This window comes from Glycine max, chromosome 15 (assembly GCF_000004515.6).
Source record: "Glycine max cultivar Williams 82 chromosome 15, Glycine_max_v4.0, whole genome shotgun sequence".
In the NCBI taxonomy this organism is placed as follows: Eukaryota; Viridiplantae; Streptophyta; class Magnoliopsida; order Fabales; family Fabaceae; genus Glycine; species Glycine max.
This window is the reverse complement of record NC_038251.2, coordinates 22,297,032-22,369,120: the sequence shown is the minus strand read 5'-3', so window position 1 is coordinate 22,369,120 and position 72,089 is coordinate 22,297,032. Positions and strand designations below refer to the sequence as shown.

Sequence of the window (72,089 nt, the reverse complement as noted above, 5' to 3'; positions counted from 1 at the left end):
AGTTATCAAACTCCCCTAAATTAAAATCTTTGCTTGTCCTCAAGCAAAAGAAAGATTCTGACAAGTTCTGAAAGTACCAAAACATGAGTGACCCTCGAACTTACAGTTGTCATGATTTTGTGATAAAAGCACGAAGGAATGCACATGGAGATGGAATAAGTTAGCAAGTAAGAACTTCATCAAGGCATATTTATCATACTTCACTCCTCACAAGGCTAGTGTTTCCCTCAGTGCACAAGTGTCTCAGATATGGGTGTTTTTAATTCAACAACTGAAAGCAATGTTCCTAACTTTGCAACTCATGGTAAGGCTAACAAGAAACTCATGGTTTTTCTTTGGATTCAAAGTTAGGTTCTAAGAGAGCACATACCTCATATTTTCTTGACAACCCATGGCTCATATTTCACAACCCAACAACAAACAAATTTTCTTTGGCACATAATTGCTATTATCTCTTTATTTGAAACACACTCTTTTTATTAATTCCATTCGGCTTGGCTTTCAATGACAATTTATTCACATTAGGCTCAATAGGGTGCAAGGGATGTATTCTAGTAATAGGTTGGCTATTTGGCCAAGTGGCTGAGAAAATTAAAAACAAGGCCTTGATCATCTCCACATTATATATGTACTCAAATAGTCTAAGAATCATGCAAAATTAGGAAGTTAAAGACTGTCGTTCTCTCACAATTAAAGGTTCACACAACTCACCGGACATTTATGAAGTACTTGGCTTACCATACCATGATTTTGTGACTGCATATGCTGTATAAAGATTTTGATGATGCCAAAGATTGAACCAATTCAAAGTTTACTACAAGATTTAAGTCAAGATCAAGAGATCAAGAGAAAGGATTTACAATAGCCTTTTATTTGTTAAAAGAATGTCCTAAAAGATTGCAAAGGTTTGGCCTTAAAATGCTTAAACTTTCAAATCTCTCATAAAAAGTTTTAAGTGTTTTTACACCTTTAAAAATAGTATTTTTCTCTTTGGTAATCGATTACAGAAGCTATAATCGATTACCATAAGCAAAAATGATTTTGCAAAGCTTTTAGAAAGTTTGAATTTGAATTTTAAAGGATGTGATCGATTACCACCTTTGTGTAATCGGTTACCAATAACAAAATTTTTTGAAATTCAAACTGAAAAGACATGACTCCTCAATAATTAACTGTGTAATCAATTACCACAAATCTGTAATCAATTACAAGTGAGGAAATTTCACAAATAACTTTGAAAAGTCACATCCCTTCATAAGTTTTTGAAATGCCACCAAAGGCCTATAAATATGTGACTTGTGTTCGAAAATCTTTAGAGTTTTTCAGAACTTCATTGTCTTATTCTCTCAAAAGAAAACCTTTGGCCAAACACTTGCAAAACAATTAAGGATTCTTATAAGTTCTTCAAGTTGTATTATTCTTCTCTTAAAGAGAGAAAAACATCTTTTGTACTTCAAAAGCAAACTGTTTTTGTAATGAAGAGGTAGTGGGTCTCTTGATTTGTAAGTTTTTCTGAATACAAGGGAAATGTATCCCTGGGCGATTCAGAAGTTGTAAAGGAATTTACAAGGATAGTGAAAATCTCAAGTGGATTGTTTGATGATTGGACATAGGCATAGGAAGTGGCCGAACCAGTATAAACTGAGTTTGCAATTCTCTCTTCCCTAATCTCATTTACATTATTGCAGTTTAATTTTATTTTGCACATTTAAAGAGCATCAAATAAATTGTTCATTGCTTCTTTTTCAGCATATTAAGTCTGCATATATCTTTTAAAGAGAGAATTAAAATTTGTTAGGGGAAAATTTAGAAACTTAATTCACCCCCTTATTAAGTTATTGAGGCCACTTGTTTAACAGATTTACGTTAAGACAAGCTAACATCTTCACTCTTGTGCTTTCGATTCATATTTCATCACTCACTATGACACCTGGTCACACTAGAATAAGGATTTTACAATCATATTATTAGTACATAGTATATCTCATTCATTAATTCATCCAGAAAAACTTGCAACCAATCAATAAATTCCTACATCTTTATCATCTAATTTTTATTCAATGACTGAAATTAAAATGCTGGAAATAAAATGCTGAAATTAAAATAAAGAAAGGTCCTGATCAAAATGGGCCTCAATCCTGTGTAGGCCCTGGATCCCAAGCTATATGAGCATCAGTGATGTCCGCAACATAATCATCATTAGCTCTGACATCTGCGACATCATTATCACCAACGCCAGAGGTGTCACTCCCCCTAACAGAAGGAAGTTGGACTCTTGGTCAAGCAACCTGGGCTAGGAATGCCTCTTGTGTCATCATCGACTGCTAGAGGTAGAGATGATGAAGGTTCTGCATCAGTAGGTATTGGCCATGGTAGAGGCTTTGCAGCATGAGGAGGAGTTGCTTCTGCAGAGTAGAAGAGGGAGAAGGCTTGTCGTCTGTATAAGAAATGGCTGAAGGAGGGATCACCGGAGGTGGAGCTGGTGGAGCATCTGGAGTGGTTCAAGCCTTGACTCGCCCTGGCCCAGGGAATCCACCGGAAGGGTTTGATGGATTCATAACCGTCTTGGCTTCATCTTTTTCTTGAAACACATTCTTCAGGTGTCGCCTCGCAAGGTCAGCTTCTTGCTCAACTGCCTCCACCTTGAAGCAAGTCTTGGGATGCTTTATCGCCTCAAACATGTTTAAGGTGACTTTCTGGTCTTCCACACCCATATCCAAGTTGTCATTCCCCATGTCCACAACACACTTTGCATTCAACATGAATGACCGACCCAGGATCAAGGGAATCTCAACATCTTCTTCAATGTCCATGATTACAAAGTCCATCGGATAGGTGAAGTGGCAGACTATGACTAGGACATCTTCAACTACCCCGAACGGACTTATTATGGAATGCTCTGCTAGCTGGAGTGTCATCCTCATTGGAGCTATGTTCAGATTTCCAATTCTTCGAAACATGGATAGGGGCATCAAGTTGATGCTTGCTCCTAAGTCAAAGAGAGCCTTCCCTACAGACACATCCCTAATAGAGCATGGGATGGTCACGCTTCCTGGATCTTTGACCTTGTGTGGTAGCTTCCTCTGGATCACTGCACTATAATTGCCCTCTACCACTATGCTCTCATTGTTGATATATTTCCTTTTCTTTGTGAGGAAGTCCTTCAGGAATTTGGTATATAAAGGCATCTATTGTAGGGCCTCTCCAAAGGGAATGGTGATTTCCAGCTTCTTGAAGATGTCAAGAAAACAAGCAAAATATCGCTCCTTCTATTTCTTTGATGACACCACAAGATATGGAACTTTCTTTACTGGACTAATGGCATCTCCCTTTTAGCCTCCTGAGCTAACTGGCTCTTGGTCTTGCACTTAGTGGTTGAGACCTCATCCTTACTCTCATTTTTTTTTCTTTTTCACTCTCCTTTCTTTTTTTCTCATCTCATTCCTCATCACTCACTTCCTCCTCAATTATCTTTTCCTTATCAACATTTTCCCTCCTAGTGCAAATTACCCTGCACTCTTAATGTGAACCTGAGTAGGAGCGGATCGTTTGATACAGGCTACGGAGATTTGGATGATGTGGCATCCCCAAAATAATGACTGGTTTATTAGTAATGATCTAAATAACAAAAACCATGGGAATTTTTTTTTTCTTTTCCGTTTCTTTCTCTATTTCACAGTAATTAAGTTCAGAAGGAAAATCATCGCCATGGAGTCCTGAATGGCCAGTTCACAACTCTATTCGGAGTCATTTCTTTCTGATCACGCATAACATCTAAAATATTTTGCTTTTTCAAAGGAAAGGTATGCCAGCCATTACTTTAGGTCGTCACGTGAAAACAATAAAATAAAATACGGTCGGTAAACTCCTTTGCAAATAAAGTTTGCTAATGCTTTCTTTTCAAATAACGAGATTAAACATAAGTGCATTCATCATTTAAAGCTGTCCAAAATATGGGAGTTTTGCAAAATACATAGTGTCATCCAGAGCAAAGGTGTCCACTGTGGTGGCTTCAGCCACATGTATACAATCATCAAATTCCTATACAATAGGTCTACCCATACAAAAACAAAAGAGTAAACCTAACAGTCAGTCCTAGATACCCCCACCCTTAAAAAGTATATAAAACAGGTCCAATGAGCTGTCTACTATGATGAAGAGCCTCCACTAATCGCCATCTCTCCAGGGCCACTATCCTCCGTAGAGTCTGCCTCAGATGCCGACATGACGTCCTTGGGGGAATCCACCTCAGGGAGTGGGTCCTCATCACCCTCTAGAAAGTCAAGAGCATCCACAGCAGGCTTAGGAGGTAGCTCCTCAGGGTCTTCCTCGATTGACGTCACCTCGATCACTTGGACTGGCTCCACTAGACGGTATGGTGTAGGTGTGGGTAGTATCCACTCCACAGTGCGCTGAAGCGTGTGCGCGAGTTCATCTGGATGCACCAATGAAGTAGCCGTGAATCGAATCGTGCCCCGAAATCGGCACCTTGCATTGCCTTCGATGGTCTCCCAAGCTCCCCCTAGGCACTCCATCTCCACTCGATCATGGATTAGTTGCGCCGCCATCGCGATCTACATGAAAGAAAAGGAAAGGGGTAGACTCTTTCACGAGAGATCTAACTGCGGTAGCAACATAATGCGTCCCATAACCACTACATGCAAGTAAAAGGGATATCTCAAGGATTTTCATCTCTGGTAATCGATTACACCTCATTGGTAATCGATTACCAGAGGCCAAACTCGAATTACATAGCTTCAGGACGTGAAAACCTGCAAAATGCACTATGTAATCGATTACACATGACTGGTAATCGATTACCAGTGGCTTATTCCTCTGTGTAATCGATTACACAGCCTGGTAATCGATTACCAGAGGCCCCTTCACCATTCCAGTCCCATTTCTAAGCCTGGTAATCAATTACACCCCTTGGTAATCGATTACCAGAAGCCCTCCTAGCTTCCTGATCTCGTTTTCAAGCCTGGTAATCGATTACACTCCCTTGGTAATCGATTACCAGAGGCCATCTTAGCTTCCTGTCTTCACTTTTAAGCCTTGTAATCGATTACCTACCCTTGGTAATCGATTAACAAAGGCCATATCCCAAATCTCACTCAAGACTCATTACTGGCTAGCCACCACACAAGCCTCCCTGCTTTGTGGTCTTTGTTCTTTTATCGGTTGACTGCCAGGAGCTCGCCTGTTTAGGTACATCACAGGTTCTCACTGACTGACTATGCCTGGGTTGGGTCAGGATTGGTCAAGCTTGGTTTTGGGCAATAGCACCCCACCTGACGTCCCCAAGGTCTCCTGACCCCGCGACATATCTCCAGGTACCACTCTGTGGTCAACGAATAAAAGTAGGAAGTCTCACCCTTCCACACTTCCTCATTTCAAGCTTGTAGGATTATGGGGTATCCATCACATGCGGTACTAGGTGGTGTTCGGGCGATGGTGCAAAACAATTCTCCACATCCACAAATCACGTATAACCCACCATCCCCTGTTGCCCACCTCAACTGAGCTCACGTACTCCCACGTAGCCCTTATCCTCGTTCCTCTCAACGTCGGGTCCCCATCAATCCTCCCAAGCTTCCAAAACATCCAAGTAATTCAACATCCAAGCATCATGAACTAACACAGCCAAGAAAACAGGGCAGAGGCAGAAAACTCTGCTCAAAACACAAACCAACATCACAGCTTTTCACACTCAAATACCCCAGTAATATTCTCTTCGTTCCAATTCGTTAACCGTTGGATCGACTCGAAAATTTTACTGGAAGTATCTAGCACATAAATCTACATTATGACCGTTGGGATCTGCTAGAAAACGTCTAGAACCCAATCTGTACTACTCTTTCCACAACCAGCAAATACACAACACTTTCTGCACAAAGCCAAAATTCTGCTGCACCTATTTGACAGCAAAATTCTACATAAAGTGCAGATTTTCGAAATCACACTTTCCCTCATCCAATTTTGCCCAAATTGAATCCTACAAGTCCCAAATCATGTATCAATCATGTCTAAACCAAGGACAAGCTTCAGACCAAAGCAATTCAAAATCTAGGTATCTAAAACCCCTCAATTTAGTGGATTTTCAAGGTTTGAGAAGTGAAAATGAGAATGGGGTAAATTTGGAGCAAACTCTCACCTCACACAAGTCTATATCATCAATCTAAACTTGCTCAAACTGGTTTTTACGACGAAAATTCTACCGAATCAAAATTTGACTCCTCAACACCCAATTTTACCCTAGAAATGGCTCTTGCCTTCACTTTGGTCATTTGTTTTTCTCTCTTGCATAGCCCAAGCTTTCTCATAAGTCCTAAATGACATTTCAAACTAGGATTAACTCCCTTTAACCTCCAAATACCACTAAATCCAGATTTGGCCTTCCAACTCTCAAAGCCTCACTCTTTTTCCACTCATAACACTACATTCTCACTTTCTAACCGTAGGTTAACTCTACCCTTCATCCCTAGCAGTTTTCCATCAACAATTTCAGCACATAAACATCACAAGCATCATCATAAAAACCCTAAAACTGAATGGGTAAGCTTGACTCACACCAAACATGGCAAGTTCAACACACTTTCAACAAATCTCTTCACAAATAACTATCACAAAGCATAAACCAAATAAAACTACCCATCATATCTCCCAAAGCCCCATACCCACGAAAATTTAGGTGAGAAGAAGTCTACCCAAACCTGAGATTTCGAGGTCCCACACGTAGAGATGCGCTTCACGACTCCGAAAATGCCTTCCTTTCGTGATTTGGAGCAGAAATGGTGACCAAAGGTTGGAGCTTTAATGGAGGCTTCAATGGAGAGGAAGAAGAAAGAAGAAGCAACGTGAGGGAGAGGGAGAAAGCTTCTGAAATTTTCTGTTGAGTGAGGAGAGAGAGAAAACAGCTTTTTGGTTTAAAGAGGATTTTCTCTTTTCTATTATTTTATTTTAAGCTATGCCACATGTCTCCATTTGAGTGGAGCAGAAGGGCCCACTTTTTCTCTTGATGTGACTCATGCTCAGCCACATGAAGAGAAAAATCTGACCTTTTGAAATGCCAAAAGCTTGCCTCAGTTTGCGTGTCATTTCTCTGGTTCCAGTCCCTCGCGTTTCTCTGCGCCCGTCGGGGCCAGTTTTCGAAAGTAGGCAATATATATATATCAAAATGCTCAGAATAAAACCCCGAGTGTGGTGCAGAGGTTGGTTTTGTTAAATTTTAAGTTGCACGCAAAACGATGATTTTTAGACTAATTAATGGAGAATTAACCTATTACCATCCAGTTATGGATTTCTCTTCGTTAATTAGCCTAATCCGCGTATCTTTCCCCCAATATACTTACTTCTACCAGGAGTATATACATATATACATACACTGAATAATACTCATATATATATAACCATCCAAAATGCACCGTTTACAAAAATTCCGAGTAGAAATTTCCAGGATGTCACAGATGACGCCACTTCCAATGAAGGAAGATAAGTCAGGGTAGATGCCACAAGGATTACCTTGATAAGTCTGAGATTGGTTCAACAAGGAACTCAGAGAGAAACTCTCACCAAATTTTTTCAAATGCCAAAAGTTCCTTTATTGAAAACAAAAACCAATACTTATAGTGTATCTGAACAAAAAGATAAAAATAGATATGGTCCTTCTAAACAGTTTGGGCCAAAATTACAATAAATAAAAATTATAACTAAAAACATATTTAACTTGGGCCTTTAAATTAGTTTGGGCCTTCAGCAACAATTAATAGTCTTGGTAGTGCCTCTGCCTCTGGGCCTTCATCTTTCTCCACTTGGGCCTTCAATCATCATCAATGGCAGCTATACAAATGACCAGCCTTGTCTCTATGACGTGTTGGACCTGTTTAAGTCTGCCTCTGGTCATGGGCCCTTCAAGTGCTTCATGGTCCTTGTCCTTAGTTGTGTCCTCATAAACTCCTCCTTGGGATTCTTTTCTGTGTTGGCGACAAAATTGCCCATGGACGTGCCAGCCAATTGCTTAGCTAATTGGCTCACTTGTACCTCTAGATTCTTGATGGAGTACTCAGTGTTCTTGTGATTTGATAGAGAAACTTGCATGAACTGAGTCAGTGTGTCTTCCAACTTGGTGGTTCTTTCATACAAATCAGGTCCTTGATTGGGAGGCCTATTACTTGATTTTTGTTGAAGTCATTCCCAAGGTGGAATCTCCAACCTTGGCCATGATTTTGAGAGAAATTTCCCCCCTAATTGTATCCTGGAGGCCCTCCTTGATGGAACCCTTGATAGTGTGGATTGGTCTAATAATTGACCTCTTTAGATGCATCATTTTGAGCCATGCACATGCCTGACTCATGAGCCCCACCACAGATGTTGCATTCCCCAATTTTCATGACTGGAGATGGAGCAGGATGCATTGCATGCAGCTGTTGAGGGAGCTTACTTAGAGCTTCTGTGAGGATCTCTAATTGCTTGGCTATGAGCTTGTTTTAAGCTAACATAGCATCTTGAGAAGTGAGTTCAAGAAGGCTCTTCTTTGTGGGTGTGTAGGCTCAATCATGGAGGATGGCATGATCATTGGCTACTATATTCTCTATCATCTCCATGGCTTCTTCGAGAGTCTTCTATTTAATCTTCCCAACGGCGGAGGCATTAAGGAGCTGCTTGGAATGGGGTCGCAAGTCGTTAATGAATATGTTTAGTTGAACTAGGTTACTAAACCCATGTGTAAGAGTCTTTTGGAGCAACCCATGGAAGCGGTCAAGTGCTTCACTCAGTTATTCATTTGGGAATTGGAGGAAAGATGAGATTTCCACCTTTCCTTCAATGGTCTTGGACGCTAGAAAGTATTTCTTCAGGAACTTCTCCACCACCTCTTTCCATGTTCGTAGGCTATTCCCCTTGAATGAGTGAAGCCATCTTTTTGCTTCACCGACCAAGGAGAAAGAGAATAGGTTGAGGCGGATGGCATCTTCTAGAACTCCCGCTATCTTCATCATGTTGCAGATCTCAATGCATGTGACAAGGTGCATGTACGAATCTTTATTCAGTAGGCCATGCAACATATTAAATTGAATTAAATGGATGAGGGAGTGTGGATAGGTAATGTTGGCCACCTAAACTTCTGGTCTGGCTATGCTAGTGAAGTACTAAAGGGTAACAGAGCTAGAGTAGTCCTCTAGCGTTACCCTCTGTTGATGGTCTTCTGCCATGATGCGTTCTTCAAGGTTGGGATGTGGATTGATCACAAGAATAGGAAAGTATGATTCAGATGATGAAAGTCCTCTCTCTCCTTGATTATTATGCATATCTTGTTGCTCTCTCCTTCTTCTTGAAATGTTGTTCCTTTTGCAGGTTACTTTAATTTCTAGATTCAAATGAACAAGATTGTTTCCTCGCATACACAAAAGAAACAACTACTGTCCAAGTTATCACATAATAAAAATTAAAAATTAAAATTAATTTATTTTTTAAAATTATAAGAGTGAATAAAGAAAAATTGAAAAATATTTTTTTTAAGGTGAAACAAAAAATAGAAAGAAAAATAAAAAGTTAAAAGATAAAAACCGATTGCTTTAAAATTGGAATATGCAAACAACCAAGTACGAAGGACAAAGTCCCCAACAACGGCGCTAAAAACTTGTTAACTGATTGGCAAGTGCACCAATTTGTCTCAAGTAGTAAAGTACTTGGAAGTCCGAGTGACAAATCCACAGGGACTTTGTTTGTACTTGTGTTGGTGTATATCCCAATTTTTTAGCAATAGAAGGGTAGAAGAAATGAAGAATTGTAAATGTAAAATTTGGAGAAAGTCAAGAATAAGAAAGATAAGGAATTTAAGTAAAATATTATAAAGATATAAAGAGGTAGAAGATAAGATAAAGATTTAAAGTAAAAGTTTGGAAATTGCATGAAGTTTGGAAATGTATGCATAGGAATTTAAAATATGTTGAGGTAAAATAGTAATCAGGGTGCAGTGCCTAAATTATCTATTTTCTCTCCCCAAATCCCTTTGCAGAGATAATATAGTAAATTGCACGAATTTTGGAAATGTATGCGTAGGAAAAACAAGATCTCTCTATCCCTAGCAATGATTTGTTTAGATGCCCTTTCATAATTCTTTAGAAATTACCATTTCCTAATGCCTAATCCCTAAAGAAATGCATGGATGATAAGAGCATACAATACAATAAAGTGTAGTAAAGAAACAATAATAATTGACATTACATTACAAGGGCATTGGCTGCTAGGCTCCCAACAATGGGGGTTTAGCCTCTCATTTCCATGAGAGGCTTTACACTGTAGGGGCTAATGTGGATGGAATAGAAGAGGGATGGATAAAGGAAGAGGGGAGAATGGCTAAAATGAGAGGGTTTCCCTTATGAGAGATGCTCAGGATTTAGATGTATTCAGTAGAGAGCTTTGAGTCTTGGTGTCTTTCTCCTTTGCTTCCTATTCCTTTTATAGGCCTAAGTGCGCCCTCGCACTAAGCGGGCCTTCTGGGCTTAGCAAGTATGGCGGTGATCATGCGCTTAACGCAGTATTCGTGCTAAGCGCACCTTTGGGCTTCTTTGTGGGCCTTCTTCGCTCTAAGCTTGAGTTGACTGCTAAGCGAGAAGACGTGCTGGGCCTATCTTGTGCGCTGAGCGATTTGTCCCAAACTTCAACTTTTTCTTCACGTTTTTGCATTAATTTTCCTCCAAAGCACTTGTAATTTTCTTCTTTTGAATCCTACTAGTAAAAAATTTACATGATATTAATTTCCTCATTATTTCATTAAAAAAAATTGTGAAGTAAAGGAATTCTAATCATTTTTAGTCAAAATTGACTATCAATCAAACTCAAATTTTCCAGTTATCAATACGTTGTACCCATTTGTGGTGATCATTCCCAACTATCATCGATGTTGTTGTGTAAGACCACCAACACCTGGGAGACTTGGTGGCATTGTTGGGCCTTGTTATGTGTTGAGTGTGACAACCAATTGTGTCCAATGCGATTATCAATGATGTCAACTGTAGTATTTGACTATGTCAAGAGTAATAGTCAACAGTATTAAGTACTATAGTAATTTTGGTCAAGTGTGATAGTTATTCACTCTAGGGCATCGAGAATGTTGTTTGCCTAGAAAAACCATACGCCATTGTTATGTAAGTTGTATATTTTGTGTGTTATTTGTGGCATTTGAGGAGTAGAGGAATCACCCCTTACAATCAACAACTTTCAGGTACCAATGTTAGAGGAGACCATGATTATCTCATGCATGTGGAGATAGAGGAGTACAAATAGCTATTGTGGCAGTTAGAGCCTTCATATAAGGAGGATGAGGATGATCCTTTCGAGGATTTGTCTTAGAAACAGTTTGCTACCTGGGGTCGGGTAGATGTCTGCTCTGAGAGCTAGGTTTTCTTTTGGATGTATTCATTTTAGAGTTGGGTGTGCCTAGGTTCAAATAGTCATTTCGTTATAGATTTACATGTTACACTTACTTTCAGACATATATGGGTTGTGATTACATTTTGTTTTCTTGTGACACAATACTATGGTACTTTTTATTATTATGTATGAAGACTATGTTGTTTCATCCTTGTATTTAATTATTCTGTTGCAATGATCATATCTTTTCAAAGGTTGCAATTATTGTAAACCTGTTACAAAAACTTTTAAGAAATGATGTTAATGTGCTTTTATACATTTTTAATGGGATTTATTTACATCAATTTTACAATGACGTTTATTTGCATATGTTTATATATATATATATATATATATATATATATATATATATATATATATATATATATATATATATATATATATTACTTGAGTTTTGAAGAAGGTATTAATTTATTGACATGTATTTCAAGAATAAAAAGAATTAATAAGAGTTTTCCAAACAATGTTTAGAACTAGAATCTAAGGTGTTACAAACTCCAAGAGGATGATAGGAACTTTTGAAGTGCATGATGGATTGTATATTTTGTCTCACAAACATATATTGTCTTCTTCTGATGAATCTGTCATAGCTACTCATATTAATAATGATTCTACTGCCTTTGATGTATGGCACCATAGATTAGGACATCCCTCATCTACTATTACTCATAAAATTTATACTCAATTCCCTTTTCATAAAAATAAACAAACATTTCATTTGTGATTCTTGTCACCTAACTAAACAACTTAGACTTCCTTTTCATAATAGTACCACTAAAACTACCTTTGCTTTTGAATTAGTACACATGGATATGTGGGGTCCTTTAAACATTGTTTCTTTTCAAGGTTTTCAATACTTTTTAACTGTTGTGGATGATTTCACTAGACATACTTGGATTTATCTTTTAAAGACTAAAGCTGATACTAGATCTTGTATTTTCAGATTTATTACTTACATATCTAATCAATTTAAATGTATTGCCAAAACTATTTGATTTATTAATGGACAAGAGTTAAATATGCTTGCCTTTTATGCAAATCATGGTATCTTACATCAAACCTCTTGTGTTGAAACTCCTGAGCAAAACTCCAAGGTTGAAAGGAAACATAAATACCTTTTAGATGTCACTCGAGCTCTCCTTTTTCACTCAAAATTATAAAAAGAAAATTTGGTCTTATGTTGTTCATCTTATAAATAAAATGCCAATTCTTGTTCTAAATAATAAAACTTCTTTCGAAATGCTATATGATAAATCTCCTACCTTTATGGATTTAAAAGTCTTTGGTTTCCTTGCTTATGCCTCTACCAATCTTCAAAACAAAACCAAGCTTGATAATTGTGCCTAGAAATGCATTTTTCTTGGTTATTAAAATAAATTTTGGATTCTAAGACGGTTTTTCCAAAAACCATCTTAAAATGCCTACAATTTAAGATGATTTTTCAGAGAACTTTCTTAAAATATTTTTTTAAACAAAAAATTAAAATAATTTTAGGATTCTAAGACAGTTTTTTGCAAAACCATTATAGAATGGCAACAATCTAAGAGGATTTTTTCAAAGAACCGTCTTAGAATGTTTTTTTAATAAAAAAAAAAGTTAAAATAATTTTAGGATTCTAAAACAGTTTTTTCAGTTTTATGAAAAACTGTCTTAGAGTCTATTCTAAGACAGTTTTTCAGAAAATCGTCTTAGAATTCCTTTTTACAAAAAAAATTAAAAATCCATACAACATATTCAATTCCTTTGTTTATTTTCTTTTGCTTCATCAATTATTTTATAAAGCAATTTGTTTCTTTTTCTTCTTCCTTTATTTATATATATTCTCATATTATAAATTAAATCATAATTAATTCATTATAAGACAATATAATTAAGATATAAATATAAAACAACATGAACTAATAGAATATAAAACTACTACTATGTAATTTAATTTATACAAAATCAATTAATTTATTGTATTAATTTTTTATAAAATAATAAGAAAATATATGCAACTTTGTTGTATTCAGCACCACATTCAAAGCATCCATAAAATTCAAGCACAATCCCACACCTCATTTATTAATGTTACCCGTGCCTTGTCGCATACTTGAGTAGTCTGAGCATAATCTCATTGGGTTGAACAAAACTAACAATTTTAAAGAAGAGAAATTATTGGTAAACTAGGAATAATAAACATTTAATTGGTTAACTATGTTCAATGTTAAATAAAAATTTAATAAATAAACATTACCAATTAATATGTGGTAATTTAAAAAGACATAATAACTAACCTTTAAATTACCACAGATTGCCGGTGTAAGTGTCGAGTTGATGGTTGTAATCTTTACCTTCATAATCTTGAAACTATCAATTCTATACCTAAACACACCCTAATAAATTAAAAACAACAAAAATAACAATGATAAGAACAAGTCAATGAAGTTTCCTTCTGTCAAGCGATAAACTTAACTATGCCTGTCGACTTTGTGAACTGGGATTGCATGCATCCAACTAATATTTTCTTGTACTTGCCAGCATATGATTCATCTACATCATGGAATGTTTAAAAGTCAACATATATAGTTGTAAAATTCTCAATATGCACACTTTGCCATTTGTTTGATTTGGAGTATCATATGATAGACTTCTGAATTTGTAATTTATTTTACTTGGTTTATCGTCAGCCAAGTGTAAATTCATGTCAAGACCAACACATTACATATATGACATGCTGCATATTCACATACCTTAGACCTGGTGTAAGACTGCAATTAGTGTGAGCATATCTCCTGGCACAAGTACCAAGCCATGAAGAGACCATTCAAAGATTTTAACATTTATTTCTCTAGAAGCATAATGTATAAGTTGTGAATATGACAATTCCTAAAACATTTAACACACAATAATGGCAAGAACTCAATGAATGACACTACTAATTTCCCCTATTGCGAAACACCAACCAATTACCTTTCATTCCACAACATAGTCTATTTATAAGCATGTGAAATTTACAATTTTACAATAAAATCCAATATAATATAATAACACATCCTAACCATATTATCATTGTGACTATCAACAAGAAAAGAAACTTACCAATTGATTAAGTTGATAAGAAGAAATAAGGAGATAAAATGATTCAAATTTATCCTTTATGTTAAAACCAAGTTATACATCTCAGCTTTTGCAAAAGTTAAACAAAAAAACTTCTAAAGAATTTGAGATGCATAAGGTGATTTTATTTTATTTGAGAAGTTTGATTCATTTACTTTTTTTTTAATCTCTTCTATAGGTGCTAATTGATAAGTGTATCCAACTTGAATCATAATCCATATATGTTGCTATGATCCAATTGAAGTGTCTTCTTTACCCATCTCGATTTCTCAAAAGCCATAAGCTAACCACTTATGTTATCAGCTTGCTAAGGTAGACTTGACTCAACTATTTCAGGGACCTTATCAAGTAAGTGGTTCATCTCCTCTGGAAATTCCATCTTTGCTTAGTTAGTATTCCCTCCAATCAAGACTGTTGTGCCATCTTGTAAAGCCCATATTTGTCAATTGACCAAGAAATAAATTACTAGCAGGTCAAAAATATACAATTGAATATGAATAATAGAACTTTCAAGCTGCAAGATAGCAACGTTATTTGCCAATTTTCATTCCTAGTCTAATCATGCATTAAATGTCAAGGGTTTGATATCTTTAGTCATATAAATCATGCTATTCGTTAAAATGTATGTTCCACATTAACAATTCTTTCAACGGGAAATTTTCAGATGATATAGCATAATTATTTAGCCAAACAAAGTCATTACACTTGTTTTCTTGTTCAAACAAAGAAGTAATTATCACTTGATGGAAGCTTGCTTGCGAAACTTCTATGGAGACTGGATCTTTGAGCTTCGATAAGGTCTTTCAATGGTGATTTTCAGCCATGGAGTTGCAGCGGAAGATAAAGGAGAAGAGGTGAGAGGAGGAGCCATCCACTAGAGAATAAGCCATGGAAGGAGAAGCTTCACCACCAAGAGTGTCTTGGATAAGAAGCTTAGAGAGGAAGCTTCAATTGAGGAAGAGAATGAGAGAGAGGGGGGCGTGGGAATTGAAGGAGATTAGGGAGAGAAGTTGAACTTTGTGTTGGACAAGTGGCCTTAATAACTTAAGAGGAGGGTGAATTAAGTTTCACAATTTTCCCACTAACAAGCTTTAACCCCCCTTTTAAATGATAGGCTTAGAATGCAGAAGAAGAAGAAGAAGAAGCAATCAATTTAACAATGTTCTTTTAAATGCGTAGGATAAAATTGATTGCAATAAAATAAATGAGATAAGGGATGAGAGAAATGCAAACTCGATTTATACTGGTTCGGCCATGCCCTGTGCCTACGTCTAGTCCTCAAGCAACCCACTTGAGATTTTCCACTATCTTTGTAAAAATCCGTTTTACAACTTCTGAACACCCAAGGAATCCCTTTCCCTTGTGTTCAGGAAACTCACAATTCAAGAGACAACCAGTCTCTTGATTACAATTGACTTTTTGAGAAGAACATAAAGATTTCTCTCCTTTAGAGTGGATAATACAATTCGAAGTTCTTGGATGAACTCTCAATAAATTTGCAAGTGTTTGCCCAAGAGTTGTTGAGAGAGCATTTGACAATGAAGTTCTCTTGGAATATCTCTCTCTTGCTTTTGAAATTAGACACACATATATATAGGCCCTTCGTGCCTTTTCAAAATGGTTTGAAGAGATGTGCCTTTTCAAAAAGCTTTTTCTGAATTTTTTCACTGGTAATCGATTACACAGTTATATTTTGAAAGGTCATGACTTTTGAATTTGAATTTCAAGTGTTCCATTGCTTGTAATTAATTACAAGCATCTGGTAATCGATTACAGGTTCAAAATTCAAATTCAAAACCCTTTTTAACATTTTGTTTTGGAAATTGAAGGGTCATGTCTTGGAAACACTTTGTTTTGAGGCAAGGCTTGATCTTGAGTTAATCTTGAAGCAAGGCTTTGTTTGTTGAAGCAACCTTGTATTAATCTTGAAGCAATGCTTATCCTTTGAAGCAACCTTGTTTGATTCTTCTTTAGCATCATCAAAATCATGTATTCATACATTCACATTCTCCCTCTTTTTTATGATGGCAATCATTATCAAGTGAATTCTTTTCAACATCATCAAAACCTGCATGATTCACATTCTCCCCCTTTTTGATGATGACACTCATCATCAAGCAAATTCTTTTTAACATCATCAAAACCTGCATGATTTACACTTTGAAGTGTGTCTCACAAGTTTCTCATTCATCAAAGTTATGACAAGCGTTACACATGTTTTTATTTATAGCCTAGCACATGGGAAGCTTCCTGGAGAAGCAAGGAAGGTAGCTTCCCTGGGAAGCTACAGGAAGAAAGCTGCCTTGAGAAGATAGAGGGGGGCTACTCACCATCTCCCCCCCCCCCCAATAACTAAGCTTACCCCATGCCAAAATACATGGAAATACAATGGGAAGCTCCCTTGAGAAGAAAGGAAGGTAGCTTCCTTGGGAAGCAAGGAAGAAAGCTTCCTTGAGAAGCTAGATGGGGGCTATTCACACCCTTTTAGTAGCTAAGCTCACCCCCATACCAAAATACATGAAAATACAAAAAATTCTCAACTACAAAGACTACTCAAAATGCCCTAAAATACAAAGCTAAAACCATATACTACTAGGATAGCCTTAACTTGTTGGGTAGGGTGCCCTTAATCTGTGGGATACCTATAAACCTAAAATGGCCAAAATACAAGGCCTAAAAGAAGGAAAACCTATTATAATATTTACAAAGAACAATGGACCCAACCTTGGCCCATGGGCTTAGAAATCTACCGTAAGGTTCATGAGATCCCTAGGGCTTCTTCAGCAGCTCTAGCCAATCCTCTTGGAGCCTCTTGCTCATGGCTCTGGTGACTGGTCCCTTCCTAGGGAGGATTGTATCATCCTTTCCCCCTTGAAGAGGATTTGACCTCAAATATTTTGGTTCCTCCTCCTTAATATTAGCTCCATCTGCAAAAGGAATTAAATCAGAAATGTTAAAAATGGTGTTGACTCCATACTTTTCTGGGAGGTCCAACCTATAGGCATTGTTATTGATCCTCTCCAAGAGCTAAAAAGGTCCATCCCATTTGGGACTAAGCTTGGATTTCCTCTTAGTAGGGAATTTATCCTTCTTAAGATGGAGCCAAACCCAGTCCCCCTCATTAAGAACTAGTCCTTTCTTCCTCTATTGCCTTTAGTTGCATACACCTTTGTTTGGTTCTCTATTTGGTTCTTAATCCTCTCATGCAAATTCTTTACAAACTCTAACCTAGATTCCCCTTCTTTATGTATAAAAGAAGTGTCAAGTGGTAGAGGAATTAGGTCTAAGGGTGTTAGGGGATTGAACCCATAGACAACCTCAAAAGGGGATTGCTTAATGGTTCTATGAACCCCCCTTGTTGTAAGCAAATTCTACATGAGGAAGATGCTCATCCCAAGACTTATGGTTGCCTTCCAAAAGAGCCCTTAAAAGGGTGGATAGAGACCTATTCACTACCTTTGTATACCCATCAGTTTGTGAATGACAAGTGGTAGAGAAAAGAAGCTTAGTTCCTTGCTTAATCCATAAGGTTTTTCACTCATCACCCTCTTTCATCCTGATTTGGTGATAACCACTTTTAAGATCAGTTTTTGAAAAGATATTGGCACCATGCAACTCATCAATCAAATCATCAAGTCTAGGAATGGGGTGATTATACTTTGCAGTAATGTTGTTGATGGCCCTACAATCTGTACACATTCTCCACTTACCATCATTTTTCATTTTTGGGCACCAACAACACTGGCATAGCATAAGGGCTTAGGCTCTCTTGGACTCAACCCTTCTCCAAAAATTCCTTAACCTGAGACTTTATCTCCTTAGTTTCCTGAGGGTTAGTCCTATAGGCTAGCCTATTAGGAAGGCTTGCTCCTGGGACTAAGTCTATTTGGTGTTCTATTCCCCTAAGAGGAGGTAGCCCAGGGGGTATCTCTTTGGGAAATATATCTCCAAATTCATGTAAGAGTTCTTGGACCTTTGGGGGTGACGTCTTGATGCAATCCTACCCCCCAAGGGCATTGGATAGAAGACTCCAAGTAGATTGGGCCAAAGATTCAAGAGAAGGTCCTAGGGTTCTCATGTGCCTTAGGGTAGATTTCGGGCCCATGGGCTAAGTATGAGCCCACTTATCTTTGTACATATTAGACTAGGATGTCATTATATTTGATCCTTGTATTTAGGGCTCCATATTGTAGGTAGGATACCCTAGAAATATAGGATTTTTCAGCCCTTGTATTTTAGGGCACCTAGACTAGTTTTTGTATTATGGGTAGTTTTGTAATTTCACATGCACTAAGTGAATATTTGTTGTCTGTGGTTGGAAATAGATTTAATTGAATTGGTAGAAGCCCAATCCAATTAAATTTTAGAGGGGGAGGTGAGCATTTGCTTACTACACCCCATTGCCACATCATATAGTCACACTTTGTGCATGTCCTTCATGCTTTACATGCCTCATGACACCTAAGCACACTTAGTGGAGAATCTTGGAATTGATCTTGGATTAGTGGGCTGAACCATAACTAAAATGCACTAATCATAATTAGTGAAATTTTGGCTCCAAAGTTTGGCTCCACAAATTCAATTTCAAATTCAAGTGAAATTTGAATTGAAATTCAAATTTCCCTCCAATTTTGTGTGACACTTAGGCTATAAATAGAGGTCATGTGTGTGCATCTTTTTCAACTTTGATCATTTGAATATTAACTTCAGATTTCAGAGTTCTTTTAGAGCACAAAATTTCGTGCTCTTCTCTCCCTCTCCCTTCATTCATCTCTTTCTTCCTCCAAGCTTTTATCCATGGCCTCCTATGGTGGTGAGCTTCTTCTAGACTCATCTTCTCCTTGAAGTGGCGTCTCCTCTCTCTCTTCCTTCTCCATTCCGCTGCCATTTATCTTCCAAGAAGCAAAGGAATCCATTGATGAAGAAGATCCTAGGCCTACAAGCTCCAATGGAGCTTACATCACGTCTCAAATGTAGGAATTGTGGCAGTGCTAAGGGAGGTTTCCCTTGATATGAAAAGGTAGAAGAATTGTTTAAGAAGGAGTGCTATTTTGATATCACCTTTTGTTGCAAAATAATTTTCCTTCTTAACAATCTTCTTGGAGGAATCTTTTTCCTCTTTTTCCTTCCCCTTGGCCTTTGAAGACAAGGCCTTACTATCCTTCTTTTTCTTTTGTTTATCTAGTTTTTCTTCCTCATCCCTCTTATCTTTCATAGTTAGTTGATCTTTGGCCACTTATGAAGGTGTTTGAGGATACAACACAAACTTTTTTCCAAGGTGGGTGAGGGTTATCTCATTAGTTAGGCCATTATAGATGATTTTCCTATCATATTGTCATGTCCTACCTAAGAGAAGGTGTCCTGCCTCCATAGGAACTACATCATAAATCACTTCATCCTTGCATGTTCCAATGGAGAAGGGCACTTTCACTTGTTGATTGACTATCATCTCCCTTTGCTCATTGAGCCATTGAAGTTTGTAAGGCTTAGGATGGGGAATGATAGCAAGGCTCAACTTAGAGACTAATCTTGTGCTGCAAAAATTGCAACATGAATCACTATCTACAATGAGAGAGCATGTGTTATCAAAAATTTTACATCTTGTGTGAAAAATATTCTCTCTTTGAGATTGGTTCAAGCCACAAGATTGGCCTCCTAGAAGCTTTCTGACCATTAAAAGGTCCCCTTCTTCTTGAGGGTGGATTTCTTCACTAGATTCTTCTCATTTTGCTTCTTCACTTTCACTAGAGGAAGGTGAAGTAATAGCCTCATCTTGGCTACTATAAATGTCTTGGCCCCTCATAATCATTGTTTTCTTGGTGGTGCATTGAGAAGCAACGTGTCCTCTTCCAAGACATTTAAAGCATTTTATAGAGCTAGTCTTCTCTTGCATAGTAGCCTTAGGGGGTTACTTTTCTATTGTCTTCCCTTTATCATCTTTGGGCTTAGAAGGTGCAACCCTTAGATGCCTTGACCTTGGTCTTTCTTTGGATAAGAGTGAGAGCCATAAGATTTTGAGGTAGGCTTTCTTTTAAGTTGTTGCTCTACCCTTATGCAAAGTTGGACTAGGTCATCTAGGTCCCTATATGGAAGGAGCTCAACTTTGTTCCTCACTTCCGTATTAAGTCCACTAAGGGACCTAGCAATACTTCTTCTTTCCTCCTCCCTAAGCCTAACTCTCAAAAGAAGTAGTTCCATTTGTTTCCTATACTCTTCAACACCCATATTCCTTTGTCGAAGCCTTTGGAGCTTATCCATAAGCTCCCTTTCATAGTAGAAGGGGATGTGCCTCTTCCTAAGGGCACTTTTCAAGTCATTCCAATACTCTACTGGAGGATTCTCATTAATCCTTTTTTCCCTAACCAGGGAAGTCCACCAATAGAGGGCATACCCTTGGAAGCTAAGGGTAGCCAAAGGAACCTTCATTTCCTCACTTGTATGATGGCAAGCAAAGAGTTATTCAACCTTCATTTCCCAATCTAAATAAGCCTCTACATTGTCCTTCCCATGAAAGTATGGGAGTGAGGTCTAGGATGTGACCTATGCCTTCCTCCATAATAGTTACTAAGTTCTTCACTTAGGCTCTTGCAAGAGTCATGACTACTATAGGAGGCATGTTTTTTTTTCTTAACTCTTTTAGTATTTTCCTGCTTTCTTCTCCCCTTATTTGTTCCCTCTCATCTTAATTTATTTCTACCCTCTCTTTTACTTTTTCTTTTCTTTCTAGTTTTTCATTCCATAACTTGAGGGAACTCAACTCATCTAATATTCTAGATAGAGAGTCCTTATGACTAGTACCCTCACCATTAGCACTAGATGAATGATGACTCATGTTGGTTCATAAGTTGTGGTTCTTTCTTGTTGGAGGTTTGCAAAAGGTAAAAGCTAGGGTTCAAAACAACTCAAGATAAGCATGATAAGCAAGAAGAAATTATTATGCAATAAAAAGATAAACTAGGCGTGATTAGTAAAGAAAATAAAATGTGAAAGTAAGCAAGAAATTAAAGTGCAAGAAATGTAAACTAGGCCATCCTAAGAGTGTTCGGATGACCACATTTGAGGTTTCCAACAAAACACTCACTATCCTAAAAGAAAATTGCCTAAAATTATTACACACAAATGGAAGTAGGGTAACCTATTGGAGGCTTTCAACACACTTCTAATGAAAGGCCTTTTTGTTACAAAATTTGAAAGCAATGAAGGTAAACGTACAAGTGTCCAATTACAAGTAAATTTCCAATTACAAAATTAAAAAAAAAAGTACTCAATTTTGGTGGTTGTTCTCTCTTTGGTGTTTCACTCAATTTGGAGTGCTTCTTATTCTAATAGCTCTTAAGGTGTTTGGCCCATTGTTTCTTGACTCAAATTCTTCAATGGATGGCACCAATCCTCCTTTCCAATTCCCTATATGGCAACTCACAAACAAGGAAACAAAGGGACAAGAAATAACCAAAGACCAAAAAATGAAATGAAAGTCAAACCAATAGAGTTTTAACAAGACAAATTTTCAAGGATTATTCAGCAATTAAAGCAATGAAAAGCACATAAAAGCAAGCTAGGACTCAAAGAGAAACCTAGAATGGCTCTAGAGTAGAGTTAAAAAAACTATAAAAAAAAAACTCAAGAAACCTCAAAAAAACTTGTTTTCAAACTACTTTTCAATTGAAATTTGAGAACTAAGATTGGTCTAAAATAGGCACTAATTATAGAACAAATTTTGAGTCAAAACAACAAGCACACTTCCCTATCACTTTTTATTTTTACTTTTCCTGAACAATGATTTTCGTGCCAACTTGTATGATTTTTATTATTTTTTTATTTTATCCAAATAACTTTTTTTTCTAATTTTTTATATGTCTATAAAATTCAGTAAAAATTTTAGCTTAAAATTTGTAGTGACCAATTCCCAATAATTTTTACAAGTTCGTATGTTCAAGCTGTCAACACCAACGATTTCATACTTCAAATTTTTTTAAGCATTGTATATTGATCGTCTTAGGTTTACTTTCAACTTTCATATGTATGTTAAAGTCACTAGGCATTTTTACCACAGCTTTAGGAGTTCAACATTCACTTAGGATAAAAATTTCAGCTAGCAATTCAATCACCAAAACTTATATTCACAATAGACACAATCATAAGGAAACCTAAAAGTTCAAGAAAAGGTTCACAATCAAAGACTCTATAAGAATTATGCATGAACATGTTAAGGAATAATTAACATGCAAGATTTGACTCAAATCAAATAATAGGCTAAAAAAATTTCATACACATGAAAAAATGAGTTAGACAAAGAAACAAGAAAAATAAAATTCAACACAACATAAGGAACCTTATGTGACAAGTTTCATGACTAGACACGACTTCTATGACAAAACTACAATAGGTGAACATGTCACTCTGGATTTTTGAGGTTTTCTTATACTTTAATGTTTTTGTAAGAATTTTATGGTTTAGGTTTCAGCCAGGAAAAAAAATAGCAATACAAAACTCAAAGGAACCTAAACTCAACACAATTCATGGTTCAAGAACAAGAACAAGAAATTTGAACCATAGAAAATCAAAATCTAGCTTCTATAGCAAGTTTAATCAGTGGAAGTTCTAAAAAAAATCATGTTAACAACATTCATCACAAAACATGTGAGGAGATACATGGAGAAAAATGAAGAAACAACAATGGAGGAGAAGGTAAAGCTAAAAATTAAGAGAGTTTTAAAGAGCACCTACTTTAAGCTCTTGTGCTTTGATACCACTTGATGGAAGCTTGCTTGAGAAGCTTCTATGGAGGATGGATCTTTGAGCTTCAATAAGGTCCTTCAATGGTGATTTTTAGCCATGGATTTGTAGTGGAAGATAAAGGAGAAGAGGTGAGAGGAGGCACCATTCACTAGGGAATAAGCCATGGAAGGAGAAACTTCACCACCAAGAGAGTGTCTTGGATAAGAAGCTTAGAGAGGAAGCTTCAATGGAGGAATAGAATGAGAGAGAGGGGGGAGTGGGAATCAAAGGAGATTAGGGAGTAGTTGAACTTTGAAGTGTGTCTCACAAGTTTCTCATTCATCAAAGTTATGACAAGTGTTACACATGTTTCTATTTATAGCCTAGCACATGGGAAGCTTCCTTGTGAAGCAAGGAAGGTAGCTTCCTTGGGAAGCTAGAGGAAGAAAGCTTCCTTGAGAAGCTAGAGGGGGGTTATTGTTAGTCGATGAATATGACTAACTTTTGTGTATAAAACTTGTGTAAATTGTATCAAACTTCCCCAATTTATTGTTGTTTTGTAGTATTATAAGTACTTTCTGTTAAGTATAGGTAATAGACACTTAATACTTCTATTTTGTGTATTTAATAATCAATTTCTCTCAATTTTAGGCGAATTAGGCAATTTGGCAAAGTGCTGTTTTTCACCTCCTCGCTAAGCCAACAGATTGGCTTAGCGAGAGTCTGCTAAGCGCAACACTTAGTGGCTAAGTGCGAGGAAGGATCTGGAAGAAGATGAGTTGTACAGGTTCGCTGAGCGCACCGCTTCATCTCATCAAGCACATCGCTTCAGCCCATCCACTGAGCGAGAACAGAGCGCTAAGCGAAAATTCACTAATGTGCACTAAGTGGATCATAATCTCGCTAAGCGCGTGAGCATGAACAAAGCCACCTATTTAAGCCTGAAATCAGATTTTGTGAAGGGAGTTTGGGTTGGGATTCAGAGCTTTGCATGTCTAGAGATTCTAGAGAGAGAAAGGTCCAAGTTCTAGAGAGTTTTGAGAGATTTTGTTGTGTGAGGATTTTCAGAGACTAGAGCTTGAAGCAGGAGCCGTTCTGAGAGCTTGAGATGAGTTTGTGAGTGATTGTGAGATCCTAGAGATGAAGGAGACATCCTCACCACTTGTATTTTTGCAATCTTTTATCTTGTTCTTCTCATTGTTGTAAAGAAGGCTTCCTGGTTATGGAAAGCTAAATCCTCTATTGGATCTTCCCTGTAGGTACCTGATGTAAATATATTTCTATCTATTTAATGATGTTTTGTGTGTTCTTTGTGCTATCTGCTTTTCACTCCAGTATACCTTTACCTTGATCAGGTAGATGCATGCTTTGTTAAGGTCATTCAACAATGGAAACTGGTATGATTCTAAAGTCCTTGATAGTACAGGGCTAAGTTGTCATACTATCACGAGGAATTGGGGTGCGATAATTTAGTTGTGTATGTGAGTCTTAATGTGGTCCTGGTTGAGTTTAGTCCAACAAGAGGAATCTGCGGGCAATGCTTGATCAGGATTAGGCTAAACTATCATGAGGAATCAGGGTTTAGTATCTCAGGAGACACCATAGGAACACATGAGCATTGTAGATAGAGAATATCTTTTTAGCATCAGGCACCTATTAGGAAGGCCAACGTGTTCTCTACTTGTTTTTACACATCATTTCTCTCGCGTGATTTTCCTTTTTGCACAAATAGTTTACACACCTGTTCATATTCACACTTATCTTTACACACCAGACTCTTATTTGCTGAAATAGCTTACCAAATAACATAAGTTCCCCGAGAGTTCGATACTCGGTTCTTACCGTTTTATACTACTTGTGCAATCCGGTGCACTTGCCAAAAGTGAACATGTTTTTGGCGCCGTTTCTGGGAAACTTCTTTTTATTTGGGAAGTTAGTTCGTTTTTAGGTGTCTATTCTTTATTTGTTATTCTTTGATTATTTTTTTAAATATTTGTTCTTAATTCCTATTTGTCTTCTTTTATTGAACTGGATAACCATTGTTCTGTTAGTATTGTATATGCATAGATCTCCCACAGGCAATTTAGTTCCTCTAGACTTAGAAATTGAAGCTACATTGCGAAGGAACAGGGTCGAGAGGAGAAGGAAACTTCTGCAAGACAGAACAGTTGCATCTATTCTTGAGGAAGAGACTCATTTCTCTGACTTATTATCACCTGATTCACCATCATCAAGGGAATCCGCCACTCAATTACCTAAAGTCATTACCATGGCAGAAGAGCATGACCAGAGGATTACCCTTAAGGATTACTCAAGTAGTTCAGTACCACAATTTTTCACCAGCATTGCATGTCCTGAAGTGCAAGCTAACAACATCAACTACCCACATTCCTTAATTCATTTAATACAAGGGAACTTATTTCAAGGATTACCTAATGAAGACCCCTATGCACACTTTTAGGTAACTTTATCTAGAGGCACATATTTCTATTTTAAGTTTTCTACCATCTAAAGTTACTCAGTCACTCATCTTTACAAAGTCTTGCTCTTAAACTTATTTTCAATGTTCTCGATGCTCCAGGAATTAGTTTTTCATGAATCTTATATGCTATCCTGCATTTTCACATCTAAAAAACTCATTTTTTAGGTCAAAACTATAAGAAAAATAGTCCATACAACTATATCAGTCAGTTCATTTTCATGACAGATTTTATCTGATAAAATATCCTAGAAATTGTTTTATTCTTAACTTTTCTAGAAAACTTCGATTTTGGTGAAATTTCAGGCTAACCCTAAGTTTTAACACCCGAAGAACTCATTTTTAACCTTAAACTTCAATAAAAGCAGCATATTACACAATTTCAGTCATGGTAGCAAATACATAATTTTAAACATCAAAACAACATGCAATGAAGCCTAGCTTCCAAAGATAGCAAGGTTAGGGTTCAAGAAGTGGAAAGACTCCCATTACCTTGAATGAAGCTTGCACGAAATGATCAAAGGAACAAGGAGTTCAAATATTGAAGTCTCGAGCTTCAAAGGATGAAAAACAAATTTTGGAACCAAATATAAGAACTTTGCACAAAAATGGTGGAGAAATGAGAAGAAAATAGAGGTTTAAGAGCTTCTTTCCAAAGCTTTGAGAGAAGAAGTCTCAAAAACACCAATATGGAGCTTGGAAGAAGAAGAAGAGAATTGTGGCATCTCTTCCCTTGAAAGCCTCATGCAAGAGGAAGAAGATGGAGGTTCCAAATTTTGGTTTTTTTTAGAGAAAACAATGAGATATGATGCAAGGCTAGTGATGTGCTCAAATGAAGCATGGGGACATGCAACAAATGAGTGTTTTTGCTTTTCAATTTTTAGCTAGAGATGGATAAAGTAGACATAAACAAAAATGGTAAAATTGCTTTTGTTGAAACTGGTAAATCTTATCTTAAACATTTAGACTAATGCACTAACTTCCTATATTATTGTGCTAATTTCCATAGGGATAGATGTACTCAGAGTAAACCTCACACAAAGTCCATTCACACAGAGACAAATTACATTGTGACTCAATGTGCAATGAATCTTGCACAGATGGAAATCTAGCTCAAATAGTTTCTATTTCTCTATCAAGCTTCACTAAACTAATTACACACACAAAGCACAAAAATCTATAATTAAAGACATATAATCACTACAATTAAATACATGCATGCATAAATGACACAACATAGAATTTCATCTGTCAGATTGAGTTATAATTTCTCTCAGGATGTTACATTCTACATCCTAGACACTCTTGTTTCTACCATGCTAGGAAAAGAACAAATAAATAAGTCATCCATATATATTTGCCTTGCAAACTTGAAACAACTTAAGACATGTGCTATGGTTATTGCTAATGGTAATTGGCATGCATTTAGGTTCATATATTCAAGGTTCTTGTTAATGCATATAGCCAGCTAATTTAAGACATGGGCTAATAGTTTCTTTTAATTTAGTGTACTGGTCCAAATCCACATGGCCATAGCCTTGACCCACATTGGCTGGGGTTGAGGGGAGTTAGCTGACCTTTCTTGACAGCTAATTATTTACTAGGTTTCACCAATTAATCTCTAATGAAGAAAAGGAAGTTCAGCCGGTTATACTCGACAGTAAAACAATTGTTGCAGAATATGAAAGAGGAAGAGGTGAATCGATGCCAGATTCAGGAATGGTATCTAAAGTTCAAATCTGTATCCATCAAGACCTTAATTCGTCAACTTCCGGAATCATTTATTCAGTACCTTTTAGATGACTCGGGGCCCTTCTTGTTGCATGTTTCTGTCTTAAATGAAGATGCATTACCCAATAGAATTCATAACCCAGATGAGGAAGATGATTTTCAGGTGTCAGAAGGATCTGGAGATGAAGCAGAAGAAGGTTCTCCACCGCCTTCTTTTCCAGAACTTGAATTGAAAAATTAAGGAATCCATTGAATCGCTTGGGCGTACAGTCTTCCCCAAGCTGAATTGGAGTGCACCAAAAGATTCAGCTTGGATAAGCACTACTGGTACCCTTCGGTTCACCAGTTTCTGTTAGATTGCACTTTTATTTCGATCATCTTACTTATTGGTCCACGACTTGTGCCATGCTTATGATTCGTGCGAGGATAAATCTTTGAATAGGCCCCAGAATTTCTTTCTTGCTCTCCGTAAATGGTATCCATTCCTTTAGCCAGGCATGGAATTTCGATGTTTTGTACGGGATCAGAGATTAATTGGAATTTCTCAAGGGGAGGTTACTACTTTTTATCCTGTTTTTCTTGAAAAGAAGAATGATCTCCTTTTTACTGATACTAGCATTTTTCAACAACTATGTGAGGGCTGAATTGGAGTCAGAAAATTACACATTTTATGTTACATTACCAATGATGAGAGAGTTAAGGTTGTGTATTTCAACCCTTGAGGTGCCTGCCATTGTTGTTTACATGGGATGAATTAGACTGTATTCACAGTGAAGGCAATGATATGGAGTTTAGAATTGTCGAAGATCGTTGTGCTGTTAGGCCAGGCCTTAAAACAGCAGTTCCATTTGATTACTTGGATACCAGCCCTGGGTGTGTTTGGGATCAATTTCTAAGGAAAGCAGATGATCGAAGAGTTAAGACGGAAATCAACTGAAGCTGGTGCATGATAGCTGTTGTTTCTCAATTGTTACTTTGAGGTAGCAAATGAAGTAGTTTCTTTTTTTTAAAAATTGTTGAAATTTTTTACCAAGGGAAAAACACGTTTGAAAACATTACCCCTGGGAGGATGCAGTTTCCCTGTTTAACATAAACGGATAAACCTATTAGTCTTTATGGTTTATAAGTTTTTTTTTGGACTTCAAATCAAGTACTTTTAATTTAGTCTTGAAACTTCAGAGGCACATGGAGAGCTGAAGGCAATTCTGTGATAACTTCAAATAATCTTCCCTTTTAAATGTATGTACCTGAAAGGCTGAAAGTATTTTGGAGAAAATTTATCATGTTGTGTATTGGCTCTTCTGGTATGAAGAAATGAGTTTTTTTGCATATTTGCATTATTTATGTTCTTATTTTTGTATGTTTCTTTCACAGCAAACTCTTCCTGATGGTCCTTTCTTGCATCTCTTTGACAAACTCTGTAATATTAATGTACACGATGGTTTTTTGGTACACTGCACGTGCATCATTTGCAGTACATAACAACTCATCAATCGTTCTTACATGTTTATTTAATAATTCAGTTCATGTGTTAGTTTTGGCAATTTAACCTATATTTGTTTCCCTTTTTCTTTCTGAGGAGAAAGAACCTATTTGTTTCCTTAAATTTTCATTAATGGGACTTAAGTTAAAGTTACAATATCCCATCACTAATCCTTTTCAAAAAAATTGAATGACAGAGACATTAAGTCTTTTGATTTGACTGCATTTTGAAAAACATATCGTCAGTTTGATCCATTTTTTATGAACAACTTATATATTAAATTGAGAACAATGAAATGGCATAATTCCACGTTTGAACAATAAACATGAAAAACTAGAAACAGCCTCAAGGCAGGTTGAGTCTCAAGGGCTAATCAGGGTTTGAGTATGTCTCATGGCTCAAATAGTTTTGCAAAGATACTTATTGTCCAACAACAAAGTCCTCACACTGACACATAAATTCAAATCCAAGTACTTCTGATGAGTCAAATCTTTACCAGCTGGTTGCACAATTTCCCTTATTGCTCATTGTTCACCACGGTCACTAAAGCTACGTCTACTTCGCCATAGCTTTGTTCAACAAAGGTCTGCTGACCACTGACTTAGCTTTGATTCACTTGGTCAGACATTTGTGTAAGAGTTAATATTCTATTCACTCAACTCTAATTCATTATTAAATGCATTGAAGTAGAACGTTCTAATTCATATCTGAATAATACTTTTTGTATGGACACTAAGTACCCACTTTCTCGTGAAGAATCACTTTTTAATGAATGAAGGTCTTACATCCCTCTTGTAGATAGGGAGGTTTGTGAAGTAGTGGAGTATCCTATTCTAGCTCATCCATTCAACAATCTTATTTGAGAGAAAAAAGAGAATTGTTGTAGAGTGAGAGAGTTCATGTATTCGTCTTTAAGAGAAAGATAGCTCTTTTCAGGAAAAAGAGAGAGAAAGCAAGAAATAATAGGTTTATTCTATGAAAGGTATGAAGTTACATACACATACGCATGTTCTAGCTCGATCTGCATATCTCATGTGTCTAAAACAAAGAAATAACTATCACTAATAGGAATTACTATTCTAACACTCCCCTTTAATTCCTATACAAACAACAACATTACATCAAATATGCACCACACCTAGCATATTTCTTAGCAACTTGAATCTATTAGCCTTCAACGCCTTTGTCATAATATCAGCAAGTTGCAAATCTGGCCCACAATGTTTCAACCTTATCCTCCCTTTGTTAACTTGATCCCTTAAGAAATGAAACTTAGTTTCAATGTGCTTGCTACGGCCATGGGACACAGGATTCCTTGCTAAGTCAAATACCGAGAATATGTGGATCTTTTATTGGAAGATGTCTTGTGGGTTTTCCTTACATTGAAAATATTTTTTACTTAAAATTTCTAATGTTATTCTTCTACGCTTTACTTTTTGGCTTCCACATAGTGCCTATCTTGAATTCACAAAGAAAGGAATTTGATTTGTTAATTCCCTACAATTATAAGTAGAAAATATGTCTTTCCATTTCCATGCATATTTGACATTTTACACAATAGTAGATAAAACTATTCTGATATTTTACATATGTATGTTTAGACTGCCCAAATACCGAGAATATTGGTTTTCAAGAAACCCAGTAAATCCAAATTTTTCTATAGTTATTGTTAATTTGTTACAGATCTTATAATTTTGAGGAGAAATATTAGTCTTGCAAACGTGTGTTCTAACTTATTTTATTAAGCCTAAGAATTTGCATGATGCAGTTTAATCATTGGTAGCAATTCAAATGCATCGAGTCAAGAATGCTCAATTCTATAGCAAAGCATTTGATCATTTGCCATAACAGATCTTTTTTTGTTTTTGTATGAGGGGGTGGGTGTGGGATTAGGAGGGAAAAGGGAGAAACTGAATATTATGTTAAGTTTGAGAAAGACTGCAGAGTGATGTGAAAATGAAGTACATAATAACATTGATTACAGATGCATCAAGCACTAAACTTATATAGTTGCTTTTTACAGGGCACCAATGTTCTTGAGACCAAGAACAACCCCAACCCCAATGATGTGGCCAACAGATCCACAGGCCAAGGTGTCAGCAAGGGTGAAGCCAGCAGGGTCACCAGTCTGCAAGCCTGAGTCCCTCACCTCCAGCTTTAGCCCTGCAGTGGCTTTCCTGTTTGCTGATGGAGCCAATCCAAACCTTCCAGCAAACAGCATCAGGGTTGTAGAAGCCACCATAATCTGCCCAACATGTCAACAAAGTCAATAAAACCATATGCACATAGTCATGGTAACAACACAAATCAAACCATCCACAACTGTAACAAGGGCTTTGAAAGTTTTACTTTGTTCAATCCATACTAGGTACATGGTAAAGTACACCAATAAAAGGTCTGTTTGGATAAATTTTTTTATAAATACTTTCAAGAAGAAAAAAATAGTTAAGAGAAATGAATTAATTTTGTTCATAAGCAAAAATTAACTTCTTCGTAAGCTAATGCGTAGAAACTCTCTTGTAATAAGTTTGATAAAAATGTGTTTGTACGCAGTTCATCATACTTTACATTAATATTACAAGATTTCCTATTTATTTTTTAAAAAAATCTAGTATGTGATAATTCCAATTAACACTTATACATACTCTCAATCACTTCTTTCACATGGTAACTGAACTAGAAACTACACGAATTTCAGTACCATTATGCATATGCACTCAACAATTTCACAAGATTGTTGCATGTATAAACAAGATTTTCATATATACCCGTCCAAAAGAATTGAATCTACTATCTATTATGCTTTGTAAATAAAGTCAGATGAAACAACAAAAGGAACAAGGAAACTTTGAAATGACTCAAGCTACCAGATTAGTGGATGAACCAATGTAGTCACATCGAGCTCCCAATGCACCCTTCCCCTTGCGACTCATGGGTTGCACAGCAACCTGAATAATGAGCAAAATCAAGTTATCATTACAATTACAATATTTCAAATGAAAGCAATAGATGTGGAATGGTTAATGAAAGTAACAAGATCATTTTCAAATTAACTGTGTCTAACATACATATCTATGACCAAAGAAGACAGGGTATATGTGTAAATACAAAAAAACAACAACTAACATTTGTTGATAAAAAATAAAAATAAAAGTGTAAATACAAAAAGAGCGCTATGCTATGCTAACCAAGTTCTTCACAGGGGCAGCTGAGAATTGGGGTCTAAGACCACTGAATTGGGGGAGAGTGGTCATCACAGTGGTTGCCATTTGTTGATACTCAAAAAAAGATGAAAATGAAAATAATATGTTTTGCTCTCTCTCTAAGCACTCTCCTTTTTTCTTTGAAAGATTTATCTTCTGGGTTCCTCTGGCTGTTCTAAGGGCTATGATGTAACATGCAATATGCGTATCTAATGGCAGCCACATGAGCGATTTGTGGCCTCAGGACGCCAAAATGAGATGGCCAAAGATACGTGACTCCGACGTGGCATTATCTGATTTGGGGGAGTGGATAATGGATAATGTCTTAGCTGCCAGGTTGGTTTTATATCCTGTGTACTATTGGATCGTGTGTGAGGGGTCTCCGTTCTAAATTTTCAACAATTCCTTATTATCATTATCAACTCTTCATTTGTAACGATCAAATAATAATAATAATATTCAATTGTTGGCAAATTCAAATCAATCGAACCCATATAGTGATATAAACAATTAATTTAACGAAAGAATTTATATTTAATTTTATTTTGTGTAAAAAAAAATTTAGATCAATGACAATAATCACGCATCACAAATGAATTTACTTTCTAACTTTCAGAGGTTGAAAAACACCCATATCTCTAATGTAGGAAAAAAAAACTCAAACCTAACACTTTAAAGAGTCAAAGTTAATGTTAGAAATGCTGAATTGATTCTTTTAGTGAAATGTCTACCTTTTTTTTCTTCTTATTTTAGCATGTCAAGGCTAAGCCTATGTTGCGACCAAACTTTTTTTCTTTTTTTATTTAAAATGAAAGTTTAAATAAAATGTTTAAAAATAAAATAAAAAACTATTTGATAAGTTTTATTTTTGTTTAATTTTTAAAAAGAAGCTAGGAATAGAGAAGAAAAGTAAATTTCTTTTCAAAAGTTATTTCATCTAAAATGTTTAATATTTTAAAAACTTTTCAGAAAATGTATTTAGCCTATTTCTTCCCTTTTAAGAAAAAGACAAGCTCCCAAAAAATTAGATCAAACAATATCTAAGTTGAACTTTGGTATTATCTTTTACTAGTTAAGTGTTTTAATTTTTCAATTTTAGAGTGTGATGGACTGTTTAGTTATTAAAAATGTTTTTATCAATATTTATTTTTATTCTTTATTCTATATTAATATTTGTTTGTCTATATACTTTTTTGGCTACATAACAAATGCATTCAAATTCTCCTTATCGTCCAGTAAAAAGAAAAATTCCTTCTATAGTTTACCCTCCACAAATGTTAAATTAAAAATAGTATGGAATGTTTAAAAAACTAGATTGATTGAGATAATGAGTCATTGAATCGGTGGGTTAATAATCAAATTATATAAACTGGCGTGAGTAACATAAAATATATAAGTATATATTATTTGTGTCATTAGTTTAATCATTAATTATGATAGTTTGGTAGTAAGTTGATCTATCAAACAATTTTAAGGTTTTAGATTCAATTTTTAGGTGTCATTATTAAAGCTTTGTATTTCTTTAAAAGAAATTAATACTTGTTCAACTAGCTCAACCAAATTGATTTGCTAGTTCAACTAGATCGGTTCACCAATTCAATCATTAAACTAGCCAGTTTAATTTAGATCAACCAGATTCGATAGCTTGCTTGATTCAAGACAAGGCTCAGATCGATCAAACCACTGATTTCATATTCACCTAGTTCAAACCGATATTTTTTCTAGACCACAATTGTCATACACCAGAGACAATCATGTTTTAGTCAAGTATGATAACTATGAGAGCTCTCTCTTTGAGGATTTAGTGCAACTACATATACATAACTCTTATTTGAGACATTTGGTTAAGTTAGAACAACCCCACACTAGTTGATCAACACGATTAGTTGTCCAAACCAATTTTTAAAAACTATATGTGAAGAATTTACATAATAAACTCCAACCACACCTATAAAATTCTTTTGGATGAGTAACGACAACCACGCACCACAAGTGAGATTAGTGTCTAATCCAGTAGCTTGAAGACACCTATGTCAACGTGATCTCTAACCTAGGAAAAAAAATCAAACCTAACGCTTCAAAGAGTCATTGTTAATGTTAGAAATGTTGAATTGATTATTTTAGTAAAATATATACTTTTTTTTTCTTTCTATTCTAGCATGTCAAGGCTAAAGCTATGTTGCGACCAAACTTTTTTTCTTTTTTTACTTAAAAATAAAGTTTAAATAAACTGTTTAAAAATAATATATAAAATAATTTAGTTTTATTTTGTTTAATTTTAAAAAATACGAAAGAGGAAAAAGAAACTATGAAGAGGGAGAGAGAGATGAAAAGTAAGGATTAGTTTGTTAAACTCATTTATTGAAATAAACACTTATTTTAATAAAATAAACAATTTTTTGTTTTTCTAGTATGTTTGTTTAAATTACTTTTGCTTAAAAAAATATTTTTTTTTGATTATTTTAAGAAGCTAATCTTATATTCTTTTTAGAAAAGTTCTTATTTTAAGTTTTAACAAACTCATCCTAATTTTTTTTTTAAATTTATTTCATCTAAAAATTTTAATTTTTAAAAAAAAATTCATAAAATGTATTTAGCCTATTTTTTTCCCTTTTAAGAAAAAGATAAGCTCCCAAAAAATTAGATCAAGCAATACTAAACTTTGCTATTATCTTATACTAGTTAATTATTTTAATTTTTCAATTTTAGCGTATGATGAACTGTTTAATTATTAAAAATGTTTTTATCAATATTTATTTTTATTTTTCATTCTATATTAAATATTTGCTTATCTAAATATTTTTTGGCAACATAACAAATTCATCCAAATTCCCTCAGTCGTCAAGTTAAAAAAAATCACTTCTATAGTTTACCTTCCACAAATGTTAAACTAAAAATAGTATGGAATGTTTTACAAACTAGATTGGTCTAGATACTGGTCCATGAGTTTTTAGTGGAATCGGTGGGTTAATAATCAAATTACATAAATCGGTGTAAATAACATAAAATATATATTATTTGTGTCATTAATTTAATAATTAATTATAATAATTTAGTAATAAGTTCATCTACAAACAATTTTCAGGTTTTAGATTCAATTTTTAGGTGTAATTTTTTATTGTATTTTCATTAAACCTTTGTAGTCCAAACGGATTTTTAAAATTATAATTATGTGAAAAATTTATATAATAACCTCCAACCACACATATACGGTCACAAGTCTAAAACTTCAAAAGGGAGAAATAAGTCCTTATCAACATTAGCTGCAATTATGTGCTTGGATAAATTTTTCCTGAAGTAATTTTAGGAAAAGAAAATAAAAAAAAAATGAATTTCTTCATAAAAATTAGTTCTCCACAAATAAATCACAACCCCATACAAGTTTAATCAAGAACCTGAGTCTCCAATTTGAAAATAAAAACAGAAATTAACAAAGAAAGGACAGCGAAGACCCATACACAGGAAAAGGGCGAAGTGAATGCAGAGATGCAAATGATGCAAGGATGCATTGAAGGTTTGATTGGAACAGAAGGAGAAAGAAACGGGATTGGGAAACGTTGGTCAGGAGGTTGCTACATTAAAAATTTCAATGATGTTACAAACTACACTCTCTCTATGAATGGTGAATCAAACCAAATTAGAAGAGGTGAGCTCAAGACCAAGTACATGTGTTATATATAGACATTTTGTCATTAAGAATAATGCATTTAGTAGTTATTATCACTCATTAGTAGTCATTCAATATTTGACTTCTCAATTCAAAAACTGATGAAACATTTTATTTTTCAAAAAACATACATGTATTACAATATACGAATCATAGAGTTCCTCTTATAACGAGTAATATCATCCATGTATTACAATATGCTCTATTTCCTAAGCCGTATACTCAAAGTGGTAATAAAACTAAATGAATAAACCCAATATTTATTCTTGGTCCAAAACATAATTTTTCTCAAATAAATTAATGTGCACTTGAATTTGAGAAAATATCATAATATAAAAGTTTCAACTCTAAACTGCATGTATACAATCATAAAGTGGAACCAAGTCTCATTCTTTCTACATGATCCTTGAATTTAAGCAGTGGGATGCCCTTAGTCAAAGGATCAACGATCATCAACTCAATGTTTATATGCTCAATGAACACTTTCTTGTCTTTTACTCTTTCTCTAATGGCTAAGTATTTAATGTCGATGTGCTTACTTCGACTTCCACTTTTATTATTCTTAGCCATAAAAATAGCAGCTGAGTTATCGCATAAAATTCTTAAAGGCCTTGATATAGTATCAACTATCTTCAGCCTATAAATGAAACTCTTAAGCCATACACCATGTGATGTAGCCTCAAAACAAGAGACAAGCTCAGCTTCCATGGTAGAAGTAGCAGTCAAATTCTTCTTAACACTCATCCACGAAATAACTCCACCATCCATTATGAAAATGTACCCAGATGTTGATTTGCGAGAATCACCATAGCCAACAAAGTCTGAGTCTGAATAACAAATCACATCTAGATTGTCTATCTATCTACACATAAGCATGTAATCTTTGGTCCCCCTGAAGGTACCTCATCATTTTCTTTGTAGCTCTCTAATGGTCAATACTTGGATTACTATGATATCTTTCTAACATTTCAGCTGCCAAAACAATGTCAGGCCTTGTGCACACTTGAGCATATATGAGGCTTCTAACAACTGAAGCATAAGGAATGTTTTTCATTTGTTCCTTCTCAAAGTCATTCTTTGGGCATTGGTTCAAATTAAACCTATCACCCTTCACAATGGGAGCAACACTCGATGAACAATCTTTCATCCAAAATCTCTAAAATTTTGTTAATATAGGTTTCCTGTGATAGACCTAAAATACCTCGAGGTCTATCTCTATTAATCTTAATGTTGATGACATAAGATGCATCACCCATATCCTTCATGTCAAAATTCTTAGATAGAGATTGTTTCACCTCATTTAGCAAACCTTGATCATTGGCTGCTAGTAAAATATCATCTACATATAAAAAAAGAAAACATATTTTACTCCCACTGACCTTGTGGTATATGCATTGATCCATAGGGTTTTCATCAAAACCAAATGAAGAAATTATCCCATGAAACTTAAGGTACCACTAACGGGAGGCGTATTTTAAACCATATATAGATTTATTAAGCTTGCAAACCAAATGCTCACCACTATTAGAGGAGAAGCCTTCAAGTTGTTTCATACAAACCTCATCCTCTAAATCACCATTAAGAAAGGTTATTTTCACATCCATTTGTTGCAACTCAAGGTCAAAATGAGCAACTAATGCCAGGATAATACAAAGAGAATCTTTCTTAGATACAGGAGAAAAAGTCTTTGTGTAGTCGATTCCTTCTTTTTGAGTAAACCCCTTAGCAACGAGTCTTGCCTTGTATCTTGTTCGGCTTCCGGCAAGTGCACCGGATTGCACAAGTAGTATAAAACGGTAAGAATCGAGTATCGAACTCTCGGGGAACTTGTGTTATTTGGTAAGCTATTTTAGCAAATAGGTGTCTGGTGTGTAAAGGTAAGTGTGAATATGAACACGTGTATAAACTATTTATGCAAAAAGAAAGAAAATCATGCAAGAGAAATGATGTGTAAAAACAAGTAGAGAACACGTTGGCCTTCCTAATAGGTGCCTGATGCTAAGAAGATATTCTCTATCTAACAATGCTCATGTGTTCTTATGGTGTCTCCTGAGATACTAAACCCAAATTCCTCATGATAGTTTAGCCTAATCCTGATCAAGCATCATCCGTTGATTCCTCTTGTAGGACTAAACTCAACCAGGACCGCATTAAGACACAAATACACAACTAAATTATCGCACCCCGATTCCTCGTGATAGTATGACAACTTAGCCCTGTACTATCAAGGACTTCAGAGTCAGACCAGTTTCCATTGTTGAATGACCCTAACAAAGCATGTATCTACGTGATCAAGGTAAAGGCATACTGGAGTGAAAAGCAGATAGCACAGAGAACACACAAAACATCATTAAATAGATAGAAATATATTTACATCAGGTACCTACAGGGAAGATCAAATAGAGGATTTAGCTTTCCATACCAAGAAGCCTTCTTTACAACAAAGAGAAGAACAAGATGAAAGATTGCAAAAATACAAGTGGTGAGGATGTCTCCTTCACCTCTAGGATCTCACAATCACTCACAAACTCATCTCAAGCTCTCAAACCGGCTCCTGCTTCAAGCTCTGGTCTCTGCAGATCTTCCCACAACAAAATCTCTCAAAACTCTCAGGAACTTGGACCTTTCTCTCTCTAGAAACTCTAGACATGCAAATATCTGAATCCCCATCCAAAATCTCTCTCTCAAATCTGATTTCAAGTTTAAATAGGTGGCCTTGTTCGTGCTCGTGCGCTTAGCGCACTTATGGACCGCTTAGTGCACATTAGTGAATTTTGGCTTAGCGCGTGCCTTTCTCGCTTAGTGGATGGACTGAAGCGGTGCGCTTAGTGAGATGAAGCAGTGTGCTTAGCGAACCTGTACAAGTCATCTTCTTTCAGAGTCTTCCTCGCGCTTAGCCCATGAGTGTTGCGCTTAGCAGACGCTCGCTAAGCCAGCAGATTGGCTTAGGGAGAAGGTGAAAAACAACATTTTTCAAAGCTTGCCTAATTAACCTGAAATTGAGAGAAAATGATTATTAAACACACAAAATGGAAGTACTAAGTATTTATTACCTATACTTAACAAAAAATACTTATAACACTACAAAATAACCATAAATTGGAAGAGTTTGATACAATTTACACAAGTTTTATACACAAAAGTTAGTCATTTTCACCGACTAACAACTCCCCCAAATTTATAGTTTTGCTTGTCCTCAAGCAAAAAGAGAACAACTACCTTGTCCTCAAGTGACAATGACATGCAGTGACTATGTACAAAGGTGTATGCAACAAAAGTTACTGATTGCGTGATAAGAGAATGGAGTAAAATGCCCTCATCACTTGTCTTTCACAAGGTATGCAGTTATCCAAAGAGAAGAATAAAATGTAACCTGAACAATTAGATGGAGCTAATCATAAGATAGATATTAAGGAAAGTAGCTTAAACCACAATCTCACGGCTACTGTTTCACTCAAGCACAAGTGTTTAAGCTATTCATTAATAACAACTAGCAAGAGGTCCAATCTTTGAATTTCATCTCATGCCATAAAGTCAGAAATGTAGAAACAGAATCAGAAGGACTTTCTCTTGCTTGTAGTAAGGCTTGGCTACAAAAATTCACTGGTTTTTCTAGGATTCAAAGGTTTAGATTCTAAGAGAGCACAAATCCTAGACTTATCCCAATGGTCTTTTTAATACAATTGGCTTGCTCACTAGCTTTTTACTTTCATTTGCTTTTGACCTTGCTACATCAGCACATTTTTCTTCTTTCTCTCCTTTTTTTTAGACAACTTGTGTGTTGTGTGTGCTGATGCTTTATCTCTTTCTTTGCATCCCAATTAGTTCCACTCCCCCAAATTTGGGGTAAATTTTCCTTGAACCATATGTTCTCCTAGAATCTAAGCAAGGTATCAGGAGATAATTAGTTAAGTTCAGGGTTCAAATTTTTGACAATATCATTCAGCTAAAAAAAAAAGGTGCAAAGGATATAACTATCATTCAAGGTAAGCTTTTTAGTCAAAAGGCTTGTGTATGTACAATCATGGCCTTCATCATGTTCTTGTTTATACATTTCATTCTAAAATTTAGAGATTCATACAAAGATTATTACTCACAGCTAGTCGTTCACTCACAGTTTAAGTTCACACTCTCACCGGTTTTGGTTCAAGCTTTTCTTTCTCAATCAATCTATCTACTGACTAACAATTCTAATTGCAAGTTCACATTCTTGTTCTTTCTTTGTCTAACATACAAACTTGCTCAAAATCATGAAAAGGAACACAAATTCCATCACAATGATGCATTCAATTCAAAATAAAGACATACACCCATTTTTCACAAAAAGACAAAAGTGTTTTACTGCCATGTCATCAAAAACTAAGTTAAACTATTCAAAATGCTTCAGGATAAGCAAACAAACTACCCATAAACAAAACTAGCAATGTATATAAATATAAAAGAAATTTTGTACTAAAACCATAATTAAAATAATAATAAACTAAATGGCACAAAAAATATCATCAGGAATTTAAAAATCCTGTGATCGGTCCTGAGTATCCTGTGTGTGAACATCCTCCTCGTCTGTTAAGTGAAGCACAGGGGTAGCTATAGGAGAGGTGTTCGGAGACAGGACTGGTGTAGTCTGATTCTCAGGAATGGAAGGGTTTGCTGCCTGCTGAAGTGAAGTTGTATCTGCCACTGGTTCTAAAGGCTCAAAAGTGGCCTCAAGAGATTTCTCAGAAGTGGCTGCAGCTTCTTGTGTTTGATCTGCCTTCTTCCTTCTGACCAAGGGCTCTAGAGTGGTAATCTCGGATGACTCATCCTCCATTTGCTGTGGTACCTGGGTTGTGGGACCTTCATCTTCCCTGTGAAGAGAAGACTGAGTTCCGGGCCAGACTACCCACTCATTAAACTGCTCTACTGAAGGAATAAAGTCTGGAGGTGCCACCATCTGTAAACTTTGTAATAAGATAATCTGCCCCTGATGGATGCTTTGAAGCATGGCTTCAAAACGCTGAAAATCTGCAGGAGCTGAGGCAGAAGGAGCTACTAGGGTACATGCTGGAGAAGGAGCTATAGATATGGAAGGGGCCTCAACTGGTCTTGTCCTCGCTCTCCTGGCCCCTCTGATAGTAATTGTTAGATCATCAGGGTTCCAACAGTTTTTCCTGATATAGGCCAAGTTAATGACTGGGCTCAAGCGTTAGAAGACCAGGCTGTCAGAAGCAACCCAAGTCTAGAAGAGTTAGACTGGGCCATAGATGTAATCTGACCAGAGATGAAAGCTCCCACATTCATGTCCATCTGAGAGACTAGGCCAAAGATCAGCCTAGCTTGATCTACTATCAGGTCTGAGGTGTGGGAAGTAGGAGCCAGGTTAGAGTACGAGTGAACACTCCACACCTGAGCAAGAGTTGTTAAATCTTTCCTGAGAATCTTCCCTAGGTGGCCTTCAACATTCAAAACAGACCCCTGACCTGGGATACATAAGGCAGCCTCAATTTCTCTAATATCAGCGAGCAACCTGCAATATCTGGAATATGCGAGTAAGGTTTCACCCTTAGCTAGTACCACAGGTGTTTCCAGAAAAGTGTTGAGGCTGTCTGCATCAATCTTCACCACGTGGCCTCTTACCCTGACTTGCTTTGGTGAAGGTCCTTCGGAGCTGTAAAGATTGGCATAAAACTTATTCACCAAAGCTAGATCTATGTTGTTGTCAAATAAATTGGTGAGGCGTTTATGGAAGTTACGCCTCTCCAATTCAGCCTTAAACTCGTCCATCTCAGTATGGTATATTTCTACCTTCCTCTCAGGAAGTATATGTCTCGTAGAACATTATCTGTGTATCGGGTCCAGGCCTCAAAGGAGTGGAACCTCCTTGTATCATACTGAGATGTGGGCCTTGTACTAATACTCTTTCTCTTTCTGGAAGTCATCTACAGACAAAGGAACCAAACAATTAATCAGGACACAAGTTATTCAAATTTCAAAAACTGAAAATACAACTGAAAAAGGCACTGGCCGCTTAGCGAGACATTGTCTGCTTAGCTGGCCTTTGCAAAAAAAAAAAAACACTACCGCTTAGCGACATGTGGAGCCGCTTAGTGGAAGTTACAGAAATTTAACTTCTATAGAATTGGCTTAGCTGGAAAGCGCCCGCTAAGCTGAACATCTGCCGCAGGGATATGCGCTAAGCTCCTTAAAGGTTGTGCTTAGCGGCTCCAACTCTTCAAAAATTCCACTAAGTATTAGGAGCTTAGCGAGCGAAGCTTACTGAGCTCAGCGGATGCCGCAACAAATCGTGCTTGGCCGAGGAAAATTCGGCTTAGCGTGCAGCTATCAACAAAAAATTGTCTAAATTACCTGGGCTTAGCAATTCAGCCTCGCTTAGCCACAGGCATCTCAGCGAGAGGATGAGTGTTCATCCTCAAAAGATGAACTCGCTTAGCGCGGCAGGCGCACTTAGCGTGTTCTTCCTAGAATGCCTATATACACAATGAGTATTGATGAACTCGCTTAGCGCAGCATGCTCACTTAGCGAGTTGATCGCGTTTTCCAGAAAACGCAGTTCATTTTCTTGCACTTTTCTAGCCTCTAAAAGGCATATCAGACATGTAATGTATGCATCATACTCAATACAGTATACAAGCGTATATAGTCCTAATCTTAAATTAATTTTGACAAAACATAAAAACCCTAAAAATCTAAAACTACAGTTGAAGTCTTCTCCTTTAAAGTTTAGACAAGAAAAAGAGAAAAAGAATCAAGGAACTTACTTGGATTGTTAATGCTTTGGGATAGGAAGTAGACAACGCAAAGAGAAAGCACCGATGCAAAATGTGCAAATTTTTGGAGAGAGAGTACAGAGAAGGGGTTTCCGAAATCTAGCAAGTGTGAGTGTAACTACTGTTACACTTACTTAAAGCAGTTTTTGACACTTTCGATTAGCGGAACGCTGTGCTTAGTTAGCCAGAGAGACGTTTGGTTTCTCAACAAGGCTCGCTTAGTGGACCCGCGCGCTTAGCAGACGTTTCAAATTCAAAATTAGTTTTTTTTTTATTTTTTTTCACACAGGCTTGGCTTAGCGCGAGGATCATGTTGGATCGAGTGGCCTCAGAATAATTAAGAAGGGGGGGTTGAATTAATTATTCCTAAACCTTTACTAATTAAAAAATTACTCTTCCAAGGCTTTTACTAAATTGTTAAGAGAATGAGGAGTAGAAGAGAAACTTAACAGAAAGTGTCATACCCTAATTTCGTCCGGGGACCTTTGCTTGATGACATGCGACCTTTCTTTGGTCCTTTTGAGGTGCTTGGCACCCATCATTAGGCAATTTGTGAAATTCCAGGACATGCCGGAAAACCAAAAAATATTGATGCACAATCCGTAAGTTTCTGTGACACACCGGAAATCAAATGGAAGCATCGTTGCATAATTAAGTGAGATTCCGTAACATTCCGTAAGTCAAAAAGGGGTGATTATGTAATCCGCAAGGTTCCGTAACATTACGGAAAGAAAACAAGTATCGTTACGAGATTCGTAAGTTTCCGTAACTTTACGAAAAAAGAATCACCAAAAAAGGTAAGGGGGTGAACTTATCAAGATAGGGGTGTAAATAGCAATTCAAATCTAGGCCCTCCCAGAACATTTTGGAAGTTGGGTTGCTTAAGGAGGAAGCAACTGGGCGGCAAGCTCCTCCACGTTTTTGAAAAATGGTTTTCGGGGCTTCCGCAGCTTCCGTAATACTTCCGTAAAATTTCCGAAAACCTTGGGTAAGCATATTCCACTTAACATTGGTGAAAGGGAAGAGAAAAAAGATGAAAATCAAATTCGAAAACAGTTCCGTAAGGCTTCCGTAACTTTTCCGTAAAATACGAAAAGGGGGGTGAACTTAGTAATTCGGGTGCGCTTAGAAATCTTCTTCATTAAGTCTTTGGGCGGCAAGCACCTCCTTTTTTTTCTATAAATAGGGGAGGGGGGAGCTGTTTCAAAATGTTCAAGACCCCTTTGGCTATGCATTTCGGCTATTTTGGGCAAAAAACACGTTTTCGTGAAGAAAAATCGAGTCGAAGTGCTTCTGTAATGCTTCCGTAAGCGATTCTGTGGAAATTCTTCATCGTTCTTCGTCGTTCTTCACCGTTCTTCATCCGTTCTTCGTTCGTTCTTCGTTCTTCAACGGGTAAGTTTTCGAATCCGAGACTTTCAATTCATTTCTTGTTTTGTGTACTTTCACTTTAATTTCGTTTACTTTCAGTTTTCTTTTCTTCCCTTTTGACGTGCTTAAGCCATTTATTTAAGTCATTTCTCGCTTAATCTAAAAATAAAATAAATTTCCACCGATCGTTTGAATTGTATCATCCGTTAATTTTGGTTAAAATGAATTCCGACCGTTCGGTCGTGCCGTAACCACGTTGGAAATCAAAAAAAGAGGTAAAATAATAATATAATAATCAAAAAAATATTTTTTAGTAAAGTAAAGCGAAAAATCAATCGGACGTTTTCTCTTTGGGATTTCTCATTCTTAATCGAATTGACTAATAACTAAGGTGAAACTAAGGCTAAAATCAACTCGCCTAGTCAAGCTCGTCCACAAAAATAGGTTTTTGAAAGTTTATTACTTCAATTTCTTATTAAGTAAAATGGGTCATTTTTAAGGTCCAACGCCTTAAAATGATCACCTTTCAAGTAAAAAGAATCACTTGATTCACGCATAAGAAAGAACTACGTAGGTCTGATTTTCTCATCCCAATTGAGGAATACGTAGGAGTAAAGAGAAACACCCTTGTCGACCACAAAAAGAGAAAAAATATAAAAAGGGTAAAAAGGATATAAGGACATAAAAGGGAACGTAAAAATCAAAGTCATGTTTGCACATTCGATTAAAGGCTGTCGTCCCTTGTGACGGACGTGTGGGGTGCTAATACCTTCCCCGCGCGTAAATACAACTCCCGAACCTTTCACTTAAAAGTTCGTAGATCGCGTCTTTTCCGGTTTTTCCGACGTTTTCCTCAAATAAACGTTGGTGGCGACTCCGCGCGTATTCCTTTCATGGAACACGCATCCCGCGAGTCACGCGTCGCCCTCCCGCCGAAGGGTAGGTTGCGACAGAAAGTAAAAGCGGAAATTAAATGCACAGCTAAAGTAAAAGAGTAGGGAAGAAGGAAACAAACACACAAGAGTTTTTATACTGGTTCGGCAACAACCCGTGCCTACATCCAGTCCCCAAGCGACCTGCGGTCCTTGAGATTTCTTTCAACCTTGTAAAAATCCTTTTACAAGCAAAGATCCACAAGGGATGTACCCTCCCTTGTTCTCTTTGAATCTAGTGGATGTACCCTCCACTAGAACTGATCCACAAGAGATATACCCTCTCTTGTTCTCAGTCAAACCCAAGTAGATGTACCCTCTACTTGTACCACAAAGGATGTACCCTCCAATGTGTTAAGACAAAGATCTCAAGCTGTTAAACCTTTGATACTTTGTGAATGGGGATACAAAAGAATTCTCAGGCGGTTAGTCCTTTGAACACTTTTGTATAAGGGAATGGGAAGAATCAAAAGAATTATCAGACTGCGTCATTTTGAATTCTTTGACAAGGGAGAAGGGAGACACAAAAGAATTTAGGCGGTTAGTCCTTCATTCTTGTGGAAAAGGGAGAAGAGAGACACAAAAAGAATTCAGGCGGTTAGTCCTTGGAAAATTCTTTTTGGCAAAGGGAGAAGGGAATGAAAAAGATGAATAACACAAGTTTTCAAGGTTTGGAAAACTAGAAAACTTCAGAAAGCTTTTGGTACAAAGAAGAAGAAGAAGAAATTCAAAGAGATTCAAGGCTTGTAAAGGATTGTATGAATAAGTATTCAAGATTGAAAGAATGAATTTATTTGCAAAACAAAGCCTTGCTTTTATAGACTCTTCGTGTCTGGTCAAGAAGACCATTTAGAAGAGTTATAACATTTAGAAAAACTTAAAACCAATTTGAAAAAGTCAAAACCTTTTTTAAGAGTTACATCTTTTGATTTATTCAGAAACAGTCACTGGTAATCGATTACCAAATTAGTGTAATCGATTAAACAAAGCTTTTGTGTGAAAGGATGTGACTCTTCAAATTTGAATTTGAATTTCAACGTTCAAAGGCACTGGTAATCGATTACCAAAACATTGTAATCGATTACAGCTTTTTGAAAATAATTGGAACGTTGTAAATTCAATTTGAAAACTTTTTCAAAACAATTTTGCTACTGGTAATCGATTACAACAATCTGGTAATCGATTACCAGAGAGTAAAAACTCTTTGGTAAAAGGTTTTGTCAAAAATTCATGTGCTATTCAAAGTTTTGAAAAACTTTTTAATACTTATCTTGATTGAGTCTTCTCTTCATTCTTGAATCTTGATTCTTGTCTCTAGACTTTCTTCTTGAGTCTTGAATTCTTCTTGATTCTTATCTTGAACTCTTGAATTGTTCTTGATTGATCTTTGATTTACTTGAGTTGTTCTTTGATTGATCTTTGATTCACTTGAGTTGTTCTTTGATTGATCTTTGAGCTTTTTGTCATCAACTTTGTCATCATCTTTTGTTATCATCATTGTTATCATCAAAACACCTTTGAATCACCTTTGATTCACCATGAAGCTTTGCTTCTATAGATCAGACCGCTTAGCGAGGTTTGTAGATCCGAAAAGCTGCAATTCTCGCTAAGCCAGGCTGTGGCTGGCTTAGCTAAAATGATGCATCTTAAGTACAGAGGAGCATGCGCTTAGCTGATAAGGCCTCGCTTAGCGCTAACATTGCTACAGTAAATTCAGCTTAGCTGCCATGACTGGCGCTTAGCTTCATGAACCTCAGATCTGGCCGTAAGGAATTGCACTTGGCAACACTGAGTCGTGCTTAGCCAAGGATAAGGTGTCGCTTAGTGGTTTGACTGTCGCTTAGCTGAATTCAGATCGAATTTGATTAGGCTCAGCTTGGCCTTAGCTAGCTTAGCGGAATGAATCAACCTCAGATGCAAGGGTTGGGCGGTAAGCGCATGACTTATTCCACTGGGGACTATTTTTAGAGAGTTAGGCCATTTAATCTTGTGCAAATTTTGCCATGACTTACTCCTTTGTTGGCTTCCCCTTATTATGTTCTTGTATATATAACTCTTTGATGCTTTTAGTGCATTTTTTTTGTATGCATGAGGTAAATATTTATTCATTTGATGCACACAAACACTAACACTATTTGCACACACGGTGAGTTGAAAAAGGGCCCTATACTCGGGTTCGTGGGAACATAAGGAGTGGAGGTGAATCCGTGATCATGCTAGGTCTCCGACTTGCTTGATTACAGTGAACCCTCATCTAGAGTTTTTCTCTTTGAAAACATATTGTTGCTAGTAGTCCCTACTGCTGCAGTATGTTCTTCGAAGGGGATGATACCTCTAGAAACCATCAAGAGAGATATGACTACCTTGGGGGTTATCACTAAAAGCCTAGTTAGCTCTCTCCCTTATAGGTCCCTTAAATAGGGGCACGGAGCAAACACGCTGCGTGCCATTTTTCACACTGCCATGCATAAGTATCATATACCCTTTTGCTTATATTTGTTTGTGAATATTGTCGTACTATGTACATCCCCGTGTTGTGCCTTTCGCATATGCATCATGCGTGGGTTTCGTCTTTGATCCCCTCACTTTAGCAAACCGACGGAGGGTCCGTGTCGCCTTCTTAAAAAACATACGTTGGGTGCCATGCTGCCCAAACGTTGTATCCAAGAAGGAAACAATTTCTCGGGCTCCCGTATTCGTAAATTGCATCTGTGTCATATGCATTTCTTCATGCATTCATCCATTCCACCCATGATAGATGTAGGAGTTTTGTTTCGCACTAGATTTTATTTCACTTTAGTAAAACATGGGATCAAGTCAAAAGCCTTCGCTTAAAAAGAGGTTCTATCAAGTCAAAATCAAGAGCTTAGAGGTCACCAGTTTACGAGAGTTGGGGCAATTAATGGGTCAACTTCAACGGCAAGCCTTCCGCAAAGCCTATGGTAAGATTTGGGACCTAGCTAGGGTAGAAGTCTCCATGGAACCGATTGCATCCCTTTCCCAGTATTATGACCAGCCCCTAAGGTGCTTCACATTTGAGGACTTCCAGCTAGTGCCGACTGTGAAAGAGTTTGAAGAAATCCTGGGATGCCCACTGGGAGGAAGGAAGCCATATCTTTTCTCTGGGTTCTATCCCTCCACGACAAGAGTTGCCAAGGTGGTGAAAATCTCAGCACAAGAGTTGGACCGTGTAAAGCAAAACAGGAATGGGGTAGTCGGAGTACCAAGGAAGTGTTTGGAGGAAAGGGCAAAGGCCTTGGCAAATCAAGGCGAATGGGCTTTCTTTTATTGACATCTTGGCGCTTTTGATCTTTGGAGTTGTCCTCTTTCCGAATATGGAAGGGTTAGTGGACCTAGCAGCGATTGACGCTTTCCTCGCCTTTCATCATGGCAAGGAAAGCCCGGTCGTCGCCATTTTGGCCATGTATGACACGTTCGACCGGGGATGTGAAAAGAGCGGCGCAAGAATTGTTTGTTGTGCACCAACTCTTGGCTAGCATGGAGGGGCGTCTGTTAAATGGTTCCCTAGCTAGAAGGAAGGAAGAATCAGGATTCTATCTTCATGCGAAGGATGTCCCATGAGAGGAGTGCCATCAGACGAAAGCATCACGCCTTTCATCGCACGAGGTTTCAGTGACCACAACGCGAGGGTACTCCAAGGAGTTCGCAAGGCATGGGATGCGGCGTGAAGAAAGGACAGAGAGCTTAGGGGAAGCAGTAATGGGATCATCGGCGGCTATCATAAGTGGCTGAGAGTCCGAACACAAGGACTGGATTGGCTCCCAAATCTAAAGACTGTGAAAGACGATGAGGTTAAAGCTTCGGAAGAAAGTGATGAGGTACAAACCCAAAAGGCAGAGCTTGAAAGAGCCTGGGTAGTCGAAGAGAAGTTCAAGTCCATAGCCATCAAAGTCTGAAAAGAGTATGATGAACTAAGGGATGTCAATATGGCCACCGATGAAGCCTTGGAATGAGAAACCAAGAAGGCCCGAAAGGAAGAACACGACCAAAGCAAAGTTTTGAGGGGCTTTATAGGGCAGCAATAGTGAGCTCAAGCTCCGAAGAGGTGAAAGGAATCATCACGGGTCAAAGGCATGATCTTGAAGGACGAGCTAAAGGTTTGCCTTAGGTCGAAAAGAAATTTGTCCCAACAGTTAAGCGAGACTGAAGGGAATATGTGGGCCATCATCGATAAGTGCAAAGAGAAGCTAAATCTAGCGGCGACTCACGAGCAAAGGCTAGAGGATGAGTACGCCAAGATATCAGCAGAAAGGGAAGCAAGGGAAAGGGTAATTGATTCATTGCACCAAGAGGCAACAATGTGGACGGACCGATTTGCTCTTACTTTGAACAGGAGTCAAGAACTTCCCCCATTGCTAGCCAAGGCCAAAGCAGTGGCGGACACCTACTCCGCCCCCGAGGAGATCCACGGACTTCTCAGCTATTGTCAGCATATGATAGACTTAATGGACCATATGATTAGAAACCGCTAGGAAGTTTGTATTGTCGCTCAAATCTTGACTAGTTATAACTTTTTGAAAAAAATGAGTTTATCCCACGTTTTTACTCCAAAAATCAGTGCGAATCAAGTCACTCCCACATTTTATCTCTAGCATGCATTGTATGTTGGTCTCGTCCTTTGTCACGGGAAGCCGGAAGGTCCATATCACCTTCTTAATTGTACACATGGGGCACTGCGCCCCCAAATGCGCAAGTAAGAAGAGATAATTTTCCGGGCTCTCGTGTCCGTAAAATGCATTCATATCATGCATCGCATAAGCATCTCTTCATAACATCATAATGAACATATCGTTCCTGCATTTGTTCGTTATCATATTCCAGCCTCACATTTTGCATGAGTCATGGCATCATCATGCATATGCGTTCAACAAACTTTTTGATCTGCAAAATTGCATACCATTTGTTTTCATGTTTGCTCATCCTTGTGTTTTCCTCTACAAAAACAAAAAAGGGGAAGCGTGAAACTTCACACTACATTCTTAGTTGCATATGTTAGGCACCATGAGCCAACCATGTTGGGATCATAAACCCATTTCTAAAAAAAAAAAACACACAACAACAAAACAAAATAATTGAACATGGTACCTAATGCATGGTTAACTAGGAAATGGTGTTTCTTCGGGCATCTCAATTTCATAATTACATTTTCCATGCATAGCTTAAAGTATGCCCGAGTCATTCATCCCTATGAGATGTTGTTGAAGTATTGGCGATCAGAATTGCCATTCCTTGGATTATAGGGTTGAACCAAGCTCATGCTTTTATAAAAAGGTTCATCAAGTCAAAATATGGAAGTAACCGTCTTGCAAAATTGGGGCAAAAGATGAATCGAGTCACATCACTGCTTCGTCTACTGCCAAACATATTTAGGATTGTTGATGTCCTTGTTACTTCCAGTTTCACCTTGACAAAGATGTCATGGACCATGTTGAAAATCTAAATTGATTCAACCCCATATCCTGCGTAAAAATTCGCAATCTTCAACTGTACATCATTCGCATACATCCATGCTTTTCATTGGTTGCATTGCTCATTGCATTCTTTCCTTGAAAAATAAAATAAAATGAACTTAATCATTGTTATCAAAAAAAAAAAACATGCTTTACGGCGTCCTCACCGAACTTGTGCTAGAGCTAGAGTAATGGGTGAAGTAGAGGAGATACAAGAGAAGATGAAGGCCGACATGGAGGCCATTAAAGAGAAAATGGCCACAATGATGGAGGCCATGATGAGCGTGAAGAAGATAATGGAAGCCAATGCGGTTGCAATTGCCGCTACCAGCGTTGTTGCTAAGGTGAACCTGATGTCCCCATCCGGCATCAACCAAATGAATCATCCAACCTCAGATATGGTAGGCAAAGATTTGGGAAGTACGGGCAGCCCCCATAATGTACAAATTCAAAACGAGCACGCCTTCCCGCCATATGGCTTACCTCTCAACTATACGCCACCCAAAGTGGCGTACACTCCCAATAAGAATGTCAATAACTCCACTCCTATACCCATTGAGAGCCAACAACCCCAAACTGATCATGCACATGTCTCTTAAATCGTGGGGGGGACACATGAAATTCCCCACCACAATCTAGCCGACTTCGAGCCTTGCCTCGGATATGCCACGGAAGGGCAAGCAGTTGGTGGTATACCCCTACAAAACCCTTTGGAAGGCCCACAGTATCACCCACAACTACACCTCTTGCATTCCACGACAAGTAAAAACCCTCATGCTATGGCAGAAATGGGAAAGTTGGATCATCTAGAGGAAAGGCTCAGGGCCATTGAAGGAGGTGAAGATTATGCCTTTGCTAACCTAAAAGAGTTGTTCCTAGAACCCAATATCATCACCCCTCCCAAGTTCAAGGCGCTGGACCTTGACAAGTACAAGGGGACTACTTGTCCCAAGAACCATCTAAAGATGTATTGTCAGAAGATGGGGGAATACGCAAAAGATGAGGAATTGCTAATACATTCCTTCCAAGAAAGTCTTACTGGGGTAGCTGTTACCTGGTACACTAACTTGGAATCTTCTCGAGTCCATTCTTGGAAGGACCTAATGGTTGCCTTTGTTAGGCAGTATCAGTACAATTTTGATATGGTTCCGGATAGGATGCAACTACAGAACATTTGCAAAAAGGGGGACGGATCTTTCAAAGAACACGCCCAAAAGGTGGAGGGATCTGGCGGCCCAGGTGGTACCCCCAATGATGGAAAGGGAGACGATGATCGTGATGGTAGACACATTATCGATACTCTACTATGAAAAGATGGTGGGCTATGCACCCTCAAAGCTTTGCGGATTTGGTCTTCGCCAGTGAAAGGATCGATGTGGGTCCGAAAAGAGGCAAATTTGATCATCCTACTAGGACGACTGAGAAAACTGGGGCAAATGAAGAGGGTGAGAAAGAGGGAGAAACCCATGCTGTGACTGCCATTCCTATACGGCCAAGTTTCCCACCAAACCCAACAATGTCATTACTCAGTCAATAACAAACCTCCTCCTTACCCACCACCCAGTTATCCACAAAGCCTGTCTACCGCACTTCCAATGACGAAGACCACTTTTAGCACAAACCAAAAAAAACACCAACAAAAAGGAATTTTGCAGCAAAAAGCCTGTAGGGTTCACCCCAAATTCCGTTGTCATATGCTAAACTTGATCCCATATCCACTCAATAATTCAATGGTAGCCATAACCCCAACCAAGGTTCCTCAACCTCCATTTTTCTGAGGATACGACTCGAACGCAACGTGTGCTTATCGTGGAGGAGCCCTGGGGCATTCCATTGAGCATTGTATGACCCCGAAGCATAAAGTGTGAAGTCTAATTGATACGGGCTGGCTGAAATTTGAGGAGAATCGCTTGTTGAATCATAACATTGACAAGCAACACCATACATGGGGAAATTCTGGAAGCTGTTGTTATGACTCATCAGGATTTTCAAGTTTATGCCATTATTATAAACCACAGTTACAATGCTAAATGATATGGATAAAATGGACATCCTTGTCCCTCATCCTCTCACAAACGCATGTTTGCTTATTCAACTTTCACCGGAATGTGGGTGCAAGCCATTGGTCTATTTGCTCAAGCGACCTGCGCTCCTGAGTGTTGACTTCCAAGACTGTTCAATCAGAGATTACTCGTCTTGCACGTTGGTGGGGGTGCCGTAAAACAACGAGTAAAGTTCAAAACAAATAAGTTTCAAAATAAAAAAAATAAGTTTCAAAATAAAAAAAAATAAAAAGGCATTTGATTGACTGTGTTTTCAAGTAAAAATATAGACGTTCATGTGACTTCATTTTATCATTCCAGAAAGTTTGTCTTCTTAGAGAAGCGAGTTGTCAAGAATAGGATGTTGGACAAATGGCCTCAGTTACCTTAAGAAAAAGGGGGGTTGAATAAGATGCAAAGACTATTCCCCAATTGAACTATCACTCTTTCTTTTTGGATTAACAATGCACCTTAACATGAATTACTCAAAAGACAAATCAAAATAAACTTCTTTAAAGTAAAAGATAAATAACAATAAAAGAAGTTTAAAGGAAGAGAGGAATGCAAACTTGATTTATACTGGTTCGGCCACTTCCCGCGCCTACGTCCAGTCCTCAAGAAACCCACTTGAGATTTTCCACTCTCTTTGTAAAACTCCTTTTACAAAGTTTGAACCACACAGGGACAACCCTTCCCTTGTGTTCAAGAATCCTCTACAATAAGAGACTCTCAGTCTCTTAATCCCTTTTCAGAAGTAAGAAGAAGAGAAGAAGAAATCTCTCTTAAAAAGGATAGATTGTACAATGAAGACCAATCAAAATTCCTTATTGAATATGCAAGTGGTTGACCAAGGAATCTTTTTGAGAGGATAAGACAGTTCAGTTCAGAAAAACTCTTAATCTTTTGAGAGGATAAACTTTGTGGGCAATGAAAACTCTCTTTAAATTCGTGTTTCCAAGTCACCTTTGATGGCCATTCATAAACCATTTGAATAGATGTGACTCTTGGAAATTATTTTCTGAAAATCTCCTCTGGTAATCGATTACAAGACTTGTGTAATAGATCACAGGCTTTAAAATTTGAATAAATTGCTGGTAATCAATTACCATCCATGTGTAATCGATTACACATTATAAATTTTGAATTCAAATTTCTAGTGACTGTTATAAACATTTTCAGCTGCTGGTAATCGATTACCGGAGAGCAAATCTCAATTTGAAATGATAGAATTCTTTGGTCAAACCTTTTGTTTTTTCAATTTGGAAACTTCTTCCAAAAGATTCTAGAAATCAACTTGATCATATATCTTGACTTTCTTGGATTCTTGTCTTGAATAAAACTTAGAAGCACTTGATCCTTTAGCATCATCAAGACATCAAAACATCTTGCTTCTACATAGGAGTCATTTGACTTAATCCATCAGCTGAAAAATCCTTCAACTATTTCTCGTCCTTGGAAAATTCTTTTTGCAAGAATCAATTGCGTCTTTCATTCTTCCTCACTACGAGGTTGTGAAAACAAGACAACAATTGGTACCTCTAAGCCCTACACTGGGGAAATGAAAGGCCCCATGCATAAACCTCAAACGAACCTAGGGGCAGATTAGAAGTTCTCACCCAATAGGTTCCCAGCTACAAGGTCATGACGAAAGACAACGATTGGTACCTCAAGCCTTACACTGGGGCAATGAGGGGCATCGTGCATGAGCCTCAGGTGAACCTAGGGACCGATCAAAAGTTCTCACCCATCGATGTTTTCAACAAAAAAGGGGGACAAACCCTAGGATTTCAATGGATTGATTAAACATCAAACGACTCCATTGCCGTCACTCCAAAATGGTCAAGTGACTAAATCAAAAAGAACATACACTCTGAGGGAGTTCCCGGAGAGATTTGCAAAAAGATAGGATGAGGTTGCATGAATTATCACCTTTTTCAAAAGGGCAGTCAATCTGTGTTTTCCAAAAAAAAAAAAAAATCAAATCAAAATCAATATCACAAAATAGGGAAAGAATGCCATGAACATTGTACAACTTTCCATTACATTGCATTGTTTCATATAAAGTCCGCATTTACCCAAATTTCACAACAAAGGTTGCATGCATTTGCATCCCTCAAAATCATGTTAACTACATAGATTCCCTACATCTAAATGTCCAAATCTTTTGAATTTGGGATGACCGGCTCTCTCGATGAGTCGATCTCTTGCTTTCTCATAAGGATGGACCCTCGGGTACTAGTACCCTGGTCTTCAGAGGACTACACTCCTCGCCAACAGAGGGCTGCACGCCTTCACCTTGAGAGGACTACACGTCCTCGCCAACGTAGGGCTACACGCCCTCACCTTTAGAGGACTACACGTCCTCACCAACAGAGGGCTGCACGCCCTCACCTTTAGAGGACTACACATCCTCGCCTTCAGAGGACTCCACATCCTCACCTTGAGAGGACTACACGTCCTCGCCTTGAGAGGACTACACGTCCTCGCCTTGAGAGGACTACATGTCCTCACCATCAGAGGGCTGCATGCCCTCACCTCCAGAGGACTACACGTCCTCGCCTTGAGAGGGCTACCCGCCCTCGCCTTGGGTACTAGTTACCCTCACCTTCAGAGGACTACATGTCCTCACCTTCGTAGGGCTACATGCCCTCACCTTTAGAGGACTACACATCCTCGCCTTCAGAGGACTGCACGTCCTCACCTTGAGAGGACTAAACGTCCTCGCCTTGAGAGGACTACATGTCCTCACCATCAGAGGGCTGCACGCCCTCACCTCCAGAGGACTACGTGTCCTCGCCTTGAGAGGACTACATGTCCTCACCATCAGAGGGCTGCACGCCCTCACCTCCAGAGGACTACACGTCCTCGCCTTGAGAGGGCTACTCGCCCTTGCCTTGGGTACTCGTTAGCCTCACCTTCAGAGGACTACATGTCCTCACCTTCGTAGGGCTACACGCCCTCACCTTTAGAGGACCACACGTCCTCACCTTCAGAGGGCTACACGCCCTTGCCATCAGAGGACTGCATGTCCTCACCTTCGTAGGGCTACACGCCCTCACCTTTAGAGGACTACACGTCCTCGCCAACAGAGGGCTACACGCCTTCACCTTTAGAGGACTACACGTCCTCGCCAACAGAGGGCTGCACGCCCTCACCTTGAGAGGACTACACGCCCTCACCTCCAGAGGACTATACATCCTCGCCTTGAGAGGGTTGCACGCCCTCACCTTTAGAGGGCTACGTGTCCTCATTTACAGTGTGCTCCACATCCGCACCTTAAGAGAATTTAAGGTCCTCTATCCTTAAATGCTTAACCAAGACTTGCACTCCCGGTTAAGGGACCAGTAGTTTCCTTTTAACGGTTCCTGGGCCACCCCCTGATATTGGAGGACGGCCAACTATGCGAGCACAACCAGAGAGGGAGGCTATCACACAGCTACTATGCATACCGGGGCAAGATTTCACCCATGCCGCTGCAAAGAGACGAGTGCGGATCATGCACACCAACATGACCACTCTTACACAGATATAGATGACATTGCTACTTAGCAATATTCTGCCCAGCGACCGCAATGCCAATCTCCCCCTGCAAAAGTATCAGTTGGTCTGTGTCGTCCCGACATGGGTAAGTATGCATATGGTTCAACTGATTTCTGATACCATCTATTGTTTGCAGGGATCGCACCCACAAAGACACCCAGTGGACCTGAAGAAGTCCAACAGGGCCCTGGGGTTTCCAGCTCTGGTTACGGGCCTCTATCGGCCCTACAGGGTGCCCGTTCCCCCCAGCAAGTTCATGTCGTCGTGGCATAGGTAAGTATGCACCTCCCCCAACTGATTTCTGATGTCATCTATTGTTTACGGGGATTGTGCCCGCAAGACACCTAGTGGACCCGAAGATGGCCAACAGGGTCTTGGAGTTGCCAGCTCTAAATACGGGTCTCTGTCAGTTCTAGGGAGTGCCTGTCGCCCCCAGCAAGGTCATCAGGTCCCCCCTACCAATCGAGCTTTCATCAAGAAGTTCTGCGTCTCCAGGCAGGCGCAGGGCGAAACACCACAGCAGCCTGGCGATGGCCGGCAACGGGCAACAGACGCACCGCCATCACCTCTAGAGTTCACCTCTGCTCATCCACAAAAAGGTTTGAGTATTGCCTACACCACATGGCCGACCAATAGGCGACCAAGTCCAAAGCCAAAGGTAAGCAAAGTACTAGGTCAGTGACCGACAAGTCATAAGGCGTTCAGCTCAAGACGTTAAAGAAGCGCTACTAGGAGGCAACCTAGTACCTTTTAAATTTCTGCCTGCTATTTGATCACTTTTTATAGTAGGACGCACCTAGTTGCTCATGATCCTGGGAATTTAAATAAAACAAGTGCAAGCTCGGAAGGTAGTCATACCTTACAAAACATATATATGTATGTTTAGGTAGTGAAAATACCTTAGATATGCATGTATGTAAACAAAAAAACACTTCACAAAATATATATATGTATGTTTAGGTAGAAAAATACCTTAGATATGCATGTATGTAAACAAAAAACACTTCACAAAATATATATATGTATGTTTAGGTAGAAAGATACCTTAGATATGCATGTATGTAAACAAAAAATACTTCACAAAATATATATGTATGTTTAGGTAGAAAGATACCTTGGATATGCATGTATATAGCAAAAATACCTTACAAAACATATATATGTATGTTTAGGTAGCAAGATACCTTGGATATGCATGTATATAGCAAAATACCTCATGAAAAAAAAAGAGAAGAAAAAAAAACAAACAAGAAAAAGAAATAAACAAATAAAAAAAAAGAAGAAAAAAAAGAGAGAAAAAAGAAAAATAAGTTGTCTAGCTGAAAAACCAACATGCTTTTGAAAAGAGATGACTTCCAACTTTTCTTTGAAGAAAAATTCGCTGATCATAGCTAGTTTTTGGAAAAAAAAATGTGTGTACACCTGAAGGGTGAATGCTGTGAAATTTTCCCGGACGCCCGAAATGGACTTGGATGAATGCACAAATGGATAAAAGAACATATTTTGGAAACATTGGGTTGACTAAAATAGAGGAAATGAATCCTGAGCCCTAGCATCACATGACCATAAAAATTTGACACTTGAGTGTCCGCATAGGTGCATGCATGACCAGTTTTGCATAAAGTTTCCAAATCATCATTTTTGCATTTGTGTCATGGAAATAATGTGGATCATCATTTTTGCATTTGTGTCATGGAAATAATGTGGGGCACCCCTTTTATCCTTGAGCCAAACCAAACCCCGACATGTATCATGTCTAGCCATTCTACAAACCTTGAGCCAAAATCATGACTCACTATAATCCTTACCCTCGGAAGCAAAAAAGGAAAGAAGGAAAATTTCCAATCAAAGAGAAAGCAAAAAGAAAAGAAAGGAAATTCCCAATCAAAGAGTGGGAGAAAGCAAAAAGAAAAGAAAGGAAATTCCCAATCAAAGAGTGGGAGAAAGCAAAAAGAAAAGAAAGAAAATTCCCAACCAAAGAATGGGAGAAAGTAAAAAAAAGGAAGGAAAGAAAGTTCTTGATCAAAGAAACTAGAAGAAATGTGCAGAAAGGTCTTTTGACCAGACAATATCTGAACAATACAGAATTGTCACCAAATGAACAAAAGAAAGAAAAGGAAACCATGACCTAAAGTGGTCTTCTCCCTTTGATTACCAACCAAAATCCTGTGCGTCGGTGACTTGTTCGCCTCGCGCAAAACCAAAACAGAAAAGGAAAAGGGGCAAAAACACACAAAAGCCGAAAAACCCACCAAAAGAACCCATTCCCAAGGGAAGCCCTATTGATCCATGATCACGCATGTAATTTTTGATTTGATAGGAAATAATTTGCAAAGTCAAGTCATGACATATCTATGGTTCGGAATTAGGATGAAACACTTACCTGTGCGAGATTGATACACTTTGAGTGATTTTCTTCTATTTTTGGCGAACCCAGTGTTTCCTCTAAATGGTCATTTAGAAACGAAATGCTAACATCCAAAATCTCATTTATGGTTATGAGAAAATTTCATCAGCATACTCTCCTTCCCCGGTAGACGCATTGTTTTTCACTCAAAAAGGCATATGCTGCTCTAATCAGTTGGAATATTTGTCTCTTTGCTAAAGCATGTTTGCGTTTTAGTGGAGAAAACACCTAGACTTTTTCAAGTCTCACAAGTTATCAAGAACTACGTAGGTCTGAGTTCCTCATGGGAGGATACGTAGGAGCAAAAGCCTCACTTTTGTCGACCGCACCGCTTTCTGTTACCATGACACAAGAGCTGGTAGCCCGCGAAGACACCTTACGGTTATCCGCACCTCGAGTGTGATTGATAAGCAGAGGCCAATATGGTCATCTGCGCCCTTTCCGGAGATGTAGGCATCTTCTGGTGGAGACTTTTTCAAGTCTCACAAGTTATCTAGAACTACGTAGGTTTGAGTTCCTCATTGGAGGATACGTAGGAGCAAGAGCCTTGCTTTTGTCGGCCGCCCCATAATCTTTGTCATACTGACCCTGAGGTCATGTGACATGCACCCTTGTGTCATCCAGAGGCGGCGGGCCCGATGACACGCGGAGATACCTTACGGTTATCCGCACCCTTTTGTCATCTAGAGGCGGTGGGCCCGATGACACGCAGAGACAAAATTTGGTCATTCTGCACCCTTGTGTCATCCAGAGGCGGCAGGCCCGATGACACGCGGAGATACCTTACGGTTATCCGTACCCTTGTGTCATCCAGAGGCGGCGGGCCCGATGACACGCAGAGACAAAATTTGGTCATTTTGCACCCTTGTGTCATCCAGAGGCGGCGGGCCCGATGACATGCGGAGATACCTTACGGTTATCCGCATCCTTTTGTCATCCAGAGGCGGCGGGCCCGATGACACGCAGAGACAAAATTTGGTCATTCTGCACCCTTGTGTCATCCAGAGGCGGCGGGCCCGATGACACGCGGAGATACCTTACGGTTATCCGCACCCTTTTGTCATCCAGAGGCGGCGGGCCCGATGACACGCAGAGACAAAATTTGGTCATTCTGCACCCTTGTGTCATCCAGAGGCGGCAGGCCCGATGACACGCGGAGATACCTTACGGTTATCCGCACCCTTGTGTCATCCAGAGGCGGCGGGCCCGATGACATGCAGAGACTGACATAGTCTTCTGCACCTTTTGTTCCTCCGGGAACAACGAGTCATTTACATGCGGAAATTTTACGGTCACCCGCGACTCTCGTCAACCGAGAGGAACGAAATTAGTGTCATACCCTAATTTCGTCTGGGGATCTTTGCTTGATGACATGCGACCTTTGTTTGGTCCTTGTGAGGTGCTTGGCATCCATCATTAGGCAATTTGTGAAATTCCGGGAACAACAAGTCATTTACATGCGGAAATTTTATGGTCACCCGCGACTCTCGTCAACCGAGAGGAACGAAATTAGTGTCATACCCTAATTTCATCCGAGGATCTTTGCTTGATGACATGCGACCTTTCTTTGGTCCTTGTGAGGTGCTTGGCACCCATCATTAGGCAATTTGTGAAATTCCGGGAACAACGAGTCATTTGCATGTGGAGATTTTATGGTCACCCGCGACTCTCGTCAAATCGAGAGGAACGAAATTAGTGTCTTGTCTTTACTTTCCTTTTATCTCCAATAAAAGACAAGTAAAGAGGGGCAACTGTCATACCCTAATTTCGTCCGGGGACCTTTGCTTGAAGACATGCGACCTTTCTTTGGTCCTTGTGAGGTGCTTGGCACCCATCATTAGGCAATTTGTGAAATTCCAGGACATGCCGGAAAACCAAAAAATATTGATGCACAATCCGTAAGTTTCCGTGACACACCGGAAATCAAATGGAAGCATCGTTGCATAATTAAGTGAGATTCCGTAACATTCCGTAAGTCAAAAAGGGGATGATTATGTAATCCGCAAGGTTCCGTAACATTACGGAAAGAAAACAAGTATCGTTACGAGATTCGTAAGTTTCCGTAACTTTACAAAAAAAGAATCACCAAAAAAGGTAAGGGGGTGAACTTATAAGATAGGGGTGTAAATAGCAATTCAAATCTAGGCCCTTCCAGAACATTTTGGAAGTTGGGTTGCTTAAGGAGGAAGCAACTGGGCGGCAAGCTCCTCCACGTTTTTGAAAAATGGTTTTCGGGGCTTCCGCGGCTTCCGTAATACTTCCGTAAAATTTCCGACAACCTTGGGTAAGCATATTCCACTTAACATTGGTGAAAGGGAAGAGAAAAAAGATGAAAATCAAATTCGAAAACAGTTCCGTAAGGCTTCCGTAACTTTTCCGTAAAATACGAAAAGGGGGGTGAACTTAGTAATTCAGGTGCGCTTAGAAATCTTCTTCATTAAGTCTTTGGGCGGCAAGCACCTCCTTTTTTTTCTATAAATAGGGGAGGGGGGAGCTGTTTCAAAATGTTCAAGACCCCTTTGGCTATGCATTTCGGCTATTTTGGGCAAAAAACACGTTTTCAGGAAGAAAAATCGAGTCGAAGTGCTTCTGTAACGCTTCCGTAAGCGATTCTGTGGAAATTCTTCATCGTTCTTCGTCGTTCTTCACCGTTCTTCATCCGTTCTTCGTTCGTTCTTCGTTCTTCAACGGGTAAGTTTTCGAATCCGAGACTTTCAATTCATTTCTTGTTTTGTGTACTTTCACTTTAATTTCGTTTACTTTCAGTTTTCTTTTCTTCCCTTTTGACGTGCTTAAGCCATTTATTTAAGTCATTTCTCGCTTAATCTAAAAATAAAATAAATTTCCACCGATCGTTTGAATTGTATCATCCGTTAATTTTGGTTAAAATGAATTCCGACCGTTCGGTCGTGCCGTAACCACGTTGGAAATAAAAAAAAGAGGTAAAATAATAATATAATAATCAAAAAAATATTTTTTAGTAAAGTAAAGCGAAAAATCAATCGGACGTTTTCTCTTTGGGATTTCTCATTCTTAATCGAATTGACTAATAACTAAGGTGAAACTAAGGCTAAAATCAACTCGCCTAGTCAAGCTCGTCCACAAAAATAGGTTTTTGAAAGTTTATCACTTCAATTTCTTATTAAGTAAAATGGGTCATTTTTAAGGTCCAACGCCTTAAAATGATCACCTTTCAAGTAAAAAGAATCACTTGATTCACGCATAAGAAAGAACTACGTAGGTCTGATTTTCTCATCCCAATTGAGGAATACGTAGGAGCAAAGGGAAACACCCTTGTCGACCACAAAAAGAGAAAAAATATAAAAAGGGTATAAAGGATATAAGGACATAAAAGGGAACGTAAAAATCAAAGTCATGTTTGCACATTCGATTAAAGGCTGTCGTCCCTTGTGACGGACGTGTGGAGTGCTAATACCTTCCCCGCGCGTAAATACAACTCCCGAACCTTTCACTTAAAAGTTCGTAGATCGCGTCTTTTCCGGTTTTTCCGACGTTTTCCTCAAATAAACGTTGGTGGCGACTCCGCGCGTATTCCTTTCGTGGAACACGCATCCCGCGAGTCATGCGTCGCCCTCCCGCCGAAGGGTAGGTTGCGACAGAAAGTAAAAGCGGAAATTAAATGCACAGCTAAAGTAAAAGAGTAGGGAAGAAGGAAACAAACACACAAGATTTTTTATACTGGTTCGGCAACAACCCGTGCCTACATCCAGTCCCCAAGCGACCTGCGGTCCTTGAGATTTCTTTCAACCTTGTAAAAATCCTTTTACAAGCAAAGATCCACAAGGGATGTACCCTCCCTTGTTCTCTTTGAATCTAGTGGATGTACCCTCCACTAGAACTGATCCACAAGAGATATACCCTCTCTTGTTCTCAGTCAAACCCAAGTAGATGTACCCTCTACTTGTACCACAAAGGATGTACCCTCCATTGTGTTAAGACAAAGATCTCAAGCTGTTAAACCTTTGATACTTTGTGAATGGGGATACAAAAGAATTCTCAGGCGGTTAGTCCTTTGAACACTTTTGTATAAGGGAATGGGAAGAATCAAAAGAATTATCAGACTGTGTCATTTTGAATTCTTTGACAAGGGAGAAGGGAGACACAAAAGAATTTAGGCGGTTAGTCCTTCATTCTTGTGGAAAAGGGAGAAGAGAGACACAAAAAGAATTAGGGCGGTTAGTCCTTGGAAAATTCTTTTTGGCAAAGGGAGAAGGGAATGAAAAAGATGAATAACACAAGTTTTCAAGGTTTGGAAAACTAGAAAACTTCAGAAAGCTTTTGGTACAAAGAAGAAGAAGAAGAAATTCAAAGAGATTCAAGGCTTGTAAAGGATTGTAAGAGATTGATTGGAAAAGTATTCAAGATTATTGAAATGCAAAACAAAGTCTTGCTTTTATAGACTCTTCGTGTCTGGTCAAGAAGACCATTTAGAAGAGTTATAACATTTAGAAAAACTTAAAACCAATTTGAAAAAGTCAAAACCTTTTTTAAGAGTTACATCTTTTGATTTATTCAGAAACAGTCACTGGTAATCGATTACCAAATTAGTGTAATCGATTAAACAAAGCTTTTGTGTGAAAGGATGTGACTCTTCAAATTTGAATTTGAATTTCAACGTTCAAAGGCACTGGTAATCGATTACCAAAACATTGTAATCGATTACAGCTTTTTGAAAATAATTGGAACGTTGTAAATTCAATTTGAAAACTTTTTCAAAACAATTTTGCTACTGGTAATCGATTACAACAATCTGGTAATCGATTACCAGAGAGTAAAAACTCTTTGGTAAAAGGTTTTGTCAAAAATTCATGTGCTATTCAAAGTTTTGAAAAACTTTTTAATACTTATCTTGATTGAGTCTTCTCTTCATTCTTGAATCTTGATTCTTGTCTCTAGACTTTCTTCTTGAGTCTTGAATTCTTCTTGATTCTTATCTTGAACTCTTGAATTGTTCTTGATTGATCTTTGATTTACTTGAGTTGTTCTTTGATTGATCTTTGATTCACTTGAGTTGTTCTTTGATTGATCTTTGAGCTTTTTGTCATCAACTTTGTCATCATCTTTTGTTATCATCAAAACACCTTTGAATCACCTTTGATTCACCATGAAGCTTTGCTTCTACAGATCAGACCGCTTAGCGAGGTTTGTAGATCCGAAAAGCTGCAATTCTCGCTAAGCCAGGCTGTGGCTGGCTTAGCTAAAATGATGCATCTTAAGTACAGAGGAGCATGCGCTTAGCTGATAAGGCCTCGCTTAGCGCTAACATTGCTACAGTGAATTCAGCTTAGCTGCCATGACTGGCGCTTAGCTTCATGAACCTCAGATCTGGCCGTAAGGAATTGCACTTGGCAACACTGAGTCGTGCTTAGCCAAGGATAAGGTGTCGCTTAGTGGTTTGACTGTCGCTTAGCTGAATTCAGATCGAATTTGATTAGGCTCAGCTTGGCCTTGGCTAGCTTAGCGGAATGAATCAGCCTCAGATGCAAGGGTTGGGCGGTAAGCGCATGAATAGAGATGCGCTTAGCGCGAGGCTTGCGCTTAGCAAAAGGACTGTTTTTTTCAGAAAAATGTTTTCTAAGTTATTTTTCAGTCCCTTTTCCAAGAAATTGAAACCCTTATGTTAAACATTCAAAGATAGGCTGATATACTCCTATGTACAGATTATACAGCAAGTTCCAAATGATTAAATGCATGAAAAACAAAGATAACAGAAATTAAAATTGGGTTGCCTCCCAGGAAGCGCTTCTTTAACGTCATTAGCTTGACGCTTTTACCTCATTGGGTGATCTTATGTTTTGGTTCTTACTTTCAGAACTTCTTGACCTCCTTCCATTACCTGTAAGCAGACATTATGTTTTGGAGTAGGCTTGTCTTCAACAAACAAATCAAAATCAATTTTTTTATCTTCAAAACCTAGCTCCAGCTTCCTCTTCCCCATATCAACTATGCAGCTTGCGGTCAACATGAATGGCCTTCCCAATATTACAGGGATGTCAGTATCTTCAGTGATATCCATTACCACAAAGTTTGCCAAGAAGATAAAATGTTTTACTCTGACCAGCACATCTTCAATTACTCCATATAGCCTGGTAATGGAGCGGTCAGCTAATTGTAAAGTCATTCGAGTGGGCATTATTTCCAACTCTCCCAATCTTCTGCACATGGAGAGTGGCATCAAATTGATACTAGCTCCCTGGTCAATAAGAGCTTTTCCCACATTGACTTCTCCAACTGAACAAGGAATAATTACACTCCCAGGATCTTTATGCTTTGGTGGAAGGATCTTTTGGATCATAGAACTGCAGTTTCCTTCCACTATGATGTTTTCCTGATGAATATATTTATGCTTCCTTGTTAACATATCTTTCAAGAATTTAGAGTAGAGTGGCATCTGCTGCAAAGCTTCTCCGAAGGGCATGGTTATTTCCAGTTTCCTGAAAATATCTAAAAATCTCGCCAGATGACGATCTTTTTCTTTCTTGGAAGGTACCACAGGATATGGTACTTCCACACCTTCATCCACAACTTTTTCACTTCTACTCTTCTTTGCATTCTTATTATTTTTTTCTTCTCTTTCATTTTTTTCATTTTCTATTTCTTTTTCTTGGTCCTTCAATTCTTTATTCTTGACCATTATTTGTTCCTCTTTTTCTTGATTACTTTCACCTCTCACCTCATTTTTCTTGCCATCAGTACCTTTCTTGTCAGCAGTTTTCTTCGTATGCACAACACTATCCTCATCCTCATCCTCCACAAACCTTTTACTCCTTCTCATCATAGCTTTGCATTCCTCCTTGGGATTTTGTTCTGTATTTTCCACAAAATTGTTGGATGACTTGTCAGCTATTTGCTTGGCCAGTTGTCCCACCTGGACCTCAAGGTTCTTCGGTGTTGACTCAATGCTTTTTGTGATTTGACATTGTTATATGCATAAACTGAGTCAAGGTCTCCTCCAGCTTAGTAGTCCTCTGGAATATGTTAGGTCCTTGTTGGATTGGCCTGTTTGAAGGCCCACTCTGGTCTTTGTTGAACTGGTTACCAGGGTGTGTCCTTCACTGTCCTTGTTGATTATAGGGACCCTGCTGGAAGCCTGAAAATCCTCCTTGAGTATACCCTTGTCATTGTTGATTTCCCATATAATGAATTTCTTGAGTGTTTTCTTCAGTGGGAATACATTGGCCTGTTTCATGAGCCTCAGATGGTACAACCTGTAACCTGCAAAACAGAAAAGTGTGTAGGTTGACCCATAGACAACTTAGTTGGCAGCTTACCGAGTATTTCTGTTAAAATCTCAAGTTGCTTAGAAAGCAACTTGTTCTGTGCCAATAAAGCGTCATGTGATGATAGCTCTAACAACATTTTCTTCGTGGGTTGATGGGTTCTGTCTCGTAGAATGGCATGATCACTGGTTGACATGTTCTCAATTAGCTCAGTTGCTTCTTCCTGGGTCTTCAGTTTTATCTTTCCCCCTGCAGAAGCATCTAACAGTTGCTTGGATTGTGGTCTCAGCCCATCTATAAACATATTCAATTGGATTGGCTCGGAAAACCCACGAGTGGGAGTTCTTCTCAACAAGCCTCTGAACTTCTCCAATGCTTCACTCAGAGATTCATCAGGAAATTGATGAAATGAAGAGATTGTAGCTTTCCCTTCCGCAGTCTTGGACTCTGGGAAGTATTTCTTAAGGAACTTTTCAACAACTTATGCCCAGGTTTTTAGACTGTTACTCTTGAATGAGTGGAGCCACCTCTTGGCTTCTCCTGCCAATGAGAATGAGAAAAGGCTGCGCCTAATGGCTTCGTCTAGTACACCGGCAATCTTAACAATGTTACATATTTCAATGAATGTTGCCAAGTGTGCATAGGGATCTTCATTAGGTAATCCTTGAAATAAGTTCCCCTGTATTAAATGAATTAAGGAATGTGGGTAGTTGATGTTGTTAGCTTGCACGTCAGCACGTGCAATGCTGGTGAAAAATTATGGTACTGAACTACTTGAGTAATCCTCAAGGGTAATCCTCTGGCCATCCTTTTCTGCCATGGTAATGACTTCAGGTAATTGAGTGGCGGATTCCCTTGATGATGGTGAATCAGGTGATAATAAGCCAGAGAAATGAGTCTTTTCCTCAAGAATGGATGCAATTGTTCTGTCTTGCAGAAGTTTCCTTCTCCTCTCGACCCTATTCCTTCGCAATGTAGCCTTAATTTACAAGTCCAGAGGAACTAAATTGCCTGTGGGAGATCTATGCATATACAATACTAACAGAACATCGGTTATCCAGTTTAACGAGAAAAGACAAATAGGAATTAAGAACAAATATTCACAAAAACAATCAAAGAATATCAAATTAAGAATAGACACCTAAAGACGAACTAAGTTCCCAAACAAAAAGAAGGTCCCCGGCAACGGCGCCAAAAACTTGTTCGGCTTCTGGCAAGTGCACCGAATCGCACAAGTAGTATAAAACGGTAAGAATCGAGTATCGAATTCTCGGGGAACTTGTGTTATTTGGTAAGCTATTTTAGCAAATAGGTGTCTGGTGAGTAAAGGTAAGTGTGAATATGAACACGTGTATAAACTATCTGTGCAAAAAGAAAGAAAATCACGCAAGAGAAATGATGTGTAAAAACAAGTAGAGAACGCGTTAGCCTTCCTAATAGGTGCCTGATGCTAAAAAGATATTCTCTATCTAACAATCCTTATGTGTTCTTATGGTGTCTCCTGAGATACTAAACCCCGATTCTTCATGATAGTTTAGCCTAATCCTTATCAAGCATCGTCTGCAGATTCCTCTTGTAGGACTAAACTCAACCATGACCGCATTAAGACACACATACACAACTAAATTATCGCACCCCGATTCCTCGTGATAGTATGACAACTTAGCCCTGTACTATCAAGGACTTTAGAGTCAGACCAGTTTCCATTGTTGAATGACCCTAACAAAGCATGCATCTACGTGATCAAGGTAAAGGCATACTGGAGTGAAAAGCAGATAGCACAGAGAACACACAAAACATCATTAAATAGATAGAAATATAATTACATCAGGTACCTACAGGGAAGATCCAACAGAGGATTTAGCTTTCCATACCAGGAAGCCTTCTTTACAACAAAAAGAAGAACAAGATGAAAGATTTCAAAAATACAAGTGGTGAGGATGTCTCCTTCACCTCTAGGATCTCACAATCACTCACAAACTCATCTCAAGCTCTCAAACCGGCTCATGCTTCAAGCTCTGGTCTCTGCAGATCTTCACACAACAAAATCTCTCAAAACTCTCTAGAACTTGGACCTTTTTCTCTCTAGAAACTCTAGACATGCAAAGCTCTGAATCCCCATCCAAAATCTATCTCTCTCAAATCTAATTTCAGGTTTAAATAGGTGGCCTTGTTCGTGCTCGTGCGCTTAGCGCACTTATGGACCGCTTAGCGCACATTAGTGAATTTTGGCTTAGCGCGTGCCTTTCTCGCTTAGCGGATGGACTGAAGCGGTGCGCTTAGTGAGATGAAGCAGTGCGCTTAGCGAACTTGTACTGCTCATCTTCTTCCAGATTCTTCCTCGCGCTTAGCCCAAGAGTGTTGCGCTTAGCAGCGCTTGCTAAGCCAGCAGATTGGCTTAGGGAGAAGGTGAAAAACAACACTTTTCAAAGCTTGCCTAATTAACCTGAAATTGAGAGAAAATGATTATTAAACATACAAAATGGAAGTACTAAGTATTTATTACCTATACTTAACAAAAAATACTTAAAAGTGGTACTACAACTCAGGAATGACCTTTATTCTCTTAGAGTCCATGAGAACACCTTGATCTTTATTTAAAAAATTAAGGAAAGTAATGCAATAAAACATACCTTTTTTGTATTTTCAAGTTGACTATTCCTACCAAAAAGTACGACAAACCTAAGGTGTCCCATATGATCACCTAAGTTTGTATTGAAACTAAAAATAAGAACAAACCTAACTAATGAGTCCCTATGTATATGAATCATGAAGATGTTGGATGCATGAGTGATTTTACCAAAGAAGGTAGTGTTAGTTGATGAATACGACTAACTTTTGTGTATAAAACCTGTGTAAATTGTATCAAACTTCCCCAGTTTATGGTTATTTTGTAGTGTTATAAGTACTTTCTGTTAAGTATAGGTAATAAATACTTAGTACTTCCATTTTGTGTGTTTAATAATCATTTTCTTTCAATTCTAGATTAATTAGGCGACTTTGAAAAGTGTTGTTTTTCACCTTCTCACTAAGCCAATTTGTTGGCTTAGTGAGTGTCCGCTAAGTGCAACACCCATTGAGCGCACCGCTTCATCTCGCTAAGCGCACCGCTTCATTCCATCCACTGAGCGAGAAATGCACGCCCTAAGCCAAAATTCACTAATGTGCGCTAAGCGGTTCAGAATTGCACTAAGCGCACGAGCACGAACAAGGCCACCTATTTAAGCCTGAAATCAGATTTTGTGAAAGGAGTTTAGGCTGAGAGCTAAAGCTTTGCTAGTCTAGTGATTCTAGAGAGAGAAAGGTCCAAGTTCCAGAGAGTTTTGAGAGATTTTGTTGTGTGAAGATCTGCAGAGACCAGAGCTTGAAAAGGAAGTCGTTCTGAGAGCTTGAGATGAGTTTGTGAATGGTTTGAGATCCTAGAGGTGAAGGAGACATCCTCACCACTTGTATTTTTGCAATCTTTCATCTTGTTCTTCTCTTTGTTGTAAAGGAGGCTTCCTCATTATGGAAAGCTAAAATCCTCTGTTGGATCTTCCTTGTAGGTACTTGATGTAAATATCTTTTTATCCATTTAATGATGTTTTATGTGTTCTCTGTGCTATCAGCTTTTCATTCTAGTATGCCTTTACCTTGATCACGTAGATGCATGCTTTGTTAGGGTCATTCAATAGTGGAAACAGGTCTGATTCTGATGACCTTGATAGGACAGGGCTAAGTTGTCATACTATCGCAAGGAATCGGGGTGTGATAATTTAGTTGTAGTATGTTTGTCTTAATGCGGTCCATGTTGATTTTAGTCCAACAAGAGGAATCTGAGGATGATGCTTGATCAGGATTAGGCTAAACTATCATGAGCAATCGGGGTTTAGCATCTCAGGAGACACCATAGGAACACATGAGCATTGTTAGATAGAAAATATCCTTTTAGCATCAGGCACCTATTAGGAAGACCAACGCGTTTTCTACTTGTTTTTACACATCATTTCTCTCGCGTGATTTTCCTTTTTGTATAGATAGTTTACATACCTCTTCATATTCACACTTAGATTTTCACACCAAACACCTATTCACTGAAATAGCTTACCAAGTAACACAAGTTCCCCGAGAGTTCAATACTCGGTTCTTACCGTTTTATACTACTTGTGCGATCCGGTGCACTTGTCGGAAGCAAACAAGTTTTTGGCGCCGTTGCCGGGGAACTTCTTTTTATTTGGAAAGTTATATCATTTTTAGGTGTCTATTCTTTATTTGTTATTCTTTGATTATATGTGAATATTTGTTCTCAATTCATATTTGTCTTCTCTTATTGAATTGGATAACCGTTTTTCTGTTAGTATTCTGCATGTATAGACTTTCCTACAGGTGATCTAGTTATTCTTCAGAAAGACAACCCTTTCACTATTATATCATGAAGATTATTATCTCTATTCCACTAATGAATTGTGATTTAGCCGGAGGAGAGCATCATCAAGACAGCTGTTATTTTTACTCTATAAATAACTTTGACTTGAGACAGGAACTGGCCATGTACGACTACCATGAGAAAGAAAGAACCCCAGATCTTGAAAGTATAGTGGCAGACTTCATGACATACCAAGTTAGCTTTAAAGGTTATTGTTATTCTATGCAACAACAGGGAACTCAATTTGAAAGGGACTATTTTTTTGCAGATTATCAAAGGGAGTCACAATGGCAACCTGATTATCACAATGAAGCAGAAGGATTTCGTAATGTGGATGATCTGTTAATGCAATTTAGGGATACGGTAGAGTCAATGCAATAAGCCTTTAGAAGGACTGAAACTCAGATTAGTAAGTTGGTAGATAACATGACTAACGCGGTGACCAGAAAAGTGGAAGAGCGTGCAGAGATTGAAATACATCAAGAAAGCATTCTTCAAGTTACCTTAATCCATCATCAATTGACCAATGAAGAAGAAAAGCATGAAGTCTCCAGCACCCCAGAATATCCCTGCTTGGCCACTGTCGGCTATGTTGGAGGGAAAGATAAAGGTAGATTAGAACTCAGTGTGGAGGATCAAAAAATATCTTTAGACCTCTTTGAAGCCATGAAACACTCAGATATTGGTGATGCATGTTTCGAGGGAGAAGAGGTGGAGCAGGAAATAGCATTATCAGCTTCAACCATGGTACTACAGTCTCCTCTGGAAAGAGAACCGGGTTATGGGATAGATTACTTAGTTTGTGATGAAGAGCTTGATGATCCAAAAGACAATTGTGTTGATCATGTGGTTTTTGAAGAATTGGAAAAAATGAGACCAATAGAAAAGCCCAAAGCAGAATTAAAGACCCTTCCGGCACATTTAAAGTATGTATTCTTGGAAGATGATGAGACTAAACCTGTTATAATTAGCAACACTTTGAAGAAAGAAAAAGAGGATCAATTGGTGCAGATTTTAAAACGTCGTAAAGCAGCTATTGGTTGGCATATTTCTGATCTAAAAGGGATCAATCCATCATATTGTATGCACAAAATCAATTTGGAAGCCAATTATAAGCCTGTGCGACAGCCTCAAAGAAGGTTGAATCCTATAATGAAGGAAGAAGTAAGAAAATAAGTGCTCAAGTTATTAGAGGCGGGCCTCATCTATCCCATTTCATACAGCTTATGGGTTAGTCCTGTTCAAGTCGTTCCAAAGCAAAGAGGGATGACTGTGGTAAAAAATGATCGAAATGAACTAATTCCTACTAGAACAATCGCAGAATGGAGAATGTGTATTGATTATAGGAAGCTTAATGAAGCCACGAGAAAAGACCACTACCCGCTTCCCTTCATGGATCAAATGCTTGAGAGACTTGCAGGGCAATCTTTCTACTATTTTTTGGATGGATACTCGGGTTACAACTAGATTGCAGTAGATCCCCAAGACCAAGAAAAGACAGCTTTCACATGTCCCTTCAGTGTTTTTGCTTATCGCCGCATGCCATTCGGTTTATGTAACGCCCCTGTTACTTTCTAGAGATGTATGATGGCTATTTTTGCTGACATGGTAGAGAAATGTATTGAAGTCTTTATGGATGATTTTTCAGTCTTTGGAGCATCTTTTGGAAATTGCTTAGCAAATTTAGAGAAAGTGTTATAATGGTGTGAAGAATCCAATCTGGTGCTTAACTGGGAAAAATGTCACTTTATGGTTCAAGAAGGCATTGTGCTGGGACATAAGATCTCTAAAAAAGGAATTAAGGTGGATAAAGCTAAATTAGATGTTATTGATAAACTTCCACCTCTAGTTAATGTGAAAGGCATACGCAGATTTTTAGGTCATGCAGGATTTTATCAGCGATTCATTAAAGACTTCTCAAAAATTGCTAAACCCCTAAGCAATCTATTGAACAAGGAGGTTGTGTTTGTATTTAATGAAAAATGTCTATAAGCCTTTAACACTCTCAAAACTAAACTGGTTTCTGCTCCTGTGATTACATCACCAGACTGGGGACAAGAGTTTGAATTAATGTGTGATGCAAGTGATTATGCAGTAGGT

General features: G+C 38.2%; 2 protein-coding genes and 1 pseudogene across 2 annotated transcripts; 1 reads left to right on the top strand and 2 right to left on the bottom strand.

Annotated features, from left to right (window-relative positions):
• Positions 1–2,132: 2,132 nt before the first annotated feature.
• Positions 2,133–3,188, bottom strand: LOC102662084 (uncharacterized). Its single transcript, XM_006598385.1, has 3 exons — positions 2,518–3,188; positions 2,289–2,437; positions 2,133–2,212 (listed from the first exon to the last, which is right to left on the bottom strand). The coding sequence occupies exons 1-3, from the start codon at positions 3,186–3,188 to the stop codon at positions 2,133–2,135; spliced, it is 900 nt and encodes a 299-aa protein (XP_006598448.1).
• Positions 3,189–27,304: 24,116 nt separating this feature from the next.
• Positions 27,305–28,940, top strand: LOC102668318 (cell division cycle protein 123 homolog; annotated as a pseudogene).
• A 1,844-nt stretch (positions 28,941–30,784) lies between these two features.
• On the bottom strand, positions 30,785–32,355 carry LOC100527056 (putative photosystem I reaction center subunit psaK 247). The gene is made up of 3 exons (NM_001251071.2): positions 32,132–32,355; positions 31,811–31,891; positions 30,785–31,188 (listed from the first exon to the last, which is right to left on the bottom strand). Exons 1-3 carry the CDS (start codon positions 32,210–32,212, stop codon positions 30,961–30,963), a joined length of 390 nt encoding a protein of 129 aa, NP_001238000.2. The 5' UTR covers positions 32,213–32,355; the 3' UTR covers positions 30,785–30,960.
• Positions 32,356–72,089: the final 39,734 nt, after the last annotated feature.

Bases quoted from the DNA above. Each gene is read 5' to 3' on its own strand.
- LOC100527056 (NM_001251071.2), bottom strand. From the start codon at position 32,212: ATGGCAACCACTGTGATGACCACTCTCCCCCAATTCAGTGGTCTTAGA. The intron at 31,892-32,131 runs GTTAGCATAGCA...CTCATTATTCAG, and splicing joins CTGCCCCTGTGAAGAACTTG to GTTGCTGTGCAACCCATGAG. The intron at 31,189-31,810 runs GTAGCTTGAGTC...CATGTTGGGCAG, and splicing joins TTGGTTCATCCACTAATCTG to ATTATGGTGGCTTCTACAAC.
- LOC102662084 (XM_006598385.1), bottom strand. From the start codon at position 3,188: ATGCCTTTATATACCAAATTCCTGAAGGACTTCCTCACAAAGAAAAGG. The intron at 2,438-2,517 runs GCGAGTCAAGGC...TTTCTTATACAG, and splicing joins GGTGGATTCCCTGGGCCAGG to ACGACAAGCCTTCTCCCTCT. The intron at 2,213-2,288 runs GTTGCTTGACCA...ATGATGTCGCAG, and splicing joins AAGAGGCATTCCTAGCCCAG to ATGTCAGAGCTAATGATGAT.